This window comes from Corylus avellana, chromosome ca11 (genome assembly GCF_901000735.1).
Source record: "Corylus avellana chromosome ca11, CavTom2PMs-1.0".
NCBI lineage: Eukaryota > Viridiplantae > Streptophyta > Magnoliopsida > Fagales > Betulaceae > Corylus > Corylus avellana.
Genome location: NC_081551.1, coordinates 20,496,133 through 20,562,168, shown reverse-complemented (window position 1 = coordinate 20,562,168; position 66,036 = coordinate 20,496,133). Strand labels below are relative to the sequence as shown.

Below are 66,036 nucleotides of genomic sequence, written 5' to 3'. Positions count from 1 at the left end.
TTGATTTGTTGCGGGTCCTCTTTAGATTGGTTTAGGGGACATGTGGTGAAAGGATTTGAGTATAATTTGAATGACCAAATAATTCATTAGATCCAACAAAAATCAAATGTATGGGAGAGAATATATTGGATGAGTGTGATCACGTTTGATCTTCTACCATAAATAGAGTAAAAAAATTATATTTTTGCATAGAGGATAACTTCAATTAGGACCTGGTCTAAACCAAGTCATTTACACCCTCCAACAATAACTGACCACATCAGCTTGGGACACCAAAATGAATGAGCACGTCCATACTAGATCGAGTCTGCCCAATTAAGAGAAACCTCATCTCCTAAGCTATCAACTATACCAGAAGCCCCATCCAAGAGAAAATACGGCCACCTTCAACCACCACTGCCAAACGCCACCGCCAAGGTTTAAACTTCCTTTGGGTTCAGAGCGATGGCCCATTTGATAGAGATTCACTCAGAGATCAACAAAGGCTCAGCAATACTTACAGCAGAGATGGAAGCTTTGCATAGATCCGATACTGGAGGCTAATAAGGTAAGTCATCTTTTATAATAAGTAGTATTATGAAATACCTTATCGTTTATATTTCGATTCGTCTGTGTCTGTTAAACAGTCTCGTCTGTGTAGATTATGCATAATTCTTGTCGAGGATGTCTTTTACCAAGAACTTGTGTCTAGTCACATGCACTTCTCTGTCATTCTGTTTTTTTTTAAGACCATATCTTATGTTAATGATAGGCCACTTATGTCTTGCTTAAGACTGGCCCCAACTTAGCCTCCTATTTCAGTCCTGTTGCTTACCTTACCTTTGCAGAAGAATTTAGATTAATTTACAAACCTAGGGTGTGTAATGTTTGGACAAATGAAGTGAGAGCAAAGGAAGTATTGTCCCCTGCTTGCAAATTTGCAATTTATCTTTGAAGGTTCAGTTGATGAAAACAGTTTTATTCCTGGGTCTTCATGGCCATTAGATTCTTGGAGATTTTCTTCTTTGTCATGCAAAATTATCCCATTATAAATTGTAACAGGAAACTTTATTTTGTATAAGGTCCAAAATGAATTTCGTCTGTTATAGAATTTCATTTTCAAGCTTGGATGATTTGGGAGAATTTTGTGGTTTCAAAGCGTGTGTTGCACAAACTTGGGAGCATCTTTCAAGAGAGCAGACTTATGAATATTTATACATATTGTTGTTCAGTCTGCCTCTCCTACTATACTTTTGAGCACGATTAAGCAAGTCCAATTTGGTTGATGTAATTCTGCAGCAGTCTTGAGAGTTTTGTCATACTTGTCACTGCCTTACTCTGTTTTAAGCACACAGGTAGTTCCAAATCCACTGAGGGATGCTATCTAGGATTATGTTGCGAAGCAACTCAAAAATGCCTGGTTCGGAAAGAGTGAGGATTACTTCGTTTTGCAAGAGAAAGAGCTGCTTGAACAATTTATTGATAGGGAAGAAATGATGGACCGATGTAGATCAGATTTGTAATTAGCTTCTTAAATTCCATCAGCCACATTTTGTTTATAGATGCATTGGTTAATATTTAGGTGATATAGAAATCTAAGTTGTAAATGCGGGGTGTAGCTTGGCAAAGTCTTTGTCCTAACTAGGAGTTTTATTACTGTGATTATAGATTATCAAATATTACGCAATGTAATTTAACACTTACCTTTTGATCTATTGTTTCAGTATTAAGGAATGCTCATATATTTTGTATTCCCCTCTTGATTGCACTCACTGAACTCAAGCAGTGTCTTGTTTGGTTTGAATCACAGGTGTTAGATGGAGAGATCCCAATTGCATCAATCTTGTATTCGAATCCCAATTGCAGGATTCTTAAGGCTCTATTTCCTTGAATATTTCAAACAATATGCTACCCCTCACCTTGTTGCTACCAATTGGGAGAATCGCGTGAATGCATCAAAGATGTATTTGCGAATACTATATTTTTTAATTGGTTATTTGCAAATAGCCCCCGACTGCCAAACAAGGGATTTTCGCGAATCTACATCGAGTTATTGACAGTGATTTCCAAGTATTGTAAAACAAAATGTGATACAATGAGATGGAATGCAATGGAAACATAGACATGGAACTGGTTACCTATTCTTAATGGTCAAGGTGAATCCTTTCATTTTGAATTAAAGAATTTGGAATGAATCAAATCTCCCTAAGTAGGATTTGAACATATGACTAGTTGGTTAACACTTGACTGCTGAGGATTAAAAAAAATAAAATCGCTGCTACAAACTATTTGCAATTAGTTAATTTCCAAAGCATCATTAACTGGTATGACTAACATGGACACACTCAATGCAAAGCAAAATATGAAGTACCTAGACTATATCTTGTTGGAATAGTTTTCCTTGTGTCGAACACTGATCAATTTGTACCCGCAAAATGGAGAAAAGCAGTGGGAGTAACTCCGTGCGCATCACCGCGTTTTGCCCAGTGATGATCACTGTGCCCTGCGTGCATAGTGACGAATCACTGCACAGTGCACAATGATATGTAAGTAGTGCATTGTAATCCGTGTAAAATACACCTAACTTAAAAAATAAATAAATAAATAAAAATCATACAAACTACAAAACCACATCAAACCGCATCAAGACCTAAATCCTAAACCTTAAAACAAAAAGTCTTAAGGATAAAAAAAAAAAAAAAAAAAAATATTAGGAGAATCTTGCTTGGAAAATAATATGAGATTTTTGCATGATATCTAGAGGACGGATCTAGCTTACATATTGTTATTTATGTTGTACTTTAATCAACGGTTAAGATTGAATCTTAAAGTTAACTTACTTTTAGAAACATTTAATAGAAAAGAGAAAATGAAGAAAGATTTTGAGAAATTCAATCTTGATCGTTGATTAAACTACAACATATATGCTATTATTTTAATAATAACATGTAAGCCAAATCTGCGAAGAACAACAACAAAGTAGAGAAAAAAAAAATAAGGGTTTTTAACATATTTAGGTGGGTATTCTTAGAAAATTTTGCATTCCCACTCGAAATTTTGTTAATTATTGCGCCAAATATATATATGCGAAATCGTTATTTTAGTTTAAATTCGAACTTTTTCAAATAAACATTTTATAGTATGCTTATAGAAAATTGCGAATTTTTTTCACGATTTTAGAATCGCAATCCCGAACACTCCACAAATTGTGATTTCGTTTAAAAACGCAAATTATTCATTTAAAAAATCGTATTCCCAAACGCACCCTTCCAACCTAATTTAGATAAAACTTTGTATTTCCGTCCTTAAGATATCCCACTTTAAAAAATAAATAATAATAAAAAAAAAAAATCAGTCCCACGTTCTATTGATGAGAAAAATCGTAAGCACCCCACTTGAAATGAAACACGTGTCATTATATGCAAACATAGACTAATCAACTAATGGATAGATTTTGGGATCGGAACATAAACATTTATTGAAAAATTAAAAAATAATAAATAAAAAAATTTCCAACCTTCAACGTCGAAAAACGAATTATAGCGGGGGCGTTCCGAGAATCGAACTCGGGACCTCTCGCACCCAAAGCGAGAATCATACCACTAGACCAAACGCCCACGACGAGAGCTCTTTTTGTTTTTATTAACTTCTCGAAAGTAAACGTTTTCTTTTTTTTTTTTTTTTTTTTTTTTCCAGCATTTCTCTAGGTGTTTTAGATTAGGGTTTTGGAAACGCGTATAAAACTAGCACTTAAATTCTTCGGTGCGGAGGCGTCGTAAACCCCCTCTTCTGTTCAGAGTCTTGCGCTTTCTCTCTCTCTGCGACTTAATAGTAAGTCTTCCTCATCTCTTCGATCCCTAATAATCTACCCCTCCTTCATTTCTCCCATCCTTAAAATCGGTTTCACTTTCTACCAGTTTTTCGCTGCACATCAGATAAAGTACTCATTGACAAGATCTGTCGAAGTGCAGTTTGTTTTCTGTGTTCCACTCTTGGATTTCATCCAATATATGGATTTTTGAATTGTGCAGGTAGCGATGGCGACGGTTCCGGATCAGCTAGTCTGGGAGATCGTGAAGAGGAACAACTGCTTTCTCGTGAAGGAGTTCGGGCGAGGCAACGCCAGCGTCCAGTTCAGCAAGGAGAGCAACAACCTCTACAATCTCAACTCCTACAAGCACTCCGGTACTTGTTTGTTTCCCGAGAAAGATTCACGGAAAATATTGAATATCGGATCTTAAATTCAAAAATTTAATTTGTTAATCTCAAACTACGCGAAACAGCTATTGTATTTGATGTTTTCCCTAGTTGACCATGCGAATCGAAAATGTAGGGTTGGCGAACCGAAAGACGGTGACGATTCAGCCTAGTGGCAAAGATCAGTCGGTGGCGCTGGCGACGACGAAGACCAAGAAGCAGAACAAGCCGGCGAGTTTGCTTCACAAATCGGTCATGAGAAAGGAGTTCCCTCGCATGGCCAAAGCCGTCACCAATCAGGTACTCAATTTTTGCTCCAAGTTTGACGTGCCTTTGTTGATTGATCGTTGATTACTAGAAAATTTTGGTAGCAATTCTCGCTAGTGTCTTGGAGTCTGTATCATATAACGATTATTTGGATTAGTAATTTGTTGTTTTGAGTTACGCATGTGATCTTTGATATAAGTGAAATTCGAAGCCATGTCTCCCTAGTTTGACGTCTTGATAACTGCATGTTCTCTGTCGAATGAGCTGCGATTTTTTATTTCTTCTTATAAGCAGTGATGACCAGCTAACGTGTAAGGAAATCCTGCTTGCAGTGGGGTTTTCTATGAAATGTACTTGTTACGCTTGGCTTCCGAGCTCAATTTTCCCCCAAGATTTATTTTACTTCGGGATTGTTGGCCTGTATCACTTAAAATGATTCTATTGGTCACATTAAGCTTTCTTGTTAATTGTCGTGGTGTAATTCTTCTATGCTGGTTTGTAGGGTTAAACCCCACCCACAACCGTTAGCTTCAACCGTTGACTTGTATGGTTAATATCATGAGATCGGTTGATTGAATTCTCACTTAACTGATACACAATTCTTGTGAGCGGGGTCATGTATCCAGGGTTTATAGATAGGGATTAGTCATGAATTAGCCCCACTTGAAGGGGTTCCACATCATAAAAAAAAGTGTAGTAACATCATCTCCATTAGAAATTGCCTTAGTCTACACATACGGTAGAGATGAGAACTGAATTTGCTCATTTTACTTTAGATACTTCTATTTCTTGACAAATTTCCTTAAAATTTTGTTTGACGTTGATAGTGCATAAGTTGAATAACTGACAAGGTTATTTTTTGCTTGTACTTAATACTTCGAATTGAATTTTGGACTGGATGTTTTCCTCGTATCTTTTCATATACTTTGAGTTACATGGGGAATAGGGATGCAGTTTACTTCCCTGAAATGTGTGTATAAGTATGTTTGTATTGCATGTCTTCAAGAATGGCATTGTATTTTGTGTAAATGCTAACACTTTCTAAGATGGTTGCTTGCGAATGATTTCAGGTTTCTGATAACTACTACAGGCCAGATTTGAAGACGGCAGCCCTTGCCAGGCTTAGCGCCGTCCACAGGAGCCTTAAGGTTTCAAAGTCTGGCCTCAAGAAGAGGAACAGGCAGAATGTCAAGACCCCTGGTAGGAAGTGAGATGCTAGGGGACTGAGTTTGTTATTTCTTAGTTTCGCTCGAGGCTGAAGGAAAAATAGTTGAATTTTCATTTATGTTTATCTCTCGATGTATGCAAAGAACTACCCCTTTGCCACAAAAGGGAAAACCCAGTTTTTAACATAATATTTTGCCTTAGTTTGTTCTGCTTTGTCCCGCTGTGTAATTTTTGGAGCTTCAATTGTTTTCTATGATCCATTGCTAGTGGTTGATGAAATTCAAATCACATTCTTTCATGTGATTCATGTGAAATAGTTTTAACCTACAACAAAATAGCACATTCCAGCTTTGAAACGTGTCTTGAATGAGATAATCTATCCGTAGAATTTGTCCCATTTTTAACCTCTCAAATACTACAAATTACTATTGGATTTGGAAAAAACCAAATGGAAAGGGTACAAAAGTTCTATGTATGTGGTTTGTACTGCTGCCCAACAACACCTCAATTTTTCCTATAGGTTTGTGGAGTCAATTCAGACTATATGTGGATTTTGAGTTGATCTGTATGGTAGTTGAATTGCTCCAACGGTTTTATACTGGGAGTTTAAGTTTAAGGTTCTAATTTATTTAATTAAATGAGTTGAGTTAAGATTGATCTATATAGTTTTATATTTATGTTTCATGTGATTCGTGGTAATTTCTTACATGATTTGCAAATATCGGTCGAACACAACATAAAATTAGCGAGTTGAGTGATTTGATCGTGTATGTAAATGAGTCAGTTTATATAGTCTTATACTCATTTTTTTTAACACAACTAAAACTTAACACGTGAACAAGAATCACCTCCCCTAGTGTGGGAGATCGTGACGGAGAACTGAAAGACGTAGAGAGATCAACGATTCTTTTGAACGGGAGGATTTTGTTAATAAGTTGAAGAGAATAGTATAACATCAGTATTTCTGTCTTAATCACTTATGGTATTCTACGCTTTAGGCGTCTATATTCTACTAGGGCACGAAAGACCTGATTCATGTCAGGTCCCAATAGAAACTATTCTCAAACATAAAACATGCTTAAAGAGAATTAAAACACAGAACTAAAATTATTTGGGCCATTTCGATTAATCGAAACGCACTAAGCCATGCTCGTTGAAACAATACAAAACCCCTAATTGGGCTGGGCCTGGGCCTTTATTTGCAAACCCAAGAAAATGTTGGTATCACGTGCAATGCACGCGGGATAAGTCTCCACCTGCCTCTAGAGGCTAGAGGAAGACTATATAATGGCCTAAATTCTTAATTCCCCAATTGTTCGTACGGTAGAATTTCCCGCCTCTCTCTCCCTCACAATTTCCCGCTCTGAAAGATCCTAACCCCAAAAATGGGGAAGAAGCAACCATCCACCGCCAAGTTGAAGAAAGTAAGGCGCGGCTTCTCCAAGATCGGTGAGTCAACTTCGCTCCGATTCTCTGATTCCCGTTCTTCCAAAACTTCTTCACTGACCTTTCATTTCCGTGATTTTGTTCTTGTTTTGTGTGTTTTCTGGAAGCACTTTCATTGTTTAATTCACTGATACTTGTTTGCTTTGTGTTTGCAGATGCTGGAGTTAAGGCCAAGGAGTGCATTAAGATTTCCCTAGGTATGATTTCAGATCTCTTTCACTCACTCACGCATGCTGTCCATTCCTTTTGGTCCACGTCCTTCTTTGGTGTATTTCTTTTATTTTTGCCCACGCGTCTTTCTTTCTTTTTGCTTCTCTTGGTTTCCATGTTTTTCTTTCAAGCTGATGCTGGTCGTCCTTTCTTTCTTTGTTTTGCTTTCTCTCACTTTTCTTTTAGTTGTTGGCTCACTTATGAAATTGTTTTGTGGGGGCAATTCTTCTTTTCTTGTTTTTATCCTTTTGATATGGCTCATATGGTCCCTCTTTTTGGGTTGGTTCCACGCATGATACGGGCAAATATGAGAAATCCAACTCCTTTGCCTTTTAGTTTCATTCTTTTATTTTATTTTTCGTTCTAATTCTTTCAATTCCTACAAAAACATAATTCCTTGCATTGATACTTTGTTTAAGCTCAAGTTTTTACTGATTGAACAACATTTTACAATTAACTATAAAATGCAAGAGTGGGTGTAAAACAGTTTTGATAGTGCTTAATTTAATCAAAAGGAATTGTGCACATTTAAGCTATTAACATAAGGAGTTGAATTATGCAATGTTTGTAGGGTAATAAATGTAGTATCGTTATTATGGTAATAAATTGTCATCTAATGAAATTTTGTATGAGTTGGCTGCTCAGTCTAAAAGAATGGGCCATCTGTGAAGGTACATGGGTTAATTTGCAATTGGGTAATGCTCGTGCACGCAAGCATGCATATGTGTATGTATGTTTAATAATCTTACTAGAAGACTGATTGTTTGGCTTACTGCATAGGATGCAGAGCAGAACCTGAATACCCTGGCATGCTTATATGATAGCAGTTTTGATTTTGGCCTCACTCTTGATTCTTAATGACTCAAGCTTCCACTCTGTCCTCGTAAACTTATTAGATAAGCAAGCTCAAGATCTGATGTTTTCTCTAATTCTTTTTAATTGATTCTCTTCTTCATTACATACGTGTTATTTTCTTTGTATTGTGTTTAGCTTTATGTCAGCTTGCACATGTACTTGATTGTTTGTGTCTTAGTTTCTAGCAAAGAGGAAGTGGGTTATGCAGACAGTTTACGTGTCAACCCTGTTGACTTGTATAGCTTTTTTGATGGAGATGGAAAGATATATGGTTACCAAGGATTGCAGGTGATTTAACATTGCTGTGAATTGAAGTTTACTTGCTGTTGAAGTTTAATAATGTTGAAACAATGTTTCCTTTTTGACGATATAAACAGAATGATTAATTATCTTCAAAGGCCTTTTCCTTAATGCATCTTGTTTAATAATTTTATGCAGATTACCATCTGGGTTAGCAGCATATCATTTCATGCATATGCTGATATTACGTTTGAGAGCAAATCTGATGTAAGTACTGGAATTCATCCATGGTCTGCTAGAAGCTTTTCTTTTTTATTTTTTAAGCAAGAAATATTTTATTAGAATAGAAGCCATGGTCTACTAGAAAGTCAAGATTGTTATATACTACTGCTATCTTTTATATTGAGTCCTGACCATTTCCTTAGAGAATCAAATTTGGTTTTGTCCTTTGAACATGTTTACTAATTACTTTTATTTGTTTTCAGCGAGGAAAAGGTATCACAGATCTGAAAGCTGCTCTTCAGGTATACATTAATCGCCCATCTTAAACCATACTTTTAGTTATTATTCCTATAGATCTGCTGATTAATTAGTTATGTTCTACAGAGAATTTTCGCTGAGACTCTTGTTGAGAATAAACATGAGTTTCTTCAGACTTTTTCCACAGAGAGCAATCTTATTAGGTACCGTGTACTTTTTTCTCGACATTAAATAATCAAGCTTATTTTTCTCCTTGCAGTGTTGGGTTTTTGGTTTATTGTGCTTTGATGTCCACGTTTTAACTCTTGGCAGATCCATTATCTCAAGCGGGGAGATATTGAACTACAAAACCTCAAATGGAAACATCGCCGATAGTAATAGCCATTTGAAAGCAGCTAATTCTGATGTTGAGGTGCTTTTTGCATATTACGCCTTCTGATTTAGTATCATGTAAAAATGATAGTTGCTTGTTTAGGTGTCTGTAATTATGACCTCGATACTATGTATATTTATAGAATGCTTGTTAGGTTTCATGGTCCCTCTATATTGTTATCGTACAGGCTTGCCTAGCTTAGTGCACATATAAAAATGATTGTCTTATCTTTTGGATCCCTCATTAGCAGTATTTTTACATGGGTCAAAGAAGAATCTGGAATGACAAATTCCTTTCATGTTCCTTTTCCTTCTATTTGCAATCATGCCTGTTAAACTGAGTACCATGGTTGATTTGTTCTACTGGGTCAGGTTGTTCGCATGGTGGTGGGCACTACGGCTGCTGGGCACCTCTACAGTCGCTTGATACCTCTTGTTCTTCTTCTTGTTGATGGTAATGCTCTTGTTTGTCTTGGCTGTTGCAATCTCTAATGTTTTTCTTCCTTTGGTTGGATTTTGAAAGTATAGCTCCCGTATTTAAAAGTGCTATTTTCTGAATTAGGTAGGATCCCTATTGATGTTATTGATCCAAGATGGGAGTTGTATGTTTTGATTCAGAAGAAAACTGATCGGCAGGACGATATTCAATGCAGATTGCTTGGTTTTACAGCCATTTATCGTTTTTACCATTATCCAGACAGTTCTCGATTGCAACTCAGTCAGGTATACTCCTTTATTGTTACCGAGCGGTTGCTTGCATGACAAACATCAAACTCTTTATACCTTTCTCTACTTTAGTTAAATATTATTATTTTATTAGTTTTAAACCAATCAAGCGAGAGGAGGGTAAAAAATAAGATTAAAAAGTTATATAACTTTATCTTTTTGGCTCTTGGAATGTAGGGAGCATTTATGACAAGTTAAATATAAAGCAAATGAAGGAGTTAAAAATAGGTCTTTTCATGAGTTTTGTTAGAATTTTAGAGCAAAGCTAAATATAAAGAGCCCATTGTGAATGCTCATGCATATGTTTTAACAACTCTGATTCTATTTTCATACGGTTATTGGATTTTTTTCAGCGTTTTCATGAGATGTTGCTTTTTGCAGATGCTGGTATTGCCTCCTTACCAACACCAAGGTTATGGGGGTTACCTTCTGGAGGTGATTAATGATGTTGCAGTGGCTGAAGATGTTTATGACTTGACAGTTGAAAGGCCCTTGGATTACTTCCAACATGTGCGCTCCTGCGTTGACGTATCACGCTTGTTTGATTTTGATCCAATCGAGGGTGCTTTTATTCAAGCTGTTTCACGCCTTAAGCGAGATATACTGTCGAAGAAAATCCACATCCCTCGGCTCATGCCCCCTTCAAGTCTCATTGATGATGTCAGGAGAAGTTTGAAAATTACCAAAAAGCAGTTTATCAAGTGTTGGGAGGTTTTAATCTATCTTGGTCTTGATCCTATTGACGAGTACATGGAGGATTTTGTGAGCGTCATTTCAAATCGTGTGGAGAATCACCATATCTTGAAGCGAGTAATTGAAGTTCCAAGTGATTATGATCAGGAGATGTCGTTTGTCACGCATAGGTCTCCGGCTGGTGAGGGTGGTATTGTTCAGATGGGTTTAAATCAAACAAATCTTGAAGAGCAGCTCCGGCAGCGGCAGTTAGTCGACAAGAGGGTGGAAGGAATCAAGTTAATTGAACTTGCTGTATTTGGGTGAAGCAAAAACGCACGCCGGCGTGCGTGCCACGCTAGTGTAAATTTTTTTTTTTTTTTTTTTTTTTTATAATTAAAAATAAAAAAATAAAATTTTTTTACACAGGCATGCCACGCACACCGCGTGTTGTGTATCACGGTCCGCTGTATTTTAATAGAGAGGAAAATAGCTAAACCAAATTACACGTCAATGAAGTGGATTGTGCAGTTTGCACGGATTTTGAAGTTTGTTCCTTAGGATAGGTACACAAAGCGGCCTGCCTTTTCTTGTAAAAAAAAATTACATGTCAATGACTCAAATCTTTAGTAGAGGTATATATATATATATATAGAAAAATCAAATGGAAAGTGAATGAATAGTGAAATTAGAAAATTAGTGTTAAGTGGTTTGACTTGTATAATTAAATAAATTGGATTATAATTGATCTATATAATCTTATACTCATTTTAATACAATTCAAACTCGACATGCCAAAGATGAATTATCACACCTATTTTTATTGGTACAAATTGTTTTATATTATGATGATATATTGAGGCTAGGTCAAAAGCAACACAAAACGTTTTTATACCATATTTATTGCAAAAGTATAAGGGGCTGAAGGACAGGCTTCTGCCTTTTAGTTCATGACAAATAAAAGAAAAAGAGTTGATGGTTCAAAGGTGATATATATATATATAATATATAGGTTTCAATGCCGACTGTTTCTAACCGCCCGCTAACTGCTATAATCGCTTAACCGCTTAACCGTTTAACCATATTAACTACTAACTGCATAATCGCTATAACCGCCTAGCGGTTAGAAGTTATTAGATTCACTAACCGTAATTGCTAACCACATTTTTATATAATATATTTTTATAATTATAATTATAATAATATTTATACATATAACATAATCACTTGATCATTAAATCACAATTTTTTTATATATATAATTAAATCACAATTTGAGTATTAATATATTATTACTATAATTTATATGATTATATCACATAATCAATTGATCATTAAATCATTTGATTATATAATAATAAATTATACAGATATAATATGACATAACTCATAAGTATACCAATTCATACAAATACAACAATAAAGTATCTAGAAACTTAGTTCCAATGTATGTTATAAACTTATAAGTCTATATATGTTATAAATTATAATTATACATATATGTATATGAATAATATAAATGTATAAAATCAATACTTAATCATATGATTCAATGACAATTCAAATATTTTATTCAAGTTAATCATATTATTAATGTACAATGATAATGTGATTCATATAATATCAAATTAAGTAATTGGCATTAGATTCAATAATGTGTTATTTATAACCACATTTGAAGTATCAATATATTATATTCTAATTTATATGATTATGTGTATATGCTTGTGCCTTAATATTATTATGTTTAAATTTATAACTTTTCTTATTTTTATGTCCACAGGATTTACTAGATGACCAAATGAGAGAATTGATGAAGTTTTAATGTTTTATTTGAACTTCTTTTATATGTTGTGTTGAACTTTTTTTATATGTTGTGACAGTTGTGTTGATTTTTTTTTTTTTATTTATTTTTATTATATATATATATATATTGTTGTGTGTGTGTGTATGTGTGTGTGTTTTTTTTTTTTTTTTTTTTTTTTTAAGTTAAGTTAACCCGATTATGGATTTAATATTTAAGGAATTTTTTTTAAAGTACAAGTAAATGTAAATTTGGGGTCAAATATTTTTGATTTTTCAATATGGGCTCTTTTTATAGCAATTGGGCAAAAGAAGACACTAAAAAAAATAATAATAATAAAATAATGACCGAAAAAATGCTTACAATTATAATAATAATAAAAAAAAAGGCCTAGTCCAAAAAGCCCAATTTTGAAAAAGCGGTTAGCGAGTAGTTACCTATTTCACTAACCGCTAACCGGCGGCTAGTAGTTAACAGCTAACCGTTAGGCGGTTAGTAGTTACGATTAGTGAAATATACTAATCGCTAAGGCGGTTACCGTTAGCGGTTATTGCCAATAACCGCTAATCATAACCGTATTGACACCCCTACATTAAAATTTTAAATAATGTAATATCTTGTTTAAATGACTATGTACACATTAGATATAACAAAACAAAATCTTTACTGAAAAATAGATTCTTTCTATTTTACTTAAAATTGAATGATTCCTATTCCAGTTAGATTACCCTGGTTTCTTTTTTGTTTTTTTTTAAAAAAACCCTATAAATCCTATATTTGTCGTATGAAACTACCTAGGATTATCATGACCTCTAAATCCTAAATAGTACTAGCATGAAAACATTCTTTAAGGGAATTCAAAGACAAAACTAAAATTATTTGCACCATTAAGAAAATTAATAGAAGTGCAAACTTTTATGCTCACTTTATGGAACGTTGAGCCTTAGCTAGATATTATTCTAGCATCATTCCCTTTTTCTCTCCCCCGATCCTATCAATCCCCATTATTAATGGGAAAGACCCCCATCTTCTATTTGTTTCTTGTAATTTTTCTTTTTTCCTTTCTTTCAATGTACTTATAAAAATTTTAAAAAAAAATTTTAAAAAAAATTGGGCCATCTTAAATTCTTCGATTGCTAAAAGCCCACTAAGCCATGTACGTTGAAACGAATACAAACCCCTAATTGGTCTGAGCCTGGGCCTTAACATGCAACCGAAGACAAATGTTGGTGTCACGTGCAATGCACGCGGGATAAGTCTCCACCTGCCGGAGGACTATATAATGGCTTAAATTCCCCCAAGTGTTCGTACGGTAGAATTTCCCGCCTCTCTCCCGCACAATTTCCCGCTCTGAAAAACCCTAACCCGCAAAAATGGGGCAGAAGCAGCAATCCACCGCTGATCCCACCGCCGATCCCAAGAAACGAAGGCGCGTCGGTTTCTCCAACATCGGTGAGTCAACTTAGCTCGGATTCTTCCAAAACTTCTTCACTGACCTTTCATTTCTGTGATTTTGTTGTTTTTGTGTGCTTTCTGGTAGCACTTTCATTGTTTTAGCTCACTGATACTTGTTTGTTTTCGTGCAGATGCTGGAGTTGAGGCCAAAGAGTGCATCAAGATTTACCTGGGTATGATTAGATTATGGGTATTTATTAAGATAATTAGATTGAGTATGATTTAATTATATTGATGTTAAATTGTGGTTGGTTTATTTATTGTTAACTATTATATTCTGCTTGCACTCTTGCAAAGAATTAAAAAAAGAAATGTTTGGTGCCTGCTGTGGTTTCTTGAGGTTGTATAATACTTATGGGGCTTATTTTTCTATTTCCCTGTTTGGTTAGTGATAAAATACAGGAAAAGTAAAATGCTAATGATTTTTCTTATTATTATTATTTTTACTTATTTTGGATTTAAGATTACTGTAGTCAACAATGAAATGGCCGTAAATAACTAGAACAGTAAAATACAGGAAAAGTAAAATGCTAATGATTTTTCTTATTATTATTATTATTTTTACTTATTTTGGATTTGAGATTACTGTAGTCAACAATGAAATGGCGGTAAATAACTAGAACTTGATTCAAGTTGTATTTTGTTAAATTGTTAAATTGGTGTTTACTAAGGTTGATTACTACAATTGCATGACCTGAGGTTCTTTGGAAATCGGCTCAGTTTCTTGAGAACCTGGAATCTAAGCTCGTTGAGCTCATTGCCTAAGTGAGATGTAAGGAGTTGATGAATGCAATGTTGTCTGGTAATACATGTAGTATCATTATTATGTGCAATAAGCTATATTGTCATCTAATGAAATTTTCTGTGAGTTTGTTGCTCAGTCTAAAAGAATGGGCCATCTGAGAAGGTAAATGCTTGTGTGCATGTGTCAATTTGCAATTGGGTAATGCTTGTGCACACAAGCATGCATATGTGTGTGTATGTTCAATAATCTTACTACAAAACTGATTGTTTGACTTACTGCAAAGGATGCAAAGCAGAACCTGAATACCCTGGCATGGTTCATGCTTATATGATAGCAATTTTGATTTTGGCCTCACTCTTGATTCTTAATGACTCAAGCTTCCACTCTTTCCTTGTAAACTTATTAGATAAGCAGCTCAAGATCTGATGTTTTGTCTATTTCTTTTTAATTTATTCTCTTCTTCATTACATACATGTTATTTTCTTTGTATTGTGTTGAGCTTTATGTCAGCTTGCATTTGTACTTGATTGCTTGTGTCATAGTTTCTAGCAAAGAGGAAGTGGGTTCTGCAGACAGTTTATGTATCAACCCTGTTGACTTGAATAGCTTTTTTGATGAAGATGGAAAGATATATGGTTACCAAGGATTGCAGGTGATTTAACATTGTTGCAGATTGAAGTTTAATAATGTTGAAACAATGTTTCATTTTTGGTGATGTAAACAGAATGATTAGTTCTCTACAAAGGCCTTTTCCATAATGCATCTTGTTTAATAATTTTATGCAGATTACCATCTGGGTTAGCAGCATATCATTTCAAGCATATGCTGATATTACTTTTCAGAGTGAGTCTGATGTAAGTACTGATATTAATCCATCGCCTGCAAGAACTGTTAATTTTTTTTATTTATTTTCTAAGCAAGAAATGTTTTATTAGAATAGAAGCCATGGTCTACTAGAAAGTCAAGATTGTTATATACTTCTGCTATCTTTTATATTGAGTCGTGACCTTTTCCTTAAAGAATCAAATTTGGTTTTGCCCTTTGAACATGTTTACTAATTACTTTTATTTGTTTTCAGGGAGGAAAAGGTATCACAGATCTGAAAGCTGCTCTCCAGGTGTACATTAATCGCCCATCTTAAACCGTCCTTTTAGTTATTATTCCTATAGATCTGCTGATTAATTAGTCATGTTCTACAGAGAATTTTTGCTGAGACTCTTGTTGATAACAAACATGAGTTTCTTCAGACTTTTTCCACTGAGAGCAGTCTTATTAGGTACCTTGTACTTTTTTGTTGACATCTAATAGTCAAGCTTATTTTTCTCCATGCAGTTGGGTTTTTGGTTTATTGTGCTCTAATGTCCACGTTTTAACTCTTTGCAGATCCATTATCTCAAGCGGGGAGATATTGAACTACAAAACCTCAAATGGAAACACCGTTGATAGTAATATCCATTTGGAAGCAGCTAATTCCGATGTTGAGGTGCTTTTTGCATATTATGCTTTCTGATTTAGTATCATGTAAAAATGATAGTTGCTTGTCTAGATGTCTGTAATTATGACCTCCATACTATGTATATTTTATAGAATGCTTGTCAAGTTTCATGGTCCCTCTATATTGTTATCGTACCGGCTTGCCTAGCTAGTGCACATATAAAATGATTGTCTTATCTCTTGGATCCCTCATTAGCAGTATTTTTACATAGGTCAAAGAAGAATCTGGAATGACCAATTCCTTTCATGTTCCTTTTCCTTCTATTTGCAATCATGCATGTTAAACTGAGTACCATGGTTGATTTGCTCTACTGGGTCAGGTTGTTCGCATGGTGGTGGGCACTACGGCTGCTGGGCACCTCTACAGTCGCCTGATACCTCTTGTTCTTCTTCTTGTTGATGGTAATGCTCTTGTTTGTCTTGGCTGTTGCAATCTCTAATTTTTTTCTTGCTTTGGTTAGATTTTGAAAAAGTATAGCTCCCGTATTTAACAGTACTATTTTCTGAATCAGGTAGCAGCCCTATTGATGTTATTGATCCAAGATGGGAGTTGTATGTTTTGATTCAGAAGAAAACTGATCAGCAGGGCGAGGTTCAATGCAAATTGCTTGGTTTTACAGCCATTTATCGTTTTTACCATTATCCAGACAGTTCTCGATTGCGACTCAGTCAGGTATACTCCTTCACTGTTGACTAAGCGGTTGCTTGCTTGACACATGGTGCCCTTACATAAGCATGTTTGAACAGCTCTGATGTTATATTCATTTAGTTATTCGAATTTTTTCTGTGTTTTCATGTGATGTTGCTTTTTGCAGATACTGGTATTGCCTCCTTACCAACACAAAGGTTATGGGCGTTACCTTCTGGAGGTGCTTAATAATGTTGCAGTGTCTGAAGATGTTTATGACTTGACAGTTGAAGAGCCCTTGGATTACTTCCAACATGTGCGCACCTGCGTTGACATACCACGCTTGCTTGTTTTTGATCCAATCCAGGATGCTGTTAGTTCAGCTGTTTCACGCCTTAAGCGAGGAAAACTGTCAAAGAAAATCCACATCCCTCGGTTCACGCCCCCTTCAAGTGTCATTGATGATGTCAGGAAAAGTTTGAAAATTAACAAAAAGCAGTTTCTCAAGTGTTGGGAGGTTTTAATCTATCTTGGTCTTGATCCTGTTGACAAGTACATGGAGGATTTTGTGAGTGTCATTTCAAATCGTGTGAAGGATGACATTATCGGGAAAGATTCTGGGACTGCCGGAAAGCGAGTAATTGAAGTTCCAAGTGATTATGATCAGGAGATGTCGTTTGTCATGCATAGGTCTCGGACTGGTGAAGATGATAGTGTTCAGATGGATGAAAATCAAACAAATCAAGAAGAGCAGCTCCGGCAGTTAGTAGACGAGAGGGTGAAAGAAATTAAGTTAATTGCACAGAAGGTATCTGTGCATTAGTGGACTCTGGTCTGCATGAAGCTACTGCATATTCCTAAATGATGCAATCATGAGGTCTAGGCGATGCTGTAGTTTTGGAAGAATAGAAGCTTGTCTGTAAAAGACCGAGCTGTACTTGGAACTTTTAACTAATGTTAGAAAATTTACAGTAGTCTTCCCGGGTTTTTTCAAATTAACTAATGTACTTGGAATCTTTTTTTTTTAATGACTTTTAACGCAAAATAGGTCACATGTGGTGCAATTGAGCCCCCTACCCCTTTTTTGTTTTTGTTTTTGTTTTTTTTTTTGTCTGTTTTGATGACAAGTACTAACAGTGGTAGTAAAGGACAGAGTATAGCTTTGTCACATTCATAATCTAAAGTGCTAAAATGTATTTTCTTCTTAAATTAGATTTCTACTTTCTAGGCATGAGTAATGTTTTTTTTTCTAATTAGGCATGAGTAATGTTACATATTATACTTTTATTTTATTGGGCTAATGTAATAGTGCTCATCAGCTCTTGGGTCAATTTTTATTAAAAAAAATAATAATAAGAGTTAATTGATATTGTAACATTAACCTAGTGAAATAGGAGGATAAGAGTGTAGTTTACAACATTACTTTTTAATGTCTAAAAGTGCTAAAGATCCTCTCCATTCAAATAAAAATTTTAGTATTCATTTAATATTAAAATTTAATAAAGTTAGAATATCTAATGGTATATGTAATGTTAATATTGACATATCTTCTAAAAAAATTTAAATAATGTATATGAATTTTAAATTTCGACCATGAAATAGTTATCATTCATTTCAAATACCGAAGGTGGGGAGGGGGGCGGTTTCGCTCGCCTAATCCACCTTCAATACCAATACACGCTGCTTCCTAGCAGGAAAAGAAAAAAGAAAATTTTCATCAATCGATTTAAGACTGCAACCCATTTAAAAGCCTTCTCCTCAGTATCTCCTCTGGAATTAGTGGGCCTGAAGCACCATTTCAATGCTCAGGACATAGGTTTACGTGCCTAGAACCGGCATTTGTCTAAAGGCTATAATATCTGGCATTCATGATAGGCCGTCCTTCAGGAGTGGCAAAGAAAGTAAGCAAGTGAAGAACGTAGGCTAAATCTTGTGGAAGCTGCAACCTGCATCCTCTGATGTCAAGTTTTCTTTCCAGTTCTCAAATTCAGATCCACCAAACATTAGTTGTTTGATGCCAATTATGCTGTTAAAAGAAAAGGCAAAGGGGTGAGAGCATATACCAAACATGAGGAGCTTTAAGTCCACAAAAAACGGGCCAAAACACCAACAAGCAAACATCCCAAACCAAAAAGTATCCTAGAAAACCCAATCCAAGACCATTTTAAGGAGCTGGAAGAGAGAAGAAAGCAATCCTAGCTATCGCCATATGCATATGTGTATATCCAACTTCATATCCTATGTTAAAAAAACACGCTAAATATGCAGAGACAAGTTGCTGGAAATCTGCAACTATCGTTCTCTGGAAATTTCTATTGCATTTAAACTATGACTGTGCAGGAAAATATATATTTCCAGTCCAAACTCTAATTGGTGACTCACTACAAGTAAGAAAATGTTTGAAAAGAAATAGAGATATGTGGAGCTTACTCAGTGCTTATCTGTGTCAATGCATTTATCAAAACATCCAGAAGCAATGGTTCCCTGGTCCCAATATCCAACCTGTTAAAATTGTTATCAAATATATGACGAAGAAACATAAATACCTCTCTCTCTCATCATCAGGAAACAGATTTTAAACTAAAAAACCTCACATCCATTATCTAGGATTTCAAAATAGTCCCCCATACCAGATTCGTGCCAAGTTGTCTTGAATCTCAAGATCCCCAATATTGTAAAATGTGGTTGGTGTCACATTTGCTCCCTGAGTAGCATCATAACTTGGTCTTTTATCCAAAGGAGATTGTGACAGCTGCAGGAATTACATTGCACATTGTGTAATTAACAAAGAACCTATATAGCTAAAAAAAAGTCTCCAAGTTTCCAAGCAATAAACTTGCCATCCATATGGCATGAAAAATATCTGTATCAAAATTTTATGAAGATCAAACCTTACTTGCATATTCATGGAATTGCATCCACCTAGACGTCCAATAATGTGCCATGAACGAATGGCCTGAAAACAAACCAAATCAACTAAGTCACTAAACTACAAGAAAAAGAAGGAAATTACACTTCATTTTGTGGAGAGGTTATCATTAAGTAAATGAACAGTCGCTTACATCACAAATTAAGGTAATATCTTTCTCCAACGGAATGTTGTAGAATTCAAACCATATGTATGAGTTTGAGAAGTCAAATCTGGAAATGCCAATCGTCAAAGAGTGAGTTTACAAAAGAGGAGTACTGATGAATTGCATCTATATGGTAACTTTCAAATGAAAAAGACCAAGTATAATACAAGAAGCAGCAGTTGTATCACATTCATGATTAGAAGCTGATGGAAGATATCAACTCTAGAAACTAGAAAAAAGGTAGTTCAATAATTTTGGCCCTTGAGGAAAATTTAGACTCATCTGACAAACATGGTGGACTCCAAGAAAACACATGCCATAAGAAAAAATGTTTATGCGATCAATTTATCAGCTCAACTTCAATAAATGCAAGCCTACCTGTTATCTATTAACAAGGACTGAATAAGCCCAGTGTTAAAATGGCTTATTTGGAGAAAGCATGTTTTGCCGGAATATCTATAAGCTTACATGTGTTGTTGACCAATCACAATAATTCAATTTCACTAATCGTTAATAATTTCAAGCATTTTCATGGGTAGCTTCACTATATGATGCCAAATTTCTGGCACCCGGTGCCCATAAAATAACTTGTAGGATGAGCAAATCAATTCCCTCTATGCCTTCTTCCAAAGCATCCATGATTAAAAGTTTTTTCTTTTGATGAGTGAAGCTTCACTATATGATGCCAAATTTCTGGCACCCGGTGCCCATAAAATAACTTGTAGGATGAGCAAATCAATTCCCTCTATGCCTTCTTCCAAAGCATCCATGATTAAAAGTTTTTTCTTTTGATGAGTGAACATTGCAATGAGATCCATGAAACTCAAGTATCAATAAAGCTCAGTTAGAACATGGGGCTTTTGCTGACCCAACAAAAAAAAAAAAAAACAAGGATTTTAGAGCACCTGTAATGTTGAAAAATGTATGTGACTACCAAAATTTTCAAACGTCATCCTTTGCCTTGCTGAAACAAAAGATCAGTGTGACCAACATGCTTTCAGAGCTTGTGCCCACAGACTGAAAAATTACAAATCTTAACAACCATTTTACCATCTTAATAATGTTCAATTCTCCAAATCTTTTCAAAAGTTAGAATTAAGTAAATGGTTCCTATGAGAGAGTGATATTTAATGTAGGTTCAGGTTCATTAAAATTGAAGAACAAATTAAAACTCGCGAGCTCTTGAAAAGAAATCATGCGGGCATAAATTAGTATAAAATCACCATGTACATATCAGCATTACCGCATATAATACCACTTAGATGCAGTTTAGTCTAGCCAATTAATGTCCTATGTATTCAAACTTACTTATTGAATGTCACCGTCATTGGTATCGCTGAACCGGTCTTCGACTGCAAAATTTTGTTCCTTTTCCTCCTCAACCTCTCCTCCATCTGCAATTCAACACACCACATTTCAACTCAGACAACGAAATTCCCCAAAATCTACTAGTAATTGCTCTTAACCACACCCGTTATCCATTAAAACAATCCCTCAAACATTTCCAACAACACAAAGACCGCAACTTCAAAACATCCATGTATTAATCCTCCCATAAAACATGAAACTAGAACTAAAAACTAAAACTTGGCAGTGAAAACAACAACCCAGCAAAAAAAATGGTAAGAAATTCCAACAATGCAGTGCTTACTTTGGACCGCGCCTTTTGCGGGTCATCCAGACAACTACCGAGGATTTCAGCGAACTCGGGGTCTCGGTCATAATCTTTCTCTTCTTCTCTCCCTCTATATCCACCCCGACCTGAAAACCCATCTTCAAATTCCTCCTCGTCTTCATCCTCCTCCTCGTACTCTTGTTTTTCTTCTTCAAGCTCTCTTTCCAGGTTCTGGGTATTCAATTTCTGGCTTCGACTCGCTTTAGCTCTACACAGCAACGTTCTGGTCCGAGCATAGCTCGGATTACAAAGATTAACGGTCAAGAACGGCGGTAAGTGGTTAGTGTGGAGGGAAAAGCTGGGGTACGAAGTGGTTGGCGGTTGAGAAAACGCTGCGCAGGGGCGTTGGATAAGCAGGCGCTGGGGACCGGCGCATGCTAGCAACACATGAGTCATTGCGCTGAGGAGGCCCAGTGTTATCTATCTCCTGCTTTCCTTAACTTGCGCCTGTTCGGTCATCCTCTTCCAGTCTTCCTCTTTCACAGTTGCTTTAGTGTGAATCTGCGATGGCTCATCCTTGTTGGGCTCGTTTGATAATGTTATTTGGGTTTGCTGGAAAAAATAATAAAATTAATTAACAAAATATTAAAATAAAACACTTAAAACTATTTTCAATTAAAAAAATAAAAAAAATACCAACCTAAGAGCTTTATCAAACTAGCCCTGACGAGGCATAGGAGATGAAGGGAAAATAATTTAAATATTCTTGCTGTGTTTGGAATTGGAACTAATTATTATTTACTAATTAAAAATAAGCGAGTTAAATTATTAATTATATAATTAAATTCATTATTATTTTGAGCCTTCAGTTTATTTTCATTTTCAATTAACATATTTTCTATTAGTTTAAACTTTTTAAGATAAATAGTAATTTATATATATATAAATAAAACTTTAGGTTAACCGAACTCCATTCCAATGGCATACGATGGATACGAACTTGAAGGGCCTAGATACCAACGGGCCCTAAAAAATGCTATGATTAAGCCTAAAGTATTTATTTTAAATTTTTTTTAATTGATTGTCAGTGCGCACATCAATCATCTAAGAGAATTGGTACCTACTATAGGGCTTAAATATAGATGGGTCCCATAAAGGCCTGACTATCGAAAAGCCCGACTGACCCCATAAGTATGATGGATCTCAAGTCATTAAGGGTTTGACCACCTATAACTCAGTTAATTACTGTGATCCGAATGCACATTCACCAAAATGATATCACCAAGCAAACAATTAACCTTCAACTTGTACAACTAACAGTTATTCCCATGCCATGTTGCCTCTCCTAATTGACCAAAGAAGGGAATCTAAACAACAAGTGACAATCTCTTGGCGATAGTCTCTCAAACCTTTAGTAAGAAGTCGGCCTATATATATAGAGGTCAAGTGAATCTCACGAGTATGTAATATAATCCTTAGTAAAACTATGCCAAAATATTCTTTTACCATACCTTGGCTAACTTGAATGTCGGAGAATACCACCGGTAAATACTTCTAACTATTTTCCTTTCTTGTAGAGCTAGTCCATAAAAGGTGATCTCATGATCTCCCACATCTAATTTACTAAACCATATCATGATAAGTTTTATCTATCGGATTTTGAAGGATCGTAGGATTTTGTATAATTAATTTCAGGAAGGATTTCTCCCGTTAGGGTGGAAATCCTGTGGAGATCAAGAGAACTTGAAGAACACTCAATTTCACATACGTAAAACTAACGTACGTATATTGAAATTGTATGAATAATGTTTGTGTTATCATGTGACTCTATTTATAGAGTTCCAATTCAACTCTTTACTAAGAGTAGTATCTCTTGACCGGTTACCTTCATGAAAAGTCATATTACCTTTATATATATTTATATAGTCTGGTATGGGGATGACCACACTTATAATAGTGTGATCACCCTATGCACCTTCATTATCACTTATCTCACTTTTGTTGTTAGTGAAATCCAACTGTTTTGTATATTTAACAAAAAAAAAAATGTTCTTAAAGAAATATTCCAATTTTTAAATAAATAACATGCAAATACTCATTTCCCGCTTTTATTTCACATGACAAGGTTTAAAAGTTACTAGAATTTTTTTTTTTTTTTTGGAAACAAGAACTACCACTTCACCACATGAGATAACAGTATAATAAAGGTGTAGTGAATAGTATTTCTCCTAAAAATATAAAAAAAGTTAAAGTTAATGAAACCCCTTTCAACGAGTGCAGATTTATATTCTTTTGATTTAAGAATAAGAATATATGTTTGTCATGCCGTTTATTAAAAGGGAAAACGTAGAGGGACCAACAGAACACAACAAGAGTAGACTTAAATGTCAACTCCAAAGCCTTTATTAGCTCCACAATGCCAATGGCATTTGCACCCATGACTCTCAATATACCAAACCATCGATCCGGATTAATTGCAATTCATTAATTAAAATGTAACTTATTCGAGCATCAAATGAGATAACTTAACGAAGCTTACTTGTTCAGATAGACAGATCTTACTAGGGCTTCTCTCAATTGACTGTTTAGCCGCAATTCAAACACCCAATTACAATGAATATGATGTAGGATACTCACCTCACATTTGGTATAAATATAGCTGAAAAGTTAATATTCTTTGTTTTGAGAATAAGAATACATGTTTGTCAAAATTGGGAGGGTAAGGGGACCAACAGAACACAATTAAGAGTTGACTAAATTTCAACCCTAAAAGATGATACCAAGCATAAAGCATCCCAACATAAATAAAAATTAAAAAAAAAAAAAAAAAAAATTGGGTGAGGTGGGTGTGGGGAAGTATAGGGTAAAGTATGTATTTTGAAGAGAGTTTAGCTTACACTTGTAAGTGATATCAATTCATTCTCTTAATTACTTTAACCAAAAAAGAAAAGAAAAAAAAGATAGACAACAAGAATTTTTAATAATAATTTATTATTTGTACCAAATTATGGGTTATTTTATGCTTGAGCTATAGGCTTATAGCAATTTAAAGGGAAATAAAATCTCCCCAAAAGGCTTTAAAATATCTTCAATTTTCTAAAAAAATTTGTAATTATCAATGTTTTAAGTTTTCAAAGGCGAAAGAGTTGCCATAAGAAAAAACGAAGCATTTAGAGCACGTCGTGAAAAGCTGTTTAAGACCACACTCAAGTTGTAACAACGACAAAGTATCGAAATGATAATAATGGTTGTGAAAATGAGCATACTTTTCAAATGCATATTCTACGTGGAGGAATACTAAGGTTCGTTTAGGTATATTTTTAGTATTCTTCAATCTTATGTAGATATTGTTTTCTAAAAAAAAAAAAAAAAACCTTATCTTATTGGTCTCTTATATATTTTTTTAAGAACAATACCAAGTTTCTCTTGGCATTTATCCTTAACAAAAACTTAACTGTATTTTTAAAACTTACATTTTTTAGTAACACGTTTTAAAATTTATATTTTGAACTCGCATTTTTTAGAATTATAAACACAAACGACCCTTTATATCACATTAAAGTATTCTTTTGAAAAATTACCAAAAAAGAAAAAGAGAGAAAAACAAAATTCTAAGTTTGAAAAAGCTGGACCTATCTCAATTCTCAAGCCATTTCTGTTAGGGGTGTTCAAACAGTTATATTTTGTGGTTATTGGCTATAATATTTAACCGCAACCGCCTTGGGCGGTTATCGATTTTTAATAACTGCAACTGCAACTGCAACTGCTTAGGTGGTTAGCAGTTATTCAATTCAATAACCGACGGTTATAAGTATTTTTTTTGAAATGTGCTTTTAGGCTTTTTACGTGTTTTGGGCTTTTTTTGAGCTTATTTTAAGGATTTAAAGCCAAAATGTTCTAAAAAAAATGGTGTTTTTTGGGTCAACCAATATTTTTGAATAATGCTTTGAGAGAACGAGGGAATGAGGGATTCAGAGAAATGAGAGAATGATGAGCGCTATGGAATGAGAGAATAAGGGATTGAGAGGCAGTGAGGGACTAGGGAGAATAAGATGAAACCCTCCCTCCAAAGTCATTTGGGATGTTTTATATATATATATATATATATAAGAGCAATTAGATGTTATAACCACCTTGCTCGATCCCTAAAATTGCTAACAGTTGGGTATCTTTTGATAAACGATTTTGCCTTTTTTGCTTTACACTATTCATCACACTTTTTTTATTTTTTTAATATTCTTTTACTTTTTACATCATATCAATAATTTTTTATTATTATTTAAATAAAAAAATCACTACAAAACAAATTTTTTTTCATTTTTTCATATCAAACATTCATACTTTTTTACTTAAAAAAAAAAAATTCTTATTTTTTTTCACATCAATCACTTCCTGCTACAGTATCAAATCAAAATCAAAACAAAATCATTTATCAAACGAAGCCCTAACTGCAATTATAGTTAACGATTTTTAATAACAGACTACCAAAGCGGTTAGCGGGCGGGTCGGTTCTTGAACCCCCTAGGTCGTCCGTGCAAAGTCGCTGTTATATTGGCATGCGTGTCAAAGCGATAAAGTGGGAAGCAGCCAATGATGGTGGAGATCAGAGCTCAGTACGTACTGAAATCAGTGTCTTCGCAAGCGTCTGACCAACAAAATATGCTGTTGCTGTAGATTTTTCGGCTTCTTTTTATATATATTTTTCTATAAAAGCAAGACTTGTGGGTACGACTGTTTCGCAGGTTTGTTCCTCATTGGGGAGAGAATTTTCAGTGTGAGAGAGAGAGAGAGAGAGACGAAGAGGGATGAATTTGCTTCCGGCAGAGAATTCCCAGATCGCAAAGAAACATGGGTTCAGGTCGCTGAAGCTGTTAAACGTGGACCAGGACCGCGCTCTTGGAGAACAACCTGTGGGAGTTGACTACGGCAGGCTTGACAATGGTCTCTATTATTATGTCCGTTGCAATTCTAAGCCCAGAATGAGAGCTGCTCTTGCGCTCGCTGTTAGAGCCGGGTAATTTGCTTTTTGTTTGTTTGTTGGGCTGTTTTGGTTTTGATTACATGCGGTTGTGTTTTGAGTTATGGTGAATTTGATGGCAATTTAGCTTGTTCTATGATGTGGGTTATACTTGATTCTCCTATATACAGTTTATGGGGTTCAACCCCCATTTCCCATTATAGCAAATATGAAAAACCCTTTGGAAATTACAGAGCAATGTAATAATGTGTGGACTTATGCTTTGGGTTGAGAACAATATATGGGATGCCAGCATCGTCTATGAGAGCTAATTGAGCTACACAGGAAGTTATTGAAATATGAGACAATAGAATGTATACATTACGCAAGTGCAATTCAAATTTGGTTTATGACAAATACCCTCTGGAAATAGAAAACACCCATTGATCTCTGGATGAAATAAAAATTTTACTTTGGTTTTCTCATGAAGACTCACTAATCACAATCTCTTGAGTCCCTAAAGGTTATATCAGATTCAGATCCCGCCAGAGAAAAAAGTGTTAACTCACATATGGCGTGTTTACTCAAGCCAGCTTACTGCTACAGATAGTTTTCGTGTCTACTATCTAGGTTGAAGTTCATATATATTCCTTTTGGCTTAAGCAATGGAGTGTTTAAGCCTCTAGGGCTTACTTTTTCAGATTCTTCATCTCTATTCCTATGTGCAGACTAAAGCATACTTTTTAGTTGTTCACCAAGTTTATTTGTACATACATAAATATGCACACGCTCACCCACACATACCCATATTATATTAAGAATGGCAATCAAGCTGATTTATTGGTTTCTTGGCAGATCAGTTTTGGAAGAGGAAGATGAACGTGGAGTTGCTCACATAGTGGAGCATCTTGCCTTCAGTGCCACTAAGAAATACACAAATCATGATATTATCAAGTTTCTTGAAAGTATTGGGGCAGAATTTGGTGCTTGTCAAAATGCAGTAACATCGGCTGATGACACTGTGTATGAGTTATTTGTTCCCGTTGACAAGCCTGAACTGTTATCTCAAGCCATTTCGGTCTTGGCAGAATTCAGTTTGGAGGTATTAACAAAGATTCTGCCATGTTTGGTTATCTGGTAATTTTTAAGTTTTTACTTCCTTTAGTATATTTACTTGTTCCATGCAGGTTCGGGTCTCAAAAGATGATTTGGAAAAAGAAAGAGGAGCTGTCATGGAAGAGTATAGAGGGAATAGGAACGCTGCTGGAAGGATGCAGGATGCACATTGGGTTCTGATGATGGAAGGTTCACGGGTACTGATATTGACTACAAAAATTTTTGCATGATAAGTAATGAATCAATTCATTGTTGAGGTGTCTCCTAGGGTTAGCTCAATCGGTAGGGAACCACGCCTTATGAAGTGGAGGTCATTAGTTTGAATTCCCCTCCCCCATTCCCCTCCCCTTGTGTGGATATGTAAAAAAAAAGAAATTCATTGTTGAGGCTCTTCTTGCTGATATAATTTGCACATTGATTGCATTAAAGAGGCAAAACATTTCTCTTTTCCAGTTATTCTGATGAGAAGATGCACTTATTTTTTGATGAGCCTTCTCTTGTAATGTTTTTATATAGTAGCACCATTTTATGCATACTCCCTTTGTCCCTTCCTATACTCTTTTTATAAATCAATTTTATGTTTTTTCTGAAACTGCCTGATTGATTGCAGTATGCTGAGCGCTTGCCAATTGGATTAGAGAAAGTAATTCGAACTGTTTCTCATGAGACTGTGAAGCAGTTTTATAGGAAGTGGTATCATTTATCCAATATGGCGGTGGTAGCTGTTGGAGATTTTTCTGATACACAGGTTTGATTTTGTTGATATGTAAAATTTCACATTGGAACTATAATAGTATGTTTTCTAGTTAAGGTTTCTTGACAAACTCTCTCTCTTTCTCTCTCTCTCTCTCTCAGAGCGTAGTTGAGTTGATAAAGACTCATTTCGGGCAGAAAAGTTCAGCACCCGAGCCTCCACTTATACCAACATTTCCAGTTCCACCTCATGAGGATCCACGTTTTTCATGTTTCGTTGAATCTGAAGCTGCCGGGGTTAGTGCAGAGTAAATTGGCCTTGTTCATACAAATGTTTCTGCACATTTGAAAAGCACGAGAGAAAAAGGATTTCACAACGAACATGTAAATCTTATTAATTTTATCTTGTATTCATTCAAAACAGTCTGCAGTGATGATTAGCTATAAGATGCAAGCAGATCAGCTGAAGACGGTGAAGGACTATAGGGATTTACTTGCAGAGTCCATGTTCCTTTATGCTCTAAACCAGAGGTTCTTTAAGATCTCTCGTAGAAAGAATCCACCCTATTTCTCATGCTCAGCTGCTGCAGATGTTCTAGTTCATCCATTGAAGGCATATATAATGACTTCATCTTGTAAAGAAAAAGGGACCATTGAGGCCCTAGAGTCAATGTTGATTGAGGTCTGCTTTCTATCTTGTTTTGAGAACTTGCTTTATTTATTTATTTTTTGGCTCCCTCCCTCCTGCTCTCTCTCTCTCTCTCGTGTTCAAAATGTTTTACCTTTTAATGACAACTCTTATGTTTCAGGTTGCAAGGGTACGCCTACATGGGTTTTCAGAACGCGAGATATCTATTGTCCGAACTTTACTGATGTCAGAGATTGAATCTGCCTATTTGGAGCGTGATCAAATACAATCGACCAGCTTGCGGGATGAATATTTACAAGTATATCCAAACTGTAGCTTTCTTGGATCTTCTGATTGTTAATTTGAACCTGTAATTAATTATGGCAAAAATATGTCTTTCTATTTCTTTTCCAGCATTTTCTTCGCAATGAACCAGTTGTTGGGATTGAATATGAGGCTCAACTCCAGAAAACTCTTCTACCTCGTGAGTAAATATTATTGCATCCGTAAATGTACTGGTTCTAGGATTCTGAAATAAACCAAGCATGAGAATATACTTGATTGCAATCACCATGGTCACTTTCTATGCATAGATATAATGGCGTCTGAGGTATCCAACTATTCGAAGAAATTACAAACATCGTGCAGCTGTGTCATAAAGACAATTGAGCCTCGAGCTTCTGCAACAGTAGATGATCTGAAAAATTTAATGTTGAAGATCAATATTCTTGAGGAAGAAAGGAACATTTCTCCTTGGGATGATGAACACATTCCAGAAGAAATTGTCAGTTCAAAGCCAAATCTTGGGTAAAGTTTGACTCCTTTGAAGATCAATCTTTTGAACATGTTCTATCATTTAACTTTTATTTGCGTGGACTACTCTCTCTATTTGCTTTGGTTACATTGTCTTTGCCTTTGGATGAAATTTGATAATTTGATGCATTGATATATTCCTTCTATATTCTTTATTAGCCATTAGCCCAATAAGATAGGTCGTTTGTACTATTTTGGAGGATCTCAGTCTATTATGACAGATCACATTTGCAATTTGATTGTCGAATTTAATTTTTCCCAAAACAATTTGCTTCAGGAATATTTTGCAGCAGTTTGAACATCCAAATATTGGAGCTACTGAGTTAATTCTATCAAATGGTATGCGAGTTTGCTATAGGTGTACAGACTTTCTCGCAGACCAGGTACAAAACTGTGTAGATATTGCAATATCTGTAGTCAAAAGAACTATGTAATGAAATTCTGTGAAAGATCTTGTTTGTATTGGCTCCTTAGTGGTCTTTATTTATCCCCTGTTTGTTTATTGTTTCTTTTTTGTTGGTCTGATTTGTTTGTTTATTGTTGAAGTTAAGAACTTATGATTACATTCATAATCATAAATTCATAAATCAGTGCTTACAGCTGGTTGGATATAATTTTGTGTGTATGGGGAGGGGGGAGAAACAAATCATCCAATTTGTAGCCTTCACATATCTCTTTTCTTTGCATGAGGTGAACAGTTATTATTATAAAAAGCTAATTGGATTATTCTTAAGGTGGGTATAAGATGAAATATCAGTGTACTATAGACATATAAACCAAACCCTTAAAGGATTGTGATTTGAAATGGAAAGAATTAGTGGATTTGTGGATTGGCCAGGTCAACTATGAAAGGACAAATAATTTTGGGAAGAATGAGTGGTTTGTAGTGAGAGAATTAAAGCTTGACTCTTGGAGTGCTCAGTCTTATTGTGAATTTCAAGCCTTTGATATCATGTAATTTCATTTTTAGACTAATTATATGGCTATAACATTTGCGATTAGAGCCTAGAAAGAGATGGATTTGAAGTATTCCCATGCCTGATACCAGCAAGGTGGACTAGGTTCCTTTCTAGTCATTTGGAGAGATAAATTGCTACTTGTCCCAAAAATTTAAGTTCATAGGAAATAGTGAATTTAATCATTTAATCAATATTCTCATACTCCCCCTTATTTGGATTCACACTCGCCCTCAACAAGAGGGGTCCAACATGTGAAACTTTTTAACTTTAAATGGGAGATAGAGGGGTGTTAAAGTTTGAATTTATGACCACCTGTTTTGATAGCATGATTAATTATTACTTATCTCACAAGTTTAAACTGAAAATAATTTTAAGTTTAACACTTAAAAATCAATATTCTTGTAGAGAGCAAGTCTCCATCTAATGTGGCGTTCTTAAATTATTGTACACAGCAAAGCAAGAGATCTGGAAATCAGTCTATCATTTTTGGAGGCCATAGATTACCTTATATGTGGATTTGGGGGGTTAGGGTCACTTGCTTCACTGTCATTTGCATGGGCAAATGAACTTGATTCCATTTTAGGTTCAGTCTTCACTGGAGTTATTGGAGGTTGTAGACCGATGTCAAGTTTGAAAACTAGAGGAACTTCATTTTCAATTTCTTTTTCTCCTCCTTTTACATTATGCAATATTTTGTTATTCCAAGGTGCATCAAAAAGGAGACTAATATTATTGAGAAAGCTTGAAGACTCATGTGGATAGGCATTTATCTATTCTCCATCTGGGTTACTGTTGCAATTAGATTTATTATTATTTTTTTCAAATTATTTGGTTCTAAATGAGAGTAAAACTTGTTTCTTGTTGATGCTATCTGGAAGATATAGGGCCCTTGTTCTATACTTAATGGCTGCTAACTATTCTTGGACCATCAAAGTGATTTTTTTTTTTTTAATTGGATGATCAAAACTTGAGCATGACTTCATGTGCTCAAGTTAACTTTTTTTAACTTTTTTTTTTTTTTTTTTTTTTTTTTTTTTTTTTCAACAGGTTATCTTTACAGGCTTCTCATATGGAGGTTTATCAGAACTCCAAGAGAGCGAATATTTCTCTTGCTCGATGGGAACAACCATTGCTGGCGAAATTGGTATATTTGGTTATAGACCATCAGTTTTAATGGACATGCTTGCTGGCAAGAGAGCTGAAGTTGGTGTGAATCTTGGAGCATACATGAGAAGTTTCTCTGGTGACTGTTCACCGTCAGACTTGGAAACTGCCTTGCAGGTTTGTTTCTGTCAGTTAATCAGTCCCAAAGTCTCATCTAAAAGAATAGGGGATTGTAAAAGAATCTGTCACAAATCTTTATAAGTAATCATTAAAAACAGGAAAAATGAAAATTAGTTCCTAGGTTTTTTTTTTTTTTTTTGCAATTTTAATTTAATCTTCGAGTTTACAATTTCAGCAATTAGGTATTTAAGTTTTACCTCAATTTCAAATAAGTCCTTCTATCAAGCTGCCATCCAATTAAATGACGCCATACCACGTCAAATTAGTAAATCGATGACATAGTTCGCGTTTGACACCTCATGTGCCAATTATATGTTCCATATAGGAAATTATCTTAAATTACAAATCTATTCTGAATTTTTTTTTTAAAAAAAAAAAAAGAAGAAGAAGAAAAAAATCAAAATTAAAACTTCAAAAAGAAGATGATGACTGCTATGAGGAGTGGCCAGCAGTGAAAGGGGGTTGCCACCTCCCTTTGTGAGGGGAGGCACCCCCTCACAGGAGAGGGGTGGCTCCTACTCTCCAGCAAGGGCCGACCGCCCACCTCTCATCCGATGAGTGACAGCCATCCTTCACAAGTTCCCCTTATAGGAGAGGAGCAACTGCCTCTCCTTTGCAAGGGGAGGCCTCCCCTCACAACTGTCACCCCTCTTTTTATTTTATATTTTTTTTAATTCAAGGTAGATTTGTAATTTAAGATAATTTTTCATGTGAAAATTATAGTTGGGACATGATGTGTTAGACGCAAACCACATGTTATCAACTTAATAGTTTGACATAGCATGCCATCAATTAATTAGACGACAACTTGATGGAGGGATTTGTTTGAAAAGAAGGTAAAACCTAAAGACCTAATTGTCGAAGTTGGGAATCCGATGACTAAATTGAAATCTCAAGACAACCTGGGGACTAATTTTGAATTTTCCCAAAAAAATTAATCATAATATTTCAATTATGTGTATCCATATTTGAAAGTGATATGTTGGTGCTCTTACTTGCTGAGGTTAATTAATGGCATGCATGGTGGATATGTTGTTTTTCTTCCTTTTTTTATGGTGTGGTGGGGGTAAGGGAGTTGAATGATATGAATATGCATTCGAAATTATTCAGTGAAGCGTGCCTCCAATAAATTTTATCTATCTAAAGGGGGTTTAAGACAGTCAGGTTTGCCTCTGTTACGTAATGATTGTGTGCACTTACTTGTATTTGCTTACTGGCAAACTTCTTGTTAGTCTCATTTCTAAGTGTGAACTCAACCCCTAGTTCCTTCGGGCCATAATTTGAATTCTTCTTTGCCCTTCTGGCCCATAATTTGATCGGATGAGACACAAAGAAGTTGCTGGCTATTTTGCCATCCCTCCCTCCATCCATATATGGGTTTTAAATGGTTGCTTGATCTTTTTAGTTTTTTCTTTAATCTTCTTAATATACTACAGTGAAGGTGTCACACCTGTCATTTTTTATTATTTTTGCTCTGGCAGCTTGTCTATCAACTATTTACAACAAAAGTAACACCAGGAGGAGAAGATGTCAAAATAGTGATGCAAATGGCGGAAGAAGCAGTTCGTGCCCAAGAGAGGGATCCTTACACTGCTTTTGCAAACCGTGTGAAGGAGCTCAACTATGGAAACTCCTATTTCTTTAAGGTGCGGCTGATTTCCTGCTTTAATCTTTCTGATTCAAGATAGGTGTGCTTCTAAATTGGGGTTAATTTCTTCTTTTGCAGCCCATTAGAATAAGCGACCTTCGAAAAGTTAATCCGTTAAAAGCTTGTGAATATTTCAACAACTGTTTCAAAGATCCAGCAACTTTTACTGTTGTGATTATTGGCAGTATTGATCCTACAATTGCACTTCCCTTAATATTGCAGTATTTGGTAAGCAGTAGCTTTTTTGCAATTCTACTTAGCTCTGGAAACAGTAATTATTCCATGTTAACTAGGTTCGTGATGCTGCATGCAGGGTGGAATACCAAGGCCTCCTGAACCTATTATGCATTTAAACCGTGATGAGCTCAAAGGCTTGCCATTCACTTTTCCTTCAACCATAATTAGGTAATCAGCACAGTGAAGTTTTTTTGTTTTTTTGTTTTTGTTTTTTTTTAACTCTTTGAAGGGAACAACCATTCACCCCACCTCTCTCTAACTGGTCTCCCAATTTTTAATCCTCCTCCTCTTTGTTGTTATCTTGAATGTTGTTGCTTTCGTACCTTTCTTTTGACATTTGAAACATCATTGGAATTGTCCTGTGTGTGTGTGGATGCATGTTTTTTCTTTTAGAATTCCAAGCCCTGCTAACCATTGGATATGCTTGTAGAGAAGTGGTCCGCAGCCCCATGGTGGAAGCACAATGTTCGGTCCAGTTATGCTTTCCCATTGAGCTGAAAAATGGAACCATGGTATGCAGCTCTTTTAGATAGATCAATTAATTGCTCTTGTAATGGATCGCCCGTCAGGCCTTTTTGACATTCATTTTACTGATGGTGATAATGAGTTTTCTGTTGGAAAAACAAAAACAAATAAATAAATGGCAGGTGGAAGAGATTCATTTTGTTGGGTTCCTGAGCAAACTTCTTGAAACAAAATTAATGCACGTTCTGCGTTTCAAGCATGGGCAGGTGAGCATGCATGCCAGTTTGTCTTTTCTTTGATTGTAATATTTGTTGGCCTAATTTTTATTTAATTGGCTCATGTGCCCAGATCTACTCTGCAGTTGTTTCGGTATTTCTTGGTGGAAATAAACCTTCGCGAACTGGCAATGTTCGTGGTGATATTAGCATAAATTTCTCTTGTGATCCAGCAATCTCCTCAAAGCTGGTGGGTTTTTATTATCGTAATTTGTTCCCTTTTTTTTTGTTCTAATTATTGGGTGGCCAATCTGCTCACTATCTAGGTCTTGCAATATTTCTTATCAGGCTGATCTTGCTCTGGATGAGATATTACGTCTTCAAGAGGAAGGTCCTTCAGATGAAGATGTTTCTTCCATCCTAGAAATTGAGCAAAGAGCCCATGAAAATGGACTTCAGGTAAAATCTTATTTACAAATTTGAGTTTATACAATTATGGTCCATATGGTTGTCAATAAGATGGAGTAAAAGCTATTTGATTACTGCTGTCCAACTTTAATTGTCGTAAAACTTTGAACATTCTTCTCATTTGTTTTGGGCAATCATCCAGAGCATTAAGGTTCATGGATGTGAGAGGTGAAAGCAATTTACTACCATTCACTCGCTGTTGCTGATTGCTTGTGCTTTTTCAGGAGAACTACTACTGGCTTGACAGGATTTTGCGCAGCTACCAGTCGAGGATCTATGCTGGTGATGTCAGCACTTCTTTTGAGGTTGGTGGCTGTAACCTTATTGGCTACCAGTCTATGTTGTAGTTTGCAGTTTGCATAGAAATGTATTACGTTTCTATAGGCCTTAAGGTGCAAGAATATGCAGGGCTAACAATATATGGTGAGAGATAAGACTTGCATACACCTGTTTTTCTTGGTTTCTGAACTGTATCACACAAGAATTCTGAGCATCTTCTGCACCAATAATGCGTTATAGGCATAGAACTCTGGATTTTAAGTTTAACATTTTTTTAATTTCTCATAATTTAGAAGTAATTCATACAACTGTTCTGGTTTACATAAAAATTAGTTCATTCTGTATGTTAGTGGGGTAGGAATTCTCACCTTCTACAAGAACAAGTGACAGTATGGATACTTCTCTAAACAGTATTGTCACAGTATCTGAATAATCACGATTTAGCATGCACCATGCAATCATGTTTCTATATTTCTTTTACAAGATGATAGAAAATGTAATGCTTGGGCATATAATTGCAGCAAGCATGCACTTTGTATTCACGTCATGCAACCATTTATGCGCAGCGATTTTTAGCGACAATATTATGATAGAAAGTATATTTTACTTCTTCTTTTCTTATATCTGAAGTAATTAATTTGTCATTATTTCTCTGATGCAGATTATAGATGAAGGGCGGTCAAAAGTTAGATCAACACTGACACCGCTAACAGCCCAGTTGGCACTCCAAAGGATACTGCCTTATCCTTGCACAAGACAGTACACTGTAGTGATTCTAATGCCCCAGGCATCTCGCTTTAAGTTACTAAAATCATTCCTCCGATCTTCTCTGACCGGTTATCGCAGTGATGCAAAGGTCAGTTATGATTATGCTGGTTTTGCCACCACTGTGTTTCTAGTGCATATGCCTACAATGTGACATTATTCTCCGAAAGTTCTTTAACCTTCTCAATACTTATAATGCTAATTTTTTCCCACAGTTGTCACAGAATTCCTCGTTTTTTAAATTGACTATATATGGCCTCATATGCATTGCTTTTACATAGGTATCTCATATTTCTTCCGATTTTTTTGAAATTTAATACATTAGTTATGTTTGTTGTGGCAGATTTTGGCAGGGATTGCTGGTCTCACAGTTTTAGGTCTTAGTTTGTGGAGATATTCACGGAGTACCCTAAAATCTTAGGGTATTTATTAGGGGACTTCAATATCTTTGGGAAGTATGAAGATTTCCAACAGAAATCATGATGATTATTTCATCATTGCTGGCAGATGTGAGGTATCACTAGTAGGTCAGAGGAGAAGTAACACACACAATGATATATGGCCTCACTGATTGAAACATCTATGTATATCCATTTTTTATCTGGCCAGCTCTATTGGATGTACCATTTGTTCAGAAGAATGTGGTGCTACACTTGTATTATTCATTGCTGAACAAATGATTTTTAAAGTTGTGGACAAGAATAGGTCTCATGAAACTAGTCTAAAGACTCCATAACATTACAGATAATTTGTTCCAATAGGATGGAAAAATGCTTTTAATACAGCTTTTACTACGATTCTTTATGAATGTTACAATATTTGAATGGTGAAAAAAATTAAGCAACAAAATTTGACAGATAAATTTAATTATTTAGTAACTGACCTGTTAAATGTTACAATGATCGGTGATGCTTGGCCCAACTTTTTATAATGGGGGGTCTTTCCTTTTAGGGTGAATGAAAAGAGTACGTGGCGTGCGAGTGCAAAATTCTTTTTCTTTTTTTTTGCATTAAAATATTAAAAAAAAAAAATTTCCTTCATGGCATGCTAAGTATGCCGTGTACTCTGAATCACAGCCCTTCCTTTTAATATGTTTGTACATCACACCGGTAGGTGGCTGAGTCACTTGACAGCACTTTCAATGCATGTGCCAAATTGGTTTCTGTTAGTGCCAAATTGGTTTCAATGCAATGAATGATGCATTTCATTTCAGAAAACACACTACTATTATTTGTTTATATCATAAATTGGGTCTAGTTTGAAAATAATATTTTGACTCCAACATGCTGATAACAAATACAATGTAGTGATTGATAATATTAAATTACAATAACCATAGAGATAAACACTATCAAACACCATTCATTTAAAGCATCAACACAAGATTTGTTGACGAAGAGAAAACCATGACAACACAAAGTAAAAACCTCTTCAAGATTTGTTGACAAAGTTGACAAAGAGAAAACCATGACAACACAAAGTAAAAACCTTTTCGGGACAATCAAACTTAAGAATCACGACACAAAATCTCTTTGACCCACTGGTAGACTTCTTGTTGATTTTCAAAGATGCAACACCATGGTTTGATCAAGCCCAATATTCTTCACTTCAACCAAGCAATTCGTCTTGGCACACAACCCCATGTATCTTGGGTATCAACACAACCACGATATTTGGTACCCGAAGATGTCTCTCAACTCCTCTTAGATGCTTTTGAATTTCGTGCTTCGGAGAGATACCAAAGAATGAATAGAATTGATCTTTTAAAGATGATCTACTTCATGGACATTTACTTCATTGATCCAAACATCACAATGAACATTTACTTCATGGACCTCTTCATGTTCGAACACTAGCTGCAGTCTGTGTATGTGTTTCCTTGGAGAATTTTGTACTTTTTTCAATGCAGACCTAAATACACAACTACCCATGTCCCAAATAAATATAAACGCATATTTTAAACACCAAATGAGCCAACATAAAGTCTAACATAGTGAACTTAGGCATTCTCTTTGTTTAATAAAAAAAATGAAGAAACAAATAACTTGTCCTCTTTCTTTTTTTTTTTTGAAATGGAAATAACTAGTCCGTAGATTTAAGATATAACTGACATATATTTTTAGAGCATATGAAAATTGAAAATGAATATCAAAATTATATGTTTTAAAAATAAATATCAGTTTAATAGGACTGAGTTAAATAAAAATAATAATAATAATCTACAACCCAACTTCGCTCAACACAAAATATCAGATTTTATATATATAATATGCCCAACAACAGCAGAAAGTTACACTCCGGGTTGGGTCAGGCTGCACCTATCCTAAGTACCCGGCCCACGCTTGCCTTATTCCCAGGGTCAAAAGCCCCAGACAGAGAGAGAGAGAGAGAACCAAAAGGAAACAGCAAAGAAAGCAGGGGGCCACCGGCCCACCGCTGCCATAAGGTTAAAAACGCCATTTTGCTAGACTATGAACAAATTAAAAAAGAAAAAAAAAAAACAATTATAGACCTTTATTACGGTATGCGATGTAGGGTTTTGGTTCTAAGTTTTTAGTTGAGCACCCACCTCCGCTATCGCTTCTCTCTCTCTCTGCACCACTCGAAGCCCTCAAGGTCTCTCTCTCTCTCTCTCTCTCTCTCTCTCTCTCTCGCTCTCTAAGCGCTTAGCTTAAGTGCTTTACCCACTGTTTGATTGCTGAGAAAAACCCAGAGAAAGAAAATGAAACAATGCTCTGGATCTCATGTTATCTTATTTTGCAATAGGTTTTTTTCTTTTTACGATCCCTGCGGTTTCCCAGCAACCAAATGATTTGACTATCCTTGAATTTCTATAAAGCTCCTAGTTTACCTTTAAAGATTTATTTTTATTGTTGGTTTTTTTGTTAAAGATTATTTTGGTTATGCTTTGAAATTCAAATGGTTTTGGGTGTGTATCTAGGAAAAGCTTCTTATATTTCAATGGAATTTAGGCTGTTGTGGGAAATATAAAATGACGAGTGTGTGATTGAATGGCAGGTAGTCCGTTTGAGGAGAAGGGAGAGTGAAAATGGTGGAGAATACCAAGGGGAGGAAGGAGGAGGTAGTTACCAGAGAATATACGATCAACCTCCACAAGCGCTTGCATAGCTGGTAACACTTTTTTTTTTCTTCTGCCTTTTGTTTTGATCGTTTTAAAGCTTTCTTATGTGCAATTATCATGTTGGGTTTATCAATTATGTGTTATGTTGTTTCTTGGTTGTATAACTTGCTGTTTGAGTGGCTTAATGTTGTGTTTCTACTTTTTTCATTGAGGTGTAGGAACACGGTTAGGGGGTTGGGTGGTTTTCACATGTCATGGGTTATTCGAGGTTGTCCAATCTATGAAATTTCGATTTGGATTTACGTTTGGTTAATGGATATAGAAGGTGGCCATGCTATGAGAAGTAGGTTGAATTATCCAAGTACCGTTTGACAATGTACGTTGGGAACACTTTGGTGATTTGTTCCTTTGAGTGCACTATTCCTTAGCTGTACCTGTCTTATACGGAGGCCTTTGGTGGCCTTTCTTTTTCCGTTTACAGTGGAGGGTAGTGAGTGAAGTCATTCCTCAGCAGCAGAAAGAAACCTTTATGCAGTTGGGGTGGTGATTAGATAAAGGATTGGAGATGGAAAATTGGGGGTTTGATGATGCTGACTGGCTTTCTAATGCTTGGTAATGGGCAGTGGTTCTGATAGTCATAAGAAACTTCGTTAGTTGGGTATTTAGTTGGAAGGCTTCAAGTGTAGGTTGTGAGATTGTGGTGGATGTCGTGGCAGAGGTGTCTGCTGGCAATTGTTCACATGGGCTTTTCTCTTTGGTGGAGAGGAGAGGGGGGGGTCATCACAATATGGTGTGTGTGTGAGAGAGAGAGAGGGAGAGGGGTTTGATTGCTAGGAAAAGTGTTTGTTTAGGATGAGGTTGTAGACCATGGTCACAATGTCAGATTCCCTGCCAAATTCTGATAATTGGTTGGGTGCCTGTCTGAGGTCTTGGACCACTAAATACTCTCTCAGTCATGGAGTGAGATTCTGAGTTTATGTTCACTAAAATTTTCTAAGTAATAGTTGGTAATGTACATAAATGATCTCCCTCTCTTCGTGCCTTATTCCCCATGGGCTAGCTGTGGTTGTTGATGGAGAACAAGGGCTGGTATAAACAATGGATGAGATAATGTTTGCTTAACTTACACATGCACCAGACTTGAACCCACGACCTCTTCCCTCCATCTTGCTACAAATAGAGTAAGTACCATTTGAGCTAAAGCTCATTGGTCATTTTAATTAAGCGACATTAAAAACAAGGGGGGAGAAGCACATTGGTTGGTGTTTTAATGCAAAAGCTGTATTTCAATGGTTCATCTGTTATTGCTTCCGTTGCTGAAGCAATGGTGATTCCCTCAGTTTGTTGCAATGCATGTGATGGATATGCATTGCATGTTATCATGATGACATAGTGATAATAGTCACCAACTATTTTCACCACAACCATTGCGTTTACCCCTTTTAATGTAAGAGGTGATGTGGTGGTAATGTGAAATTTTATGATTCAACATATTTCAGTTTATTCCAAGTTTGCATTATTACATGGAAGACAGTAATTGTGCAGAACTGTACAATGAATATAATTACTATTTCTAAGATTATGTGAAGGGATCTAAGTAGATTGTTTTCTACTATCATTCTTGAAAAACAGCACATTCAAGAAGAAGGCTCCCAAGGCAATAAAGGAGATCAGAAAGTTTGCACAAAAAGCTATGGGAACGAAGGATGTCAGAGTGGATGTGAAGTTGAACAAGCACATCTGGAGCAGGGGAATCCGAAGTGTTCCAAGGAGGATTAGGGTTCGCATTGCTCGAAAGAGGAACGACGATGAAGATGCAAAGGAAGAGCTCTACTCTCTTGTCACCGTTGCTGAAGTCCCACCAGAGGGACTTGGGGGTTTGGGAACGAAGGTCATTGAAGAGGATGATTGATTTATTAATTATCTGTTATAAGAAAACTTGCTGTTATAAGGGTGGTGGTTTTAGATGAGAGTTTGTCTTGGCATTTTAAGTTTTATGAATCAGACTTGTTTTTCCCGATTTACGATTATTATTGCTTGTAGAAGAATCTCAACTTGGTTATTTTATCTTTGGTTGTAGTGAATGCAGTTTTTCCAATTGCTTCTATCTTGTTGAAAAATCCTTTGCATGAGGTGATGGTGGTACCTTATTATGTACTTTCTTTGGTTGAGATTGGGGAGGGGAAAGTGAAACCGGTTAAAATGATATGAGAAGTGTTAGGGAGTCAAACAAATGAACCCAAAAATTTTTTCAAACTGACGTGGTAAGGGTTTTTAAATTAAAAAAATAAATGCAATTTTCTCTCTCTTATCAATCAATATTATAAGATAATTGTTGAATTAAAATATAGTTTTTAGTATTAATTACTCTTAAAAATAGGAAAAACTATATTTATTTCCTTGTAACTATTACTCTTAATGAAATACCCCCTTAATGTTTTAATTTTTGTAATATCATTTTCATTCTATTTTTGCCTTATCCCATTTGACCTTTTGAGCTCGCAAGTAGGAAAAGCTGCTATTTCTTCGTCTCTTGTCCCATCCATCAATGGATTTATAAGATGAGATCACAACGTGGCACGTAGGCTTTCTTTAGGAATTAGGAGGATGAATATGGCGCATAGGATTTAACAAATATGGTAGCTTAAGATTTAGTCGAATCTTCTCCGCCTGTGAGCGATAAGGTCTTCGAAATCGCCGCTAATTGTGCCGGCTGCCGAGTGTTTCCTTTTCTTACCTCCATTTTCTCGTCTGAAACCGTGGCGTAAGTTAACGCTTTAACAAACGCGTGACTCAGCATGGGGATTTTTACGTTATCCCAAAACCAAAATGATGGTATATATAAAGGATAGCGCTGCGTATAAACTGTGTGCTGTACGATACCGGACAAACATACCACCCTCTCTGCGTGAGAAGCTGTGACGAAAGGAATGGCGGCAAGGCAGGCAAACCAAAGCGAGACGGCCATGGCCGCCACCCTTCCCTACGAAATCATGGAGGAAATACTTTCAAGATTGCCCATTAAGTCTTTATGTCGGCTCAGGTGCGTTTCAAAGCTATGGCGCTTTCTTATCTCTGACCCCCACTTCATCAAAATGCACCTTAAACGAAGATCAATGCACAAAGTCTTTATGTCGTTTATCTATCGGTGTAAGATCCAGTTTTTTGACTACGAAGCCTTATTCAATGGCGATGATGACCAAAACTCTGCTGTAAAGAATCTTCAATTACCAGTTGAAACGGGTTCCATCCGTTCTGCTAAGCTTCTGGGTTCTTGTAACGGGTTGTTGTGTTTAGGCCTAGGTGAAAGAAACGTCATCGTATGGAACCCATGTATAAGAGAGTACAAGAAGCTACAAGAACCCCAGGGCGAGGGAGATGGTTCTTATGGTTTTGGTTATGATTCTTGCAATGATGATTACAAGCTAGTTAGAGTAATTCGTGGAAATGGATCTGAGAAGATGATCAACGTGGATGTTTTCTCGCTAAAAACCAGTTCTTGGAGGAGGATTTGTTATGGTGGGTGCAAATTTGATCTTCTTGATCCGATGGGGACCTTCTTCAATGGGTCTGTTTATTGGCAAGCAAAACATGGAGGAGATACAGATAGAATGACGCTGATCGTTTCCTTTGATCTTGTGGAGGAGAAATTTCGTGAGTTGCCAAAGCCTGATGGGAGTTTCGCTGCAGGGCCGATGCTGGGTGTTCTAGGAGAGTGTCTTTGTGCCTGTTGTTCTGAATTTAGGAAGGGTGTTGAGCTGTGGGCAATGGAGGAAGAGGGAGCAGAGGTGTCTTGGATTAAATTGGCCAATGTTTCACGACGGACGGAGCCGGCATATGTTCTTGACTATTCGATACCGTTATGCTTTGCTAAGAATGGTGAAGCTTTAATCCTCCAAGGTGGACTGAAAGTGGATGCCTACAATTTGCAGGAAAACCGTTGTAGGAGGATATTCATTTCCCCATATGAGCTTTCTGAATTTGATGGGGTTTTGTATCTGGAAAGTCTTGTTTCACCAAATGCTTATGATGGTGCTCATGGGTCAATTCCAAGAACTGGGGGACATTCTCAAGAAAAGGTAGAGGAAGTGGAAGTGAAAGAAAGGTAAGATTTTATATTGTGTTTTATCTTCATTTTTCCCTAATCCCATGATGTTCCATTCAAATTCCAGATGACTGTTATTTCTGATTTTTTTTTATTTTTTATTTATTATTTTTTTTTTTTCTAATGTGTGGTGCACTGTATTTTGGGGTGATTAAATTTTTTTAAGTGTCTTGTTATGATTAATGGAACTTAATATTAGTTTTTGCTTTCTGAGTATAACACTATGTTTGGTATTGATTTTTCTGTTGTTTTTTGTTGTCACTTCATCAAGAGATTCAGTTTCCCCCAACCCCTGCACATAGAGGATTCTTTCCTTGGTATTAGATCAGGTCCTGCAATTTCTTTAAGTTTTTTTAATTCCCAATGATTGTAGCCTTGCATATCCCTTTTCTCTAATTAAACAGATACTAGACGACATAATATAGACAATCTTTCAAGACTTATAATGTGTGTGTGTGTTTTAGTCCTTTGTTTGCTTAGATATTCCTTCATCCATATAGCAGAATATGAATTATTGGTTTCTTTAAGCAGACAGTGATTTGCAATGAGTAATCCCTATATATGTCTGAAAGCAATCTATGAGTTGATGAGTTTAACTAGGATTTTCATGCCCCATTTTTTATAATGTTTTTGTTCTCATGCTCATTTAGACTAAGAATCTTGATCTTTCAAACAACGGAAGATTGTTCTGATGGTTGTTAGCTTTTACTTCATTTTGAAGAGAAGAAGTGAATCTTACTTATCCATTGATAATGTAATAACATCACTCTTGTTCATCTCATTTTCATTTATCGTTCTGGCATGCGTTAATAACTTTTTAAGTACGGATTAAAGGCACCATCACCATCACCATATATAGTTGTATACAGCTTTAAACGTATTGGAGGTTTGTATTACATTATTTTGCATACATGTTATATTGTTTCATATACAGGTGGAGCTAAAAACTTCTCTTTTTATTTGTTGTAATAGAGGAAAAGGAATGCAGGAAATGTTAGACAATCTCTAGGCAGCTTTAATGGGTTATAGAAGTTAATATGCCCTTTCATGTAGGCTATTGACATAGTGAACTAGAGAAAGAAGTTTGTCTCCCTTATGCTGTTTCATGTTGTTGGTTCATTCTGGAAGGAATCAGTCTCAAGTCTAAAATATAAACTTACTTTCAATTTGAGTGTGTAGATGTATTCTTCTACTTCTTTTCATTAACTTTTTTCATTATTAATTTGTTGTTTTAAATTTTCTTTTGGGTACAGGTTGGAGAGGTTTGACCTTGGTTAGCACTTTAGCAGTGCTTACAAGGAAGATGATGACGAAAATGAATAGGAAGAGCTCTACCCTCTTGTTGCTGTTGCTAAAATTCCAATGAGTGATTGTAGAGATTTCCTTGAAGAATCATTCTCTAAAGATTACATGGGTTTTGGCTATAGTGTTGAGTGGGTAGTTCTTTAGATACCTGGTTTCTTAAATCTTTTGATTCACGACTTTGATACTTTCAGTTGGTTGTAGTTGAAATAGTTAAAACCAATTCTAATGCCGATAAGAGTACTACAAATTTTACTACACCCTCTTTACAATCTGACATAGACATAGTAGTTATCCTACATTTATCATTTCAACTACTAAATTAACGTCTCATATGGCTCGTAATGCCGCATAAGCATTTGTAGAGGTATTATAATAAAGATGGTAGTACTTCTAGCATTTTCCTTTTTAAGGTTGCATTCTCTCTCTTGCTGGATCTTCATTTGTAGAAGATGCCGCCATTTTAGCACACCATTGTTGCCGTCTTTAGGGCTTAAAAGGCAAACAACATGATACTTGTCTCATTTCGACAAACACCAACTTGAATTCTAGATTTATATGGTGAGATGATAGCCAATAGAAGTTCATCATTTCACATGATTTGTTCGGAAAAAAAAAAAAGACCAAACCTCTACATCTAATTAATCAATTCTGTATTTGCTTTTAAATACTAAATTGGGGTTTGTTGCTTCATTCAGAATTTAGTACATCCACATCAAAAACTTAATATAACATCACACATCACTGGAGCCATGTCCTTCACTCCTTCAGTCTTTTCCCGTATCTCTTTGAAAATCTAGCTCAAACTCCACTACAGCAACCGCAATTCCCTTTCAAATGGCTTTATAAGCATACATATAGCCTCGAAGCTTTCTAATTTCTTCTGATGACTCCGACAGTAGATGATCCACGTACAAACACATTCCAGCTCCACTGCAATTCCCATGCATGTATGTGTATTTCTCAGTGAACAAAATGTTACACACAAATGCAGAGACAAATAAGCTATAACATACCTAACAGGCCCGAATGGAAGCCAGATAACATCCCACCGGAACTTTGACAATCTACCACCCAAGGAAGTATCAGATAAGTATACAGATGATTGCAACTTAACATGTTAGAACACAAAGCAGGATATAAATACTAAAACACACTTCACCCAAAAAAAAAAAAATCATTTTACTAGGCCTGGAGAACCTAAAGCTGAACCGTTATAGAACACAATTTCTGCAGCTCAATGCACACAAATTGAACAGTGAAGAGTGAAACACAACTTAATTGAATGAAGATTGAAAGAAGCTTTGATTGAAAAAGGAAAAAGAGAAAAAGCATTGGAAGGCAATGAAGCAAAAGAAATGAGGGGGGACAGAAGCCTAGAAATTTTTCATCAACAGATGCGCAGTGCAAAATTTTCTCTAGTTTGTGTTTTTGAAATGGTAGTATTGAAAATTGGTTGTAGAAATAGAAAATGCACCAAGAGAGAATATGTACGAAATTAGACATACCTCAACATGTAATATAACCAGAAAACTGCCAATATAATGCCAGCAAAGCACGAGTACCACATCCATTGCCTATGATGCTTCGAGTTATGAAGTAGCCCTATGATGGCCAATGAACATGCTAAAACAGCTAGCCAATCTGTGCAAATTTAAAATCGAGAGTTATATCAGAAAAGAATTTAACAACAATTGTATGAAACATAACCTCAGTCACAATATCTGGTGTCAAATTTCCTCGCTTCTAATAGTAACAATACAGAGATTAAAGACAAATGATGTGTTAAGGAACACAGAACAAACTGTTGCCTGGCCACCCTTGAAACTAGTCCAAACGCGCACATCTCATGAAACAGTGAATTTGACTGATAACCAAGACTGGGTAAGGTAGTAAAAGAACCATATATGCAAGGGCCAAAAAATAAACACTGAACGAAAAGCTAGTTGAACACTTGATATTAAGGCTCTCCCACAATAAATGAAATGCAATCAGCCAAAAACAAATGCAAAAAGATGGTGATAAGCAGAGAAATGAACCTGCAGATATAATCATCCACGAGTCCACCTCCTCCATGAAGTAAGCATGATACCTCTGTTCATCAAAGAAACAACGGGTTAAAGTTAATTGAACAAATGCCAATTTTAAAAGCAAAAAGTCATGAGATGCAATATGCAATTATATAGCCCCTAGTTTGAACTCTGTAGTATTAAGAAATCTCTGGAATGCCAAAAACAAACAAACAAACAAACAAGTTCCAAATATTTACAAAATTTGATATAATAGTGTACTACACAGCATTTTCCAACACCCTAAGCTGTTCAATTATCCAAGCCACCAACCTGATCTGAGGGGTTCCAACCTTACCGGTTGGCTCGAAGGTCAGAACCCTTTCTTTTATTTCCAACTGACATTGGGTTAGAAGTCAGAACTGAATTGAACCCAACGATTGTTTTACTTCAAAATGTCGGTCACCAACCTCTAAGCCGATGTTGTCAGTGTCGGCTCAACTCAGCACCTCCTAGGGTGTGGGTCGCCTTGAAGGCACATCTAACTTCTAACGTCTGTTGGGTCGGAAGTTGGAGAGTGAACACTTCCGACCCAAATGGATTGGTACCCACACCTAACACCATTATCAGATCATGTTTCTAGATTAACACACTTTGTTGTCACAAATTTTGTAAAATCTACCATTTATGACAACATAACCAACAGCTTTTGCATGATTCTAAAAAACGTAACCATTATCAATGATTCAATAGTATATTTGTGGTACCCCATTACTTCCCACATTGGTTGAATGGACTGTGAAAACACATATGTACCCAATGATTCTAGTTAACACCAATTATAACTTTAATTAGTCTAGCACCATGGCTAGTACTTTTCCTGGACCGTTATGTATGTATATACATAGAGAGAGAAATGCTAGATACTATAATTTTATCTAACAGTGTTCGATGTGACACTCTTAATCAACTATTGGATTTTTTAATTTATTTAACAATGATTAATCTAAGAATTAGTTAGGAGTGTCACGTCAGTATTGTTGGATGAATGTTAGAATTATAGTCTCTATTACGTTTGAGGTCATAAAATATGAATAATGAACTAATGGTTAGAATTTTAAGAACTCCACCATTGAGTTGCCCTAAGCCAAAAAGTTTGGAAATAGCGTAATGAAGGATTCCGTACCAGTTCCCATGGAGATGAAGCCTGCTGGAAGATGGAGTACACAAGAAATAGCGCAAAACAAAAGAGAATTGCTGCGAACAGACGCTACCAAAAAGACACAAACCAAAACAAAAAGAGTAAATTGGATTTCATTATTCGGATAAAAAGAAAATCAAGCAAAGAACAGAACGTGAAACATTAAGTGGAGGCCCATTTCTGTTTTTTGAGAAACGAAAATCATATAAAATACCCTCCATAGACGACTCTGTTGAGATTGAGTCTTTTCTAACGATCGAATCAACTCCTCCTGTTCTGCAAAATTATACGCTAAACAATTAAAAGCTCCCAGCAAGTGAAAACCTCCAAATTCAAAAATTGAATTTCTTTTCTCTGCTCGCAATTTCTCCGCAATCAACGCAGATTTAAACATGAGAGAGAGAGAGAGAGAGACCTTGGGTGTCCATGGGACGAGTATCATCGTGAGTAGGAAGAGAGAAGTCGTCGTCTTCATGAGATTTTCGCCATTTTCTGGTCAGCTTATTCATCGTCACAATTAACTCCCTCTGACCTCCACTTTTCTTTGCACCGAACGAAACCGTGCGGTGTTCGGGATGGTATTCTTAAATGTTGTACACACGGAGATTCCAAACGACAACGTAGAGTGAACGTGTAACACTTCCTCCTTACCCATGCAAGTTTTGCACAATGCAAAAAGCGACTGCCGTTTTGGAGTACAGAAGATGTACAAACCTAAGCTAAATTTCATGATAAAATTAAAGTAATGCTACATTTTATAAATATTTATCACACCCGTGTTATATCAGCTGACATGCCGTATTTTAAGTGGTTTATACTTTTTTTTTTAAGTGATTAGCATTATAAACTACTTAAAATATACTATATTTGATGTCTGTGTAATAAATTGGTGTAAAGAGTAGCATTATTTAGAAAATTATAGTGATTGTCTGTTTGGTTTAGCAGTTTCAAACGGTTTGAAAAGATGGCAATTCAAAACACAGTTTATAAAAACATGATATTTAAAAACACAGTCAAACGTTATTGATGTGCAAAAATATAGTTCGACTTTTAAAATCGTGAGTGTTTAAAAACGCATTCATTGCTTACTGCATAAAAACATGAATATTTACGCATTTTTAAATTGTTACTTTTTTCAAACGCACTTCTAAATGGAACAAAATCTACAATTTAGCATAAAAAGATGTGTTTGACTTGCAAAATAATGAGGACTCACACACTCAATTTTATTAGGGATGGTGCTGGTTTCATGGCCCAAGAAATTTTTTTAAATAGTTAAGTATACAATAAGACATGAATTCGAATTCCGCAATGAAAATTTCCATGTTTGATTAATATAAACCACTTTGAATTCTTATTAATGCCCATGCTATGATTGAGTCGAACTTGAGGAAGCGCCTACGATTTTCACTGTCTAGGCCCCTCCAAACTCCTATACAACTCCCAATCAATAAGTGTTACTATGATCAAACTCAAGTAAAATAGACAATTAATCTTTTCATACCCTTTTTAATTAAAAATTTATTAGGAGCACTTACAATCCTTTTTACAAATGAAACCGTCTAGATGCCTTCAATTCGGTGTCCCAACGGTAGAACACCATCATGATAACCATGTAATTATGGCACAAGACTCAAATTCATCAATTGGTAATTGTTTTTATGTTTACTTCCATTTCGGGGGCTTATGCATGCGATTGAAACTACTAAATTAGTTAAAAAGAATTTACCACCTTCCAATCATATGCTAGTTCGTGTCAATAGGTATAAAAAAGTTGTACTTATAGTAATTTTCTTTTCAGTTTCCTATAAAATGGGAACGTCCACTAAAATCATGGAATAAATATGCATAGCTATAACACTTATCAAAAAAATAAAATTGGGCAGACATCAACAGCACATCCATCACCCTTTAAAAAAAAAAAAAAACTATGTCAGATCAACAAAGCATATTGGACAACACAAGAAATGGCAACAAGGAGAGTTTAGGCTTATACAGGGAAAAAATATTTCACTACTATAATTTCTGGGTTCACTTCAATTTGGAAAAAATCAGTCATAACAATAACTTACAAAATAATAACAAGGCAGAACAACTTATATTGAATTCTAGTCGCAAATTACTAAGATCAATGGGTTTGGATTAAGTGATGTAAAAAACAAAAACAAAAAATATAAGAAACCTCCTATAGTTTTTTTAACAGTCTAGATTTAATTTGAAGTTTTCTATGAAAGTGAAATTAAATCTGGACCATTAAAAAACTGCAGAAAATCTCCTATAATTTTTTCTTTTACAACACCGAAATCAATTTGCATCAGAGTAACTCAAAGATCAGCTCTCCCGGGATATCTAGGGAAAGGAATAACGTCTCTGATGTTCTCAATGCCGGTGGCGAAAAGAAGCATGCGTTCAAACCCAAGACCAAAACCACAATGTTTGACCGTTCCAAAGCGCCGCAGGTCAAGGTACCACTCATATGGCTCAAGAGGCAGCCCCATGTCTAGTATTCTGCAATAGAAGAATGCATCCCAATGAGATTGCCTTCCTTAATTCAAATTTACAGATTCAAGGTAGGAAGAAAAATTATTTCTATTTGGGAAAAGCGACAAGAAGTGAAAAGGAAAAAAAAAAAAAAAAACAGTTCTTGCATAGTGACAAACTGTAAGGTGACCAATATAAAGCACAAAAAGTTCTCAGACCTTTGCTGAATAACCTCCAGACGCTCCTCCCTTTGACTTCCCCCAATCAACTCTCCTACCTGAAATATAAGATAAATATCAATTTGTTCATATTCAAAGAAGCAAAAACTGAAATCAGAATGAGTTCATGGAAGGCAAAAGAATAAACAAGTATAATAAGACGGCAGACCTTTGGTACGAGCACATCCATAGCAGCCACTGTCTTAGAGTCATCATTGAGCCTCATGTAGAATGCTTTGATATCTTTCGGGTAGTTATAGACAATAACAGGCTTCTGAAATTTCACCTCTGTCAAGTATCTGCAAAATTAGGAAACCAAGGGCTTAAGAAACTGAAGTTCAAGTAGAAGCAACTTGAAAACCGCAGTCACATACCTTTCATGTTCAGATGCTAAATCAATGCCCCATTCCACTTTATTCTCAAACTTCTTGCCACCTTTCACAGCCTCTTCTAGAAGTGCCACGGCCCCAGTATATGAAACACGCTCAAAAGGGGTGGAAGCAACCATTCTTAGTCGATTGATGCAAGTCTTATCAAACTTATCAGCCATAAATTCCATATCATCAATGCAGTTGTCGAGTAACCACTGACACATAAATTTCACATATGCCTCTGCACAGTTCATATCATCCTACAAAAATAGGCACCTTTATATTACCTCCATGTGTAATATGCTTCAACATCACATATATGCAGGTGCACCAAAAAATAGATAAAAGCCATTTCAATAATGTTTCCAGGATATTGAAATTTAACATAGGAGTTTGCATCGCAATCCTGACAGATCACAATTGCCAATGATGCAGTGCAATGGATGAACAAAGGGGATCAAAATGAATGCATTGGAACAAGTCCCATTATTATGGAATTCCATTGCTTGGACGAAAATATTGCCGTAATTGATGTAATTAATTGGAACAATTATTTTATTAGATTAGTAAAAGGGAACTGGCCACACCAGGATTTTCCAGAAATACAAATTCCTATCGACACAATCATCTACAGCTTTCAATGAATCTCAAAAAGCTTTTGATCAGCCTTCACAAAACCAGAAATATCAATGAGCTCACTAAATGTAAGTTTCACATACCTTGAGTTCTGCAAAAGCTATTTCAGGCTCAACCATCCAGAACTCAGCCAAATGCCTTGAAGTGTGAGAGTTTTCAGCTCTAAAAGTGGGCCCAAACGTATAAACACTACTAAGACAACACGCGTAAGATTCGACTTGTAATTGGCCAGAGACGGTCAAAAATGCTTGACGGGCAAAGAAATCTTGTGTGTAGTCAATCTTCCCATCCTTTTGAGGAATACCAGGTTTCAGCTTTGATCTCTCCTCCACCTTTGCTAGATGCTCTTTTGCTTTCTTTAGTTCAGCTACAGAAGCATTGATCTCCCCCTTGCCCGCTTTGGCAGATTTCAGTTGAGCAACAATGTCTCCTTTCTCCTTAACAATAAGCTGAGCAGCTTCTATATCAGCTGCTGATGGAGGAGGATTCTTGATCAACTCCTTCTCCAACTTATCAGCTTCACTAATCAAAGTTGTAACTTGAAACATTTCACCAGCACCCTCACAATCGCTAGTGGTGACAATCGGAGTGTGAACATAAAGAAATCCATGCTTATAAAAGAATGTATGTGTCGCATATGCAAGGGCATTTCTGATTCGAGCAACTGCAGATATCTGTAACCACAGCATACTACATTTAGAGAACCACAAGAGGGCTAAAAAATAAAGCAGAATACCATTAGCACAAGGATTTTATAGATACATCAGAACTCAGTCAGCAACAAACCATCACACGATATCCATATCTCTTAAGTAGTAATGAATAAGAAATTAATTTACATCAGAATCCAAATTGGTACTAAAAAACCACACTCCATTTCTGCAAAGCACATTTTAAATAACTATAGATATAAAAGTTCAACTAGTTGATCTCCCCAGTCTTTTAGCATGTACGGAGTGAAAAAAACAAGAACTTATCACAAACACAATGCCAGAGAACATCATTTTGGAAAAAATGAGCAAACACCCGCCTTAAAATCAATCAACTCAAGCAATATGCATATAAACTAAAACCTATTACAATTCAGTAGACAAAAAAAAAATGAATAATTTTTCCTTTCATACACTATTCCAGAAATTCGCCAAATTCAACATCCTATTCTAATCGCAAAATTTCTCTACCAAAAACCAATAACTTGCAAACTAATAAAAAAATAAACGCAAATACATTTCTTTGATAAGAAAAACGAAAGCATTTGCCTAAATCCTATTAAAATAAGCAAATCAAACACACATCCGCATTAGCACCTGAACTCACCGTGTTGGTTCTCGGTCGAAGGTGCACGACATCTCTGAGAAACTCAAGCGTGAGCTTGGTCTTAGGCAACGGGTACTTGGCCGGGTCAACAGGGCCAACGTGGACCACCTTCTCGCCCCGGAGCTCCACCTTCTGCTTGGTTCCGGCGGGAGGCAGCTTCAGCACGCCATCGACGACCACGCACGTGCCGGTCGGCACGAGCGGGCTCAGATCCGCCACGGACGCGTCCACGATGACCTGCAGGTTCGCCGGGCACGACCCGTCGTTGAGCTCGAGGAACGCGAATGCGTCCTTGTCGGCCTTCCGGCCCGTCTTGACCCATCCACCAATCCGGACCCGGTTCCCAGCGAACCCCGCACCGCCGTCGGGACGGGACACGATGGATCGGATCGGCACGCGGTCGGAAAACTCGGCCTTTGGGACTTCGGAGGATGAAACGGCGTCTTTTAGGGTTGTTGCGGCGAGTTGGGCAGGCAGTGAAGCTGAGTCGTCTGCCATTGTATGGTCTTGGCAAATGCTCTCTCCCTCTGTCCAAGTCTGTGGCTTTTGGCAGACAGAGCGTTAGCCGAAAAAACCCTAACAACGGATTTTATATGCTGTGGAGAAATGATCCACTGCTTTTATTGTAGTTTTATTTTATTGCAGACACATCCTAATTACGGATTCTACTAGTACACGTGTCACGATTTTAGGGTTAATATGTACGCCGGCGATACGAGATTCCGAAGCGAGATTCTAGGCGTTAATTTGACGATGGCGAATAAAGTCGAATTAGGAAACTTTTCTTTCTTGCTTTCTTGTCTGGGGAATAAAGTCTATTATTATGTGTTTGAATATAAAACTTTTTTCATCTTCCTTTTTCTTTTCTTAAAACAAAAAATTAAAAAATAACAGAAAATACAATAAATTTTTTTTATTTTTTTATTGAAATTATTATCTATTACTTTTTTATGCTTGAGATAACCTTATTTCCTTTTCCTTTTTACTTTTTAAACATAAAATTCTTTTCATCTCAAAGACATAATCTAGCATACAAATTTTCATCCCTATATTCAAATTTCTTTAGTAAGTGGGATTTTGATTATGAGTAGAAGAAAATTTTGATGTTCTTGTTTAACTCCTTTTTCTTGTTCCATGTTGATATGCTTTATATATATATATGAAAAATAGCAAATACAAAAATCTTAAAAAGGGCTCAATTTATAGAGAAAATAATAAGTGCAAAGTGTCATCTCTCACATGTTTTTTTTAATATGTTAACAATTATTTATTGTCATCCGAGAATTTAGGAATCTAAACATTAATTTTTTTAAAATTTAAAAATATTGATTGACACTTGTCACTTATTAGAAATTCATAGCATAAGAATGACTCGAGGGCTCTTTAAAGCTTTGATGCTCATATGCCAATTCCCTATTCCACTTTATTTTCCATCTTCCTTTGCATATTTTCCCTTGCCTTCTCTACATTTGATATAGAGGATGGGCTCCATACAACCATCCTTCCACGGTAATGCGATCTTTCATGGCAAAAAAACTTTCATATTCTCGAGATAATATGCTTTTAGAATAAATGATAATTTATATAATAAATTATATGAAGAAGGGAAAAGCGAAATTTCTTGCACATCCTTAACTTGAGTGAGGATTATGATATTGGGTTGCAGTGTGAAAGTGATATGTCAGCCAAGGGCCAATAACATGGGCCAAACACTTCATCTTCCGGGCCTAATAGGCTTGAGGGATATAGGTATGTGGCTCAAAGAAATCGATTTACTAGAACTCTCTTGTGGGCCTCCAAGTCGGCCCACAAGACTCAGCTCCTGATATATACCCTCCCAAAATCCCAACCCTAGATTTCTCACTTTCTATTCAGAGAGCAGCGCAATCACTCAGCGGCCGAAGAACTCTCTAGCAATCCGCCATGGGTAATCTAATATCACCACTCAGATCTCTCACTTAGGGTTTCTATTCTTTCTGGTTTTTCCAATTTCTGATTCAATTGTTGTTCTTTTTGGTGATTTGTGCTTCTTCTTGTTTCAGGTAAGGTACACGGATCTCTAGCTCGTGCGGGTAAGGTGAGAGGCCAAACCCCCAAAGTGGCCAAGCAAGACAAGAAGAAGAAGCCCCGTGGACGCGCCCACAAGCGCATGCAATACAACCGCCGATTCGTCACCGCCGGTATGTCTCTTATTTGTACCACGTTTTTCTGCTTTTCAATTAGCAAATTATTGTGTATTTTCGAGTTTACTTGATGCTTTTTGATGTGGGTTTTGCAATAACATGGTTGTATGATAAGGGTTCGAAATGGGGTTTAAGAAATATGTGGTTTGAGAGTTTTTAATGCTATGATTTTGATGGGAAACCTTGTTTTTTGGGTGATTGTAGTTGTTGGATTTGGCAAGAAGAGGGGACCAAACTCGTCGGAGAAGTGAAGCAACACACTTTGAGAGGATGAGGAGCTCTTTAGAAGATTTGTTTTTTTTAGGATAAATTTTCATGTTATGTTAAAGACTCTAATGCTCATGTTAATTGGGGGCGTTAAGTACTGGATTATGATTATGCTGGTGTCATGCTAATCAATTATTTTGAAAATGATATGAGTTTGTTTTATGGGTTTGATGTTTTGAAATTTGTTGTGCGTTTGCTGATGAAATGGGCAAATATGGTTGGATAAAAGACCAGTTTTAATGTTTTTTTTTTTTCCTTTTTCTATGTCTCTTATACTTGAGGTGTGTTTTGGTTTTCTGTGTACTTGGGGTGTGCCCTTTGTTGAAAAAAGAAAGGAGTTATGAATTGGATGGAAACAGAGAATATTTTACTCAAGCAATTTTCAAAGGAGTTATTTTATTGGCTAGGATTTAATGTTGTTGTATTGGACATCATTCACAACTACATTGTTAGATGCAACAATAGTAAATTCTCGTAATGAAACGGCTTCTCTCCATTTCAGATCTTGTACTCGTCTTTACGGCTTTAACTAACTAATCTGATGAGGTTGAAAAACCTAAAAGCTTGATTGTGTTGTACAATTTGGGGCTGAATTGTTGGATGTGTTATTGGAAATAGATGGATTATTTCTTTTGTTCTTTATTACTAATGGTTAAATCTTATTATCACCCTTACCCGTCGGTTTGATCATTCTTTTATTTTAGTGGGAGATAAGGGGAATGTCTTTTAGATGATTTTAGGTGATTCAAGGCACCAATAAGACGAGATGTTTTTGCAAAAATAATCGTTGATATGGAACATGATCACAAATACTTATCAAAAAAAATGGAACATGATCACAAACTCATGCTCATGATTCTGAGATTTTGCCCATCTCTTCCAATTATCTCTCCCCTTCCATAACTCATCTGTAAGATTTAAAAGAAATGAAGTTTTGCCCTTTCTTCATAGTAGTTTTTGACCAAGTTTGAGAGAGTAACATACTTCATTGAGGATGCCCTAAAGCTAGTTGTGTTCTGTTTGGAAGATACTTGAACCTTATTTTTCATTGATTGGCATAATGAAATCTAATGGGTCAACTCCACTCATAGGGTAAGGGTAGAAGCTTTCTCAGTAGTCTACAAAAAATTGAACCAGTCTGTTACGAGCTCAATTTTTTTTCCCATTTCATGGACAAACACAATCAATTTCAAAACATCAAACCCATAAAACAATCTCATCATTTTACAATAATTTATCAGCATAACTCCAACATAATCATAATCCAGTACTTAACACCAACAACTAACATAATCATCAGTCTTTAACATAAAATGAAAATTTATCCTAAAATAAAAATAAAAACCAAGCAAATCTTTAACCTAAGGGATCCTCATCCTCAGAAAGCATTGCTTCACTTCTCCGACGAGTTTGGTCCCTTCTTCTTGCCAAATTTAACCACTACAATCACCACAAAAAAATAAGGTTCCCCATCAAAATCGTAGCATTAAAAACCTTATCATATAGCCACAAAAAAAATAAGGTTCCACAAATTTCTTAGACCCCATTTTGAACCCTTATCATATAGCCATGTAATTGCAAAGAGTAATACTACATGCAAGTTTTCATCTTACAACTATCCTATAATGTTGCCGTAGTAGTCTCAATCAACCATTTGATCAGTTTTTGTAAAAAAAAAAAAAAAAATCCAACGATTAGTTGGGACTGCCACGTCAGTATTGTGAAATAATTATGAAATAAAAATGTAGCAACATTACTCTATTGCAAAAGAGAAATGTTTGATATATTCTAGCGTCCCGGTTGAGTTGGTATGCTCCATCCATTATTATTATTATTTTTTTTTAATTAAGTATACATGGGAGATGCCAACTCAATAGCGATGTATGTAAGAATATAAAAAAACATTTCTCATCGCAAAACCTAAATAAAAAAAGCATCAAATAAACTCGAATATACATAATAATTTCCTAATTCAAAAGCAACAATAAGTTACAAAATATGAGGAACATACCAGCGGTGACGAATCGACGATTGTATTGCATGCGCTTGTGAGCGCGTCCAATGCGCTTCTTCCTTGTCTTCTCTGTCTTGGCCACTTTGGGGGTTTGGCCTCTTACCTTACCGGCACGAGCTAGAGATCCATGTACTTTACCTGATTTTTTTTTTAAAGACAAATAAAAAGAGCACAAATCACCGAAAAGAACAAAAATTGAATCAGATATTGGAAAACCCACAAAGAATATAAATCTTAAGTGAGAGAACTGAGTGGTTTACCCATGGTAGATTGCTAGAGTTCTTCAGCCGCTGAGAGTTCTACAGGTTTTCTCACTTCCTCTCTTTCTTTCTCTCTCTCACACACACAAATACGCTTGCATGCAGAGGCTGCAATAATGCTTTATAATTTTGATATCTGGTATTTGTCTTCTGCAAATTCTCTGAAAAATTTCATTGGAAAGTTTGATTCCCCATGCGTGTCATCATGTTTTCAGCATCTGCCATTAGTTTCACAAAAATATTGCCTAACTAGATTACTTCCCATTGACGCACTCAAATGAATATATGCCACTTAAAAAGTAAACTCTTGTTGTACTCTTTTTCATATATAACAAATGAAGTGAATATATGCCTTTGCCTGCACCTTAGTTGGTGCCTAACTGTTTATTTTAACTTTTAAACAAAAAAAATAAAAAATAAAAAACACATAAACTTGCATGTGGTTACAGATTATGAGGAGGTGATTCCAGGATACTTCTTCTTCATTGGGATGAAGAATGAGACTCAATGACGGTTTGAATCAAGGCATTCACCTTACTTAGGGTTTAACAAAGATGTGCTTCCATATGGAGCAGCATTAGATGCATCAAGGTACCCTCCTGGAAAAGCAACCCAAACCTAATCCACCAAAGGGGAACTTTCATGATGAACTGTGAACTACTGAAGAAAGATTGTGTGTGAAAGGCTTTTATTGATCAATATAAAGCACTGCCACAATTTTGAAAGCCTCCATTTGTTTTGACGTAAAATATTTTTTGGAAAATGTTTTCCCCAATTCTTGGTGTTTGATACAACTAAAGCTGAAAAAAAGGATATATATAATCTTTGCCCGAAAAGAGGTGTTTGTCCTAACGCGGGGGACTATTAAGTTAGAGCCTGTTTGGGATTGTGTTTGATAAATATAGATTTTAAGTTAAAAAGAGCTTGTGAGCAAAAGCTTCATTTTTAAGTTTTTGCCAAAAATGTATTTTGACAATTTTTAGGCTTTTTGAACCATTAAAAGCGCTTTTTGGACCTCTAGATTTCTTTTTGGCGCGAAGCTCCGTCATCTTTGCTTAACTAGCTTCATCTTTGGACGAGATCAGAAAAATAGGATGTAAGGCTTATCCCAAGTTGGGTGTATAGATAAAATCCTGTCCAAGTTTAGTATGCAGGATTTCCAAGAAGGAATTGCTTCCCTTCAGGCATGGAGTTCCTCTTTTCAGAGAGCAGTGTCATAAGACACCTAATGAACTTTTCCCCTAGTATGAACCTTGAGAAGCACACAAAATAAAACCTAAGCACATTGAACTTGAGAGAGGTTGTCTTAAATGATTGATAAGTTAAATATACAGGGGTTGCAGATTCCAGTGTCAAGATTTACATGCAATTCAAAATTGTGGCAGTGCTTTATATCAATCAAAAAAAGCCTTTCACTCACAATCTTTCTTCAGCAGTTCACAGTTCATCATGAAAGCTCCCCTTTGGTGGATTAGGTTTGGATTGCTTTTCCAGGAGGTACCTTGTGGCTAATGATGCATGTAAAGCTGCTCCATATGGAAGAATATCTTCGTTAACCCTGAAGTATGGTGAATGCCCTGATTCAAACCGTCCTTGAGTCTCATTCTTCATCCCAAGGAAGAAGAAATATCCTGGAATCACCTCCCCATAAAATGAGAAATCTTCTGATCCCATCAGCGGTTGCATTTCTAACCTGTTCTGGGTGCCCAGCATGTCCCCCGCAACTTTCCAGAAATGCTCATGCAGATCTTTGTCATTTACAGTCACTGGGTAAAAGGGCTTCTCACTGGCATTGAAGATGACAGTTGCATTGCACCTTTGTACGCTGGCTTGTTTTGTTATAACCTGTTTAAGAGAATCAACCATTCAAGGTAAGGAGCATATTGAAACAAGAACGGTGACTCCAACAAATTAGCCAAAACGCCCCCACCGCCTTGGAAATAGAAAAGCAAGCAATTTAAAAAAAAAATTCAAAAGGGCATATTGATTGCAAAAGATAACGGGAATCTAAACCAATAGCATTCAACAAGTTTACCTCTTCAATTCTTTCTTTAAGTTGGATAAAACTTTCTTTTGAGAATGCCCTGAAAGTGCCACCAATTGTGACGGAATCCGGGATAACATTGAATGCACCACCTCCTTGGAATTTAGAGACTGTAACCACCTGCAAGTTTATGCGTTTTTTTTATTTATTTATTTAAAAGTTCAACTAAACAGTACTTAGGCAGCAACTAAGCTGCCACTCTGCAAAGGCTTGTCATGAACATATCTTAATGGCATTGATAATTCACCAAAGAACGACTGATCACCGCAAAGAATAAACAAAAAGGAAATCTTTCAATTAGTTTTCACATTTGAAAGCAAAAGTCAATTCTATATGGGATCTTACCTGAAAATAGAAATTTAGAAGCAAAAAAGAGGGAAATTCTAAAAGACGAAATTATGGCAAAGTATTAAAATAAATTGACAATTGAAATTTCAAAACTGATGCCACACATGCTACAAGATAGATTCGCTTCATTTGCTATGAAAAAGTGGACAACAACAATTTACTTTTTACATGGCATATATTCACTTGAGTGCCGTTGGTAGATATAGGTACTGGTTGTGTCAATGGGAAGTAACCTAGTTAAGCAATATTTTTGTGAAAGTAATAGCAGATGCTGAAAATATAATGACACGCATGGGGGAATCAAACTTTTCCAACGGAATTTTTTAAAGAATTTGCAGAAGACAAATACCAGGTATCAAAACTATAGCATTGCAGGAATAAAATAGGTTCGGTAAGGCTGCACTTTTTACTTGCATTCTGATTGGAAGGCTCCTACCCCACCCCATTGTATGCCTCTGCATGCAAGCATATTTGTGTGTGTGTGTGTGTGAGAGAGAGAGAGAGAGAGAGAACCTGTGAATCCAAGGGATCGGCTTCGCGTGAAACAAGATGTTGCAAGCTAACAATTACATTGGAAGCTGCTAAGATTGGGTCTATTGTGTGCTGGGGAATGGCTGCATGACCTCCCTTTCCACTTATTACTGCCTCAAAGAAACCACTCGCGGCTAAAAGAGGACCAGACCTGGAGGCCACTGCACCAATAGAGTGAGCAGCAGAAACATGAAGCCCAAAAATGGCTTCAACATTATCCAGTGCTCCATCATCTAACATTTTCTTTGCTCCTCCACCTCCCTCCTCGGCCGGTTGGAAAACAAGTACTACCGTTCCCTTTCAAGAACAGAAGAAATAATAATGAAAACTTTAGTCTGGGGAAAACACAAATAGTGCAATACTGCTAAAGAAACAGAATCAGTGATGTATGACAGCAGCAATTTGACTCCTTGTATGGTGACATTTTCACCATTTTGATGTTATACTCAATTATGCACCTTTAGCACTACAATGGCTTAACATAGTACAGTAGAGGACAGAAAAGAAAGTAATCCAACTGTGCTATTTATGCCAAAGCTGGTATCTATTATACTTGCTAGTCTGCTTCAGAGTAAAAACCTGGCAATAGATAATTTTATGGATGATTTCTAACATTCCATTTGCAGTAATGAACATAAATCTGTTGGAACAAGTAAGAAATTTGCCTCTATACTACTAAGATTTCAAAAGACATATACAAAGAGACCAAAAGGGGTACGAATGACAACCCAGTACACCAGCATGAGTACTCTAGCAATCTAATACTTTTTACCATGTACATCAATGATGAGGGAGGCCAAGGTGAATATTTGAAGCCATAGAAATGTACAAATCTCTCTCTCTCTCCCTCATAAATGAAAATCTCCAAAAAGATTCTCTTTCTCAGTATCTTTATCAAGGTTGTTGATATATATGTTTTATCCTCAAATACAGAGGTCCAACTAGAAATCTAAATATAAGATCATTTGCAACAATAAACTGCTGAATAGGGATCATTTCTAAGGGATCTGATGCAACCTTTTCCAGTATTGGCAACCCCAATTATTAATCTGCATGAAGTGAAGTACATAAGTGAATAACTACATGAATTAAACTGGGGCCAATTTACATGTTCTGTTAAACTGAAACAGTTTATAGTCACAATGTTCTGTAAATGAAACTGCATTTTTCTATCTCAAACAACCATCTGAATGTACAATTGCTATTTATGCAAATGCACAAAATCCATCTCAATAGGACACTCAAAAACCATCTGCAGCTGACTGAAGGCAAAAGATCAATGATTAAGAAACATAGAGACAAATCAATCGTATAAAGACAAAAAATTGAAGTGAATACTGAAAAAGGCACAAGTAAATTCATATGCAAGTTACTAAAGCAAGGAACCTGTAACTCGTGGCGATGCTCTTGAAGAATCTTCGCAGCACCAAGAACCATGGTAACATGGGCATCATGCCCACATGCATGCATCTTCCCAGGAACTTTGCTCTTATGCTCCCACTCTACACTCTCCTATAACAACGAAGATCCCATTATTTTCCAATAATTTCCACTCTTTAACTTTAATTCATCAAAGCAATCAGGAATTTTCAATTTCTACCTCTCGACAGGTCCATTGCAATTACCAATACCATTAAGCATATTGAACATATATCACCAAAAAGTAGTATAATCTTCCACATAAAAAAAAAAATAAATAAATAAAAAGTCAAACACAAGAAGCCCAGCCAAAATCAAAGAAGAATCCCAAACTTGAAACAAACCTCCAAAGCAAGAGCATCCATATCCGCTCGGATTGCAACAAAAGGCGGTGAACCGGTCCCAATATAGGCAACAACACCGGTTTCAGCAAACGGGTGCTTGTAGGAGACGCCCATCTGGTCAAGCTCAGCTCTGATAAGCTTACTGGTCTCAAATTCCTCAAACCCGAGTTCTGGGTTTTCATGAATCTTCCTCCTAATACCCACCATCCAATCAAACAGCTCTGTTTTTTTGGCAAAGTCAAGGAAGTTCACTGGGATTTGAGCCAACTCTTCCGGGCTCACAGAGGGCCTTGAAGAAAAAATGGGCAGGGGCAGAAACGCATGGAGAATGAAAATCAAACAGACCGATTTGCAGAAACCCATGAATCCTGCAAAACAAAATCTGGGACTTGAGATTGAATTGGAAGATGAGGAGGTTTGGTCAATGTGTTTGGTGTGAATGGAGCTAAAGTAGCAGTGTTTGTTTGTTTTGGTTTTGGGGGATGGTGGGTGGACAGGCGTGGCAACTGGCAAGTACCAAGCAGAAAAGTGACAAAATCTGAAGAAGGTGACCTCATCATGTGCGGGTGAGAGAACAACGTTAAATCATTCATTTCCCCTAAAAAGAATACTACACATGAGCAGAAAAACTATATATATTTGTGCTCCAACTCCAAGTAGCCTCCAACTCGCCAATCAAATTATCACTATTTTTTTTTTATAATTTTTTATAATTTTTATAGAGAACATCGAAATAAATAACGTCACTCATCAAGTCATCATGCGATATGGTTCAGGCAGATCGAGTAGCTCCGATCGCGGGCTCTTTAGTAATTCTCTTTAGTCATCAGGCTTTCTGAATTACAGCTAAATTTAGTAATTCTGTCTGAACAAGTGGGTTCCATCGACCCCTGTGGAACCAAACCATCAATTGTGGGGGTTCAAAATAGTTCCAATGACAATAATAGAAAGCAAAGAAAAAAACAAAAACAAAAAAAAAAGACAAGCATCATAGGATTGGAAAACTCCACCCTTCAATAGGGCCGCCTGTTAACAGTAATTCAAACCATTATCATATATAAGTGTAAGCCAGTGGTACTATATATATATATATATATATATATATATATATTTTATGAATTGGTGTAACGGTTCATAATTGATAAAATGATTAAGAAAAAAATTTGACTAGTTAATTTAATTAGTTAGTAGCTGACTTGTGACCTATACGCTCTCAATCATTTCATTAATTATGAATTGTCTTACTAGTTTATAAGAAAATTATATAATAAAAATTGTAGTATCCCGTGCATTTTTTATATGTTAAAAGAATGTATGGATTGGCAAATTTTATCATTTATAATCTTGCTCAGTAGAGTACATTCCCCCTAGTATTAAGCCAATATTCTTATCCCGTTTATCCCTTGAAAGTGAAAAAGACATTAATTCTAAAGTTTCATTTTGGATGATTAGTCATTTTACTTGAAGTTGCATTTTGTTGGGTTTTGTTGCTTTTAGTTTGAAGTAATGAATTTTTATTGTTGTTTTGATATAACTATAAACTATGGGTGTTAAGTAATTTTTCTGGTTTTTTTTTTTTTTTCATATTTTTGATAAAAAAAAGAAAGTTAACCATATTTTTATGAAAGCTAAAATATCGTTTTATGAAAGATTGAAAGCAAAAAAAAAAGCCAAAATATCATTATAGATATAGTCTTTTAGGCTTAGACCCAACAAAAAGCCCATATTTTGGTTCAAAAATAATAATAATAAAAAAAGCCCATATAGGTGTGGCCTTTTGGGCCTAGCCCAACAAATTGAACAAAAATGCAATGCCAATAAACCCAACCCGACCCACCCGCAAACCTGCAAAACCCACACATATTTAGCCCACACCGTAAATACCCGACCCGCGCGGATCTTGGTCATTGGACTCGGGTGGCGGGTTGGAAAATCCTAAACCTGCACGGTGCGGGGCCGCCAGGGCGGGTGGAAAAAAACCCGATACCCACCCTACCCTGACCCATGCCTAGCTCTAACAATTACACTATCATAAAAGAATACAAGTCTTCAAGGGAGTAGCTCAATCGATTGGGGACCATACTTCATGAAGCAATTGTCACATTGTCACTTATTCGAATCCCTTTTTCATTTTTCCTCTCTTGTGTCGCTTTCGCCATAAGTTTGAAGTGCCGTTTTCGCTAACAGATGTGTCTACATGTGTTGCTTCCCTTGTTGCATGCATCACATACCATGATCAGAAAGCGTGCAAAGCTGTAATAGTGGAAAAGAAGGCCTTATATAAATGATTTCCTTGTTTAAGTCTTTGTAGAAAATTGGCCTTAAAAAACCATTCATTTGCCTTTTTAAATGCTTGGATGTGTGTTTCTTTTACGTCACCACATACTCCAAATGCTCCTATATATATATTATCATTTTAATCATTGTAAAAAAATTAGCATTTACCTTTTTCAATGCTTGAATGGGTATTCCATTTACCTCACCACATAATGCTAATTAAAAGGAGAAAATACCCTCCTATATATTATTTTTTTCCAATTTTTTTAATCTTTGTCAAAAATTGACCTAAAAAACTGTTCAATGACCTTTTTGAAAAGGTAAATAAACGATAAAAAAGAATTCATGTCAGTTTGATAAAAAAAACTTATTATTTAAAAAATATATAAATGACCCATTAGTAGCTATTTTGCCTGTTTATGGTTTTCCGTCTAATAAAGTGACGTCTTATGAAAGAGGAATGTTAGGTTTAAAAATAAATTTTACAGAAAATTTTTTACAAACTAATGTGGCACAATATAATTAAATATAAGATAAGTTCAAATTTTAAAAAACTTAATCATGTTGTATCACATCAATTTGTAAAAACTTATTTATTTTTTATTTTTTGAAAAAAAAAAAAAAAGTTTTTACAAATTGATGTGATACAACATGATTAGGTTTTTTAAAATTTGAATATTAAATTTAGGGTAAAGTTCATTTAACCCCCTCAAACTACCACCACAATAACAATCTACCCCACAAATTATCAATTACGACAATTTAACTCACAAACTATCAAAATAATGACAATGTACCCCTCAATGCTAGTAAAATGACGAAATTACTCTTATAAAATTTTCAATAAGAAAAAAAAAACCCTTAAAAATTTGAAAAAAAATTAAAATTTAGTATTTTTATTTTCTATTTTAGTAAGGGTAATTTCATCATTTTTTTTTTAATTTGAGGGTACATTGTCATTATTTTGGTAGTTTGAGGAATAAATTATCGCAATTGATAATTTATAGAGTAAATTATTATTGAAATGATACTTTGAAGAAGTTAAATAGACTTTACCCTAAAATTTATTTTAAACTTAGCACTTCTTCCCATGAAATGGGTAAATAGAGTGACGTCCCATAAGTAACTATTTTGGTTAAGGCAAATTAGGATACCCACGCTTCATACCAATCAGTTGGGAGCCACGCGGAAAGCCGCTGACTCCACAACGACGTGAAGAAAAGGCAAAGCAGCTCCCTCCCCATCCCCAACCCAACACGCCTAAGAAAACCGAAAGAAACCAATCTATCTCTCGGTCTTGCTCACACACACACTCATAGATTCACAGATCCCAATCCAAGACCATAATCGATCAATTCGATTATTCTCTCGCCGATCTCCAACCTCAATTTCACAGGTCCGTACATATCTAATTGGATTATATATGAAATACAAAAAAATTTTAAGTCTCATGGAAGATCGGGTTTTGAATTAGGATTTCCTTTTTAATTTTGTTTTTGTTGAATGGTGCAGAAGGTCGAGGCGCTTTAATCGGTGAGAATCGACCATGTTTACCCGGCTCTTCGGAAAACCTAAACAGGAAACCAATGCTCTAGCCACGCTGGACAAATTAAACGAGGTATGATTACGATCACCGATTTGTTTTGTTATTTGATTTGTTCGTGTTTTGCTAAT

General features: G+C 35.9%; 12 protein-coding genes and 2 non-coding genes across 22 annotated transcripts in view; 9 read left to right on the top strand and 5 right to left on the bottom strand.

Moving 5' to 3' along the window:
* Nucleotides 1-2,202, top strand: part of LOC132164909 (F-box/LRR-repeat protein At4g29420) — a 4,799-nt gene extending 2,597 nt beyond the window's left edge. For 3 of the 5 annotated variants that reach the window (XM_059575424.1, XM_059575422.1, XM_059575421.1), the window contains one exon: nt 1-1,733. This exon is cut by the window's left edge. The gene's annotated coding sequence lies outside the window, so the exon portion shown is untranslated. Of the gene's footprint in view, nt 1,734-1,789 lie in introns of those variants that run through there. The other 2 variants (XR_009438458.1, XR_009438459.1) reach the window with 2 other exon arrangements.
* Nucleotides 2,203-3,524: 1,322 nt separating this feature from the next.
* TRNAP-UGG (transfer RNA proline (anticodon UGG)) lies at nt 3,525-3,596 on the bottom strand. The gene has a single exon. It is a non-coding gene; the product is annotated as a tRNA-Pro (tRNA).
* A 106-nt stretch (nt 3,597-3,702) lies between these two features.
* LOC132165656 (large ribosomal subunit protein eL28y) lies at nt 3,703-5,823 on the top strand. Its single transcript, XM_059576307.1, has 4 exons — nt 3,703-3,810; nt 4,011-4,164; nt 4,313-4,476; nt 5,514-5,823. Exons 2-4 carry the CDS (start codon nt 4,017-4,019, stop codon nt 5,652-5,654), a joined length of 453 nt encoding a protein of 150 aa, XP_059432290.1. The 5' UTR covers nt 3,703-3,810; nt 4,011-4,016; the 3' UTR covers nt 5,655-5,823.
* LOC132166808 (small nucleolar RNA R24) lies at nt 4,731-4,822 on the top strand. Its single transcript, XR_009438610.1, has one exon. It is a non-coding gene; the product is annotated as a small nucleolar RNA R24 (small nucleolar RNA).
* Nucleotides 5,824-6,939: 1,116 nt separating the features above from the next.
* Nucleotides 6,940-11,232, top strand: LOC132166200 (histone acetyltransferase type B catalytic subunit-like). Of its 2 annotated transcripts, none has more exons than XM_059576980.1 (10): nt 6,940-7,059; nt 7,212-7,253; nt 8,300-8,409; nt 8,560-8,628; nt 8,847-8,885; nt 8,968-9,044; nt 9,154-9,253; nt 9,586-9,667; nt 9,776-9,936; nt 10,321-11,232. In XM_059576980.1, exons 1-10 carry the CDS (start codon nt 6,996-6,998, stop codon nt 10,936-10,938), a joined length of 1,362 nt encoding a protein of 453 aa, XP_059432963.1. In that variant the 5' UTR covers nt 6,940-6,995; the 3' UTR covers nt 10,939-11,232. The 2 variants fall into 2 exon arrangements, with proteins under 2 accessions (XP_059432963.1, XP_059432964.1); XM_059576981.1 differs by having other exon boundaries at nt 7,016-7,059; nt 8,047-8,409.
* Nucleotides 11,233-13,720: 2,488 nt separating this feature from the next.
* LOC132166454 (histone acetyltransferase type B catalytic subunit) lies at nt 13,721-17,728 on the top strand. Its single transcript, XM_059577268.1, has 10 exons — nt 13,721-13,867; nt 14,002-14,043; nt 15,158-15,267; nt 15,401-15,469; nt 15,694-15,732; nt 15,815-15,891; nt 15,999-16,098; nt 16,430-16,511; nt 16,622-16,782; nt 16,925-17,728. The coding sequence occupies exons 1-10, from the start codon at nt 13,789-13,791 to the stop codon at nt 17,558-17,560; spliced, it is 1,395 nt and encodes a 464-aa protein (XP_059433251.1). The 5' UTR covers nt 13,721-13,788; the 3' UTR covers nt 17,561-17,728.
* Nucleotides 17,729-18,283: 555 nt separating this feature from the next.
* Nucleotides 18,284-22,000, bottom strand: LOC132166063 (uncharacterized). Its single transcript, XM_059576816.1, has 7 exons — nt 21,463-22,000; nt 21,120-21,205; nt 19,800-19,878; nt 19,634-19,693; nt 19,368-19,489; nt 19,168-19,239; nt 18,284-18,763 (listed from the first exon to the last, which is right to left on the bottom strand). The coding sequence occupies exons 1-7, from the start codon at nt 21,880-21,882 to the stop codon at nt 18,661-18,663; spliced, it is 942 nt and encodes a 313-aa protein (XP_059432799.1). The 5' UTR covers nt 21,883-22,000; the 3' UTR covers nt 18,284-18,660.
* A 3,984-nt stretch (nt 22,001-25,984) lies between these two features.
* On the top strand, nt 25,985-36,757 carry LOC132165648 (zinc protease PQQL-like). Of its 2 annotated transcripts, XM_059576295.1 has the most exons (21): nt 25,989-26,440; nt 27,239-27,485; nt 27,571-27,696; nt 28,110-28,247; nt 28,355-28,489; nt 28,617-28,874; nt 29,002-29,139; nt 29,235-29,304; nt 29,414-29,627; nt 29,911-30,016; nt 31,640-31,873; nt 33,358-33,522; nt 33,603-33,752; nt 33,838-33,929; nt 34,192-34,273; nt 34,409-34,492; nt 34,575-34,691; nt 34,790-34,900; nt 35,134-35,214; nt 35,850-36,044; nt 36,297-36,757. In XM_059576295.1, exons 1-21 carry the CDS (start codon nt 26,232-26,234, stop codon nt 36,372-36,374), a joined length of 3,030 nt encoding a protein of 1,009 aa, XP_059432278.1. In that variant the 5' UTR covers nt 25,989-26,231; the 3' UTR covers nt 36,375-36,757. The 2 variants fall into 2 exon arrangements, with proteins under 2 accessions (XP_059432279.1, XP_059432278.1); XM_059576296.1 differs by lacking the exons at nt 35,134-35,214; nt 35,850-36,044; nt 36,297-36,757 and having other exon boundaries at nt 25,985-26,440; nt 34,588-34,691; nt 34,790-34,880.
* A 1,721-nt stretch (nt 36,758-38,478) lies between these two features.
* LOC132165586 (large ribosomal subunit protein eL31) lies at nt 38,479-41,142 on the top strand. Its single transcript, XM_059576213.1, has 3 exons — nt 38,479-38,569; nt 38,972-39,085; nt 40,668-41,142. Exons 2-3 carry the CDS (start codon nt 39,003-39,005, stop codon nt 40,945-40,947), a joined length of 363 nt encoding a protein of 120 aa, XP_059432196.1. The 5' UTR covers nt 38,479-38,569; nt 38,972-39,002; the 3' UTR covers nt 40,948-41,142.
* A 625-nt stretch (nt 41,143-41,767) lies between these two features.
* Nucleotides 41,768-44,674, top strand: LOC132165719 (F-box/kelch-repeat protein At3g06240-like). The gene is made up of 2 exons (XM_059576391.1): nt 41,768-43,140; nt 44,394-44,674. The coding sequence occupies exons 1-2, from the start codon at nt 41,966-41,968 to the stop codon at nt 44,416-44,418; spliced, it is 1,200 nt and encodes a 399-aa protein (XP_059432374.1). The 5' UTR covers nt 41,768-41,965; the 3' UTR covers nt 44,419-44,674.
* Nucleotides 44,675-45,074: 400 nt separating this feature from the next.
* LOC132166168 (uncharacterized) lies at nt 45,075-48,210 on the bottom strand. Of its 2 annotated transcripts, none has more exons than XM_059576941.1 (7): nt 48,068-48,210; nt 47,867-47,928; nt 47,638-47,721; nt 46,482-46,536; nt 45,951-46,086; nt 45,459-45,509; nt 45,075-45,375 (listed from the first exon to the last, which is right to left on the bottom strand). In XM_059576941.1, the coding sequence occupies exons 1-7, from the start codon at nt 48,159-48,161 to the stop codon at nt 45,276-45,278; spliced, it is 582 nt and encodes a 193-aa protein (XP_059432924.1). In that variant the 5' UTR covers nt 48,162-48,210; the 3' UTR covers nt 45,075-45,275. The 2 variants fall into 2 exon arrangements, with proteins under 2 accessions (XP_059432924.1, XP_059432925.1); XM_059576942.1 differs by having other exon boundaries at nt 47,867-47,923; nt 48,068-48,155.
* Nucleotides 48,211-49,642: 1,432 nt separating this feature from the next.
* Nucleotides 49,643-53,246, bottom strand: LOC132166453 (asparagine--tRNA ligase, cytoplasmic 1). Its single transcript, XM_059577267.1, has 6 exons — nt 52,676-53,246; nt 51,442-52,032; nt 50,726-50,982; nt 50,521-50,650; nt 50,352-50,410; nt 49,643-50,160 (listed from the first exon to the last, which is right to left on the bottom strand). Exons 1-6 carry the CDS (start codon nt 53,171-53,173, stop codon nt 49,977-49,979), a joined length of 1,719 nt encoding a protein of 572 aa, XP_059433250.1. The 5' UTR covers nt 53,174-53,246; the 3' UTR covers nt 49,643-49,976.
* A 5,444-nt stretch (nt 53,247-58,690) lies between these two features.
* Nucleotides 58,691-62,641, bottom strand: LOC132164914 (IAA-amino acid hydrolase ILR1-like 4). Its single transcript, XM_059575431.1, has 5 exons — nt 62,086-62,641; nt 61,709-61,834; nt 60,305-60,619; nt 59,435-59,563; nt 58,691-59,244 (listed from the first exon to the last, which is right to left on the bottom strand). The coding sequence occupies exons 1-5, from the start codon at nt 62,446-62,448 to the stop codon at nt 58,837-58,839; spliced, it is 1,341 nt and encodes a 446-aa protein (XP_059431414.1). The 5' UTR covers nt 62,449-62,641; the 3' UTR covers nt 58,691-58,836.
* A 2,875-nt stretch (nt 62,642-65,516) lies between these two features.
* The window catches only part of LOC132164915 (vacuolar protein sorting-associated protein 32 homolog 2), a 4,278-nt gene continuing 3,758 nt past the window's right edge, over nt 65,517-66,036 (top strand). For both annotated transcript variants that reach the window (XM_059575433.1, XM_059575432.1), the window contains exons 1-2: nt 65,517-65,758; nt 65,875-65,980. In XM_059575433.1, the coding sequence (XP_059431416.1) occupies nt 65,909-65,980 (72 nt within the window). In that variant the 5' untranslated portion in view covers nt 65,517-65,758; nt 65,875-65,908. The remainder of the gene's footprint in view (nt 65,759-65,874; nt 65,981-66,036) is intronic.

What these genes read in the sequence shown, in the direction of transcription:
- LOC132165656 (XM_059576307.1), top strand. Translation starts at nt 4,017, where the DNA reads ATGGCGACGGTTCCGGATCAGCTAGTCTGGGAGATCGTGAAGAGGAAC. An exon ending in CAACTCCTACAAGCACTCCG is followed by an intron (nt 4,165 to 4,312) that starts GTACTTGTTTGT and finishes TCGAAAATGTAG; the next exon opens with GGTTGGCGAACCGAAAGACG. An exon ending in CCAAAGCCGTCACCAATCAG is followed by an intron (nt 4,477 to 5,513) that starts GTACTCAATTTT and finishes GAATGATTTCAG; the next exon opens with GTTTCTGATAACTACTACAG.
- LOC132166200 (XM_059576980.1), top strand. Translation starts at nt 6,996, where the DNA reads ATGGGGAAGAAGCAACCATCCACCGCCAAGTTGAAGAAAGTAAGGCGC. An exon ending in GCGCGGCTTCTCCAAGATCG is followed by an intron (nt 7,060 to 7,211) that starts GTGAGTCAACTT and finishes TTGTGTTTGCAG; the next exon opens with ATGCTGGAGTTAAGGCCAAG. An exon ending in GTGCATTAAGATTTCCCTAG is followed by an intron (nt 7,254 to 8,299) that starts GTATGATTTCAG and finishes TTTGTGTCTTAG; the next exon opens with TTTCTAGCAAAGAGGAAGTG.
- LOC132166454 (XM_059577268.1), top strand. Translation starts at nt 13,789, where the DNA reads ATGGGGCAGAAGCAGCAATCCACCGCTGATCCCACCGCCGATCCCAAG. An exon ending in CGTCGGTTTCTCCAACATCG is followed by an intron (nt 13,868 to 14,001) that starts GTGAGTCAACTT and finishes GTTTTCGTGCAG; the next exon opens with ATGCTGGAGTTGAGGCCAAA. An exon ending in TGTTCTTCTTCTTGTTGATG is followed by an intron (nt 16,512 to 16,621) that starts GTAATGCTCTTG and finishes TTTCTGAATCAG; the next exon opens with GTAGCAGCCCTATTGATGTT.
- LOC132166063 (XM_059576816.1), bottom strand. Translation starts at nt 21,882, where the DNA reads ATGACTCATGTGTTGCTAGCATGCGCCGGTCCCCAGCGCCTGCTTATC. An exon ending in ATATTACCTTAATTTGTGAT is followed by an intron (nt 19,694 to 19,799) that starts GTAAGCGACTGT and finishes GTTTGTTTTCAG; the next exon opens with GCCATTCGTTCATGGCACAT. An exon ending in TTGACACAGATAAGCACTGA is followed by an intron (nt 18,764 to 19,167) that starts GTAAGCTCCACA and finishes TTCTTTTAACAG; the next exon opens with CATAATTGGCATCAAACAAC.
- LOC132165648 (XM_059576295.1), top strand. Translation starts at nt 26,232, where the DNA reads ATGAATTTGCTTCCGGCAGAGAATTCCCAGATCGCAAAGAAACATGGG. An exon ending in CCAGAAAACTCTTCTACCTC is followed by an intron (nt 29,305 to 29,413) that starts GTGAGTAAATAT and finishes TTCTATGCATAG; the next exon opens with ATATAATGGCGTCTGAGGTA. An exon ending in ATGTCAGCACTTCTTTTGAG is followed by an intron (nt 35,215 to 35,849) that starts GTTGGTGGCTGT and finishes TCTCTGATGCAG; the next exon opens with ATTATAGATGAAGGGCGGTC.
- LOC132165586 (XM_059576213.1), top strand. Translation starts at nt 39,003, where the DNA reads ATGGTGGAGAATACCAAGGGGAGGAAGGAGGAGGTAGTTACCAGAGAA. An exon ending in CACAAGCGCTTGCATAGCTG is followed by an intron (nt 39,086 to 40,667) that starts GTAACACTTTTT and finishes CTTGAAAAACAG; the next exon opens with CACATTCAAGAAGAAGGCTC.
- LOC132165719 (XM_059576391.1), top strand. Translation starts at nt 41,966, where the DNA reads ATGGCGGCAAGGCAGGCAAACCAAAGCGAGACGGCCATGGCCGCCACC. An exon ending in GAAGTGGAAGTGAAAGAAAG is followed by an intron (nt 43,141 to 44,393) that starts GTAAGATTTTAT and finishes TTTTGGGTACAG; the next exon opens with GTTGGAGAGGTTTGACCTTG.
- LOC132166168 (XM_059576941.1), bottom strand. Translation starts at nt 48,161, where the DNA reads ATGAATAAGCTGACCAGAAAATGGCGAAAATCTCATGAAGACGACGAC. An exon ending in GTGGATGATTATATCTGCAG is followed by an intron (nt 46,087 to 46,481) that starts GTTCATTTCTCT and finishes AAATTTGCACAG; the next exon opens with ATTGGCTAGCTGTTTTAGCA. An exon ending in CTTCCATTCGGGCCTGTTAG is followed by an intron (nt 45,376 to 45,458) that starts GTATGTTATAGC and finishes TGGGAATTGCAG; the next exon opens with TGGAGCTGGAATGTGTTTGT.
- LOC132166453 (XM_059577267.1), bottom strand. Translation starts at nt 53,173, where the DNA reads ATGGCAGACGACTCAGCTTCACTGCCTGCCCAACTCGCCGCAACAACC. An exon ending in TAGCTTTTGCAGAACTCAAG is followed by an intron (nt 50,983 to 51,441) that starts GTATGTGAAACT and finishes CTATTTTTGTAG; the next exon opens with GATGATATGAACTGTGCAGA. An exon ending in TTAGCATCTGAACATGAAAG is followed by an intron (nt 50,651 to 50,725) that starts GTATGTGACTGC and finishes CTAATTTTGCAG; the next exon opens with ATACTTGACAGAGGTGAAAT.
- LOC132164914 (XM_059575431.1), bottom strand. Translation starts at nt 62,448, where the DNA reads ATGGGTTTCTGCAAATCGGTCTGTTTGATTTTCATTCTCCATGCGTTT. An exon ending in TGGATGCTCTTGCTTTGGAG is followed by an intron (nt 61,835 to 62,085) that starts GTTTGTTTCAAG and finishes TCGTTGTTATAG; the next exon opens with GAGAGTGTAGAGTGGGAGCA. An exon ending in AGCATCGCCACGAGTTACAG is followed by an intron (nt 60,620 to 61,708) that starts GTTCCTTGCTTT and finishes TGTTCTTGAAAG; the next exon opens with GGAACGGTAGTACTTGTTTT.